At 35.7% G+C, this 61,012-nt stretch overlaps 1 protein-coding gene across 1 annotated transcript; it reads right to left on the bottom strand.

The window, feature by feature from the left end:
* Nucleotides 1-10,351: 10,351 nt before the first annotated feature.
* Nucleotides 10,352-54,446, bottom strand: LOC111046169. The gene is made up of 26 exons (XM_039442137.1): nt 54,358-54,446; nt 52,056-52,194; nt 50,158-50,565; nt 47,314-47,769; nt 45,263-45,649; nt 44,763-45,012; nt 43,435-43,611; nt 42,609-42,748; nt 40,662-40,722; nt 39,840-39,980; nt 39,295-39,420; nt 38,474-38,607; nt 36,962-37,092; nt 33,009-33,245; nt 30,774-30,991; nt 30,245-30,411; nt 27,104-27,256; nt 25,200-25,444; nt 18,628-18,793; nt 18,099-18,123; nt 17,029-17,189; nt 16,005-16,090; nt 14,348-14,534; nt 12,480-12,656; nt 11,603-11,774; nt 10,352-10,647 (listed from the first exon to the last, which is right to left on the bottom strand). The coding sequence occupies exons 1-26, from the start codon at nt 54,444-54,446 to the stop codon at nt 10,550-10,552; spliced, it is 4,731 nt and encodes a 1,576-aa protein (XP_039298071.1). The 3' UTR covers nt 10,352-10,549.
* Nucleotides 54,447-61,012: the final 6,566 nt, after the last annotated feature.

The following is a 61,012-nucleotide window of genomic DNA, read 5'->3' as shown; positions in this document are numbered from 1 at the left end:
GTTTTGATTTGAATCAAGTTTTGTATTAAACCACCAACTTTTGTCTTAAACCAGGTTTTCTCTTAAAACCAAGTTTAAAACTGGCTCATTTGCCATTACAACATGTCCCCATTACAAGTCACAGGTACTTGTTGCTATACTTTTGTTCTAAATTTACACATTTACATTTTCCATATTTATTAAATATTATTAATTTGTATTAAGATGTAGTAACTGTATCGAAATTATCAACAATTTGCTTATATATAGATATACCTACTCATTACATTTCCCAATTTGTAATATCATAGAGAAACAATAGCGTAAGTAGATATGCCATGGTATAGGGTGTTTATGTCGCAACTTTTACTGTTATCTCAAGCCGATTACTGTCGATTATTGTCGAATTTCACTGTTTTGTTGGGAGCGTAAGAGTGTATGAACGGCACAATATGAGAAACTACCAGTGTCACACAGCTTCACGGGAAAGAACTACGTGGACTATCGGCTTGAGATAACAGTAAAAGTTTCGACATAAACGCCCTATACCATGGCATATCTACTTATGCTATTGTTTCTTATGGTAAAACATAATAACTATTTGTAAGTTCCCAAATATTTGTAATATAAATAGATTCCTGAAATTCCAATTTGTTAAGCATAGTAACTGAGAAGTGAGTCATAAATTGATTTTTTATAATTCTATTACCATTTATAAATAAAACGCGATTTTTATTAGTGAAAAATCTAGAAAGTTGTAGATATAGTAAAAACTAGACTATTTATAGGCGATAGAGTGTTTTTGTTAATACAGGGATTTATGCTTGTTAAAAGCAAATAGATATATATTTGTAATTTATATTACCACAATTTTTGATAAAATAATATTTTTTGAAGTTTTGTGGGAAGTTTTTCGGAGGCAAAATTGAGGATTGAAAAATTTTCCAAGGCAAACAAATTGATTTCTTGTTGTTCAGAGTAGTGGGTTGTGTAAAGTAGGGAAATTTTGTTTTGTTAGAGGGAATTATTTATTAATCTATAATTATTGTTTTCCTATAAATATTGATAAAATGGCTGCCAACTGAAACACTTGGCAAATTGGGGTTAGAAATAATTGAGAATACCAACCTACAAAATCAAAATAAATAATTGTTTATATCAATTCAAATTTTTCCAAATTTCATGACTCATTTTCATGGGAAAAACATATTGCCTAGGAAATTTTCAAACCATTTTTGCGTTCATAATACCATTTATCTAAAGATAGCCTATTCTAAGACTGCTTTATAAAATGTGCATTATTTTAACACAACTTATTATATAAGCAATATAATTAACTGAATACTATTTTATTGTATTAAAGTGTTTTGTAATGTCACTGAATTTCTAGGGAGGTCTTTGTTTATTTTATTGTAGGAAATATATAATTTAATTATATGAATGAAGTATAATTAGATCTGTACGCTCAACCGCAGTGAATCGAGTTCAACTTAATCTAGAATTAAAGCAAGCTATTAGTTACATTCCGAGATTAAACTGAACCGCAGTTTGAATCGAGGTCAACTTAATCTAGGATTAAATTGAATCGAGTTCAACTTAATCTAGGATTAAAGCAAGCTATTAGTTACATTCCGAGATTGAACAATCAGTTAATCCATTAATTAAGCTTACGGCCCTTAAATTTATGTACCTATTTCTATCATTGGACTGATTTTCATTTGTTCAATAGACTTGAAATTTATCAAAATAAATAAAAATCTGAAAGTAAATTTATTTTACACTACTGAAATTATTCTGATAGAAGAGATTTTTGACGAGTATGTATGTTTATATTTTGTACTACAATATGACATGAATAAATATATAATAATTTATAAATAATAACCCCATAATAAAGGAAAGAACTGGCTTCTACAAGTAGGGGATAGAAAATTCACGAATGACGCATCATCACGTCTCAACTACTCAACTCATTAACTTGACATTTTGCATATACATTCTTAATTTACCGAGGATGGTTATAGGACTATTTTAAATTCTACAAGATTTCAGTAGGTCAAGTTTTCATTTTGTCAAGTTTTTAATTAGACCCTTGGGGAGCGCGGTTTACCTGCTAGTACAATATAAAATTTGGTCCATTGTAAACTTAACAGTGATTGCTAAATACCGTATTTCAATTAGGTACTCCAATATAATAATAAATAAATATAATAAATATTCAGGTACTCCAATATTATTAATTGCTAAAGAATCCGCTTTGCGGTTAAGCCGGTTAAAGCAAAAGCAGGTTAAATTTTAACCGTGATTAATCCCACGAGAACCAATCAGAGAGGGATTTTCTTAATGACGGCTTCTCTGGTAGGTGCTCGTGGAATTAATTACTGTTAAAATTTAACCGGCTTTTGTGCAACCGGGCCTAAGTATCCCAATAAAAACTAATAAATTAAGGCTCAACTGACACTTAGGCGACTCAGGTGGAGAAGAGACTGGACTCTAGTGGAGAGCATGTGTTTTGAAATGGTGACGTCGCGGAGACTAGAATCGACTGGTCTGAGTGTCACCATATTCTCCACCATATTCTTTAGACAAGAATCTAGCTATTGAACAACTGAGAAACAGTTCCAAATTATTGAAAAAATATTCCGATTATAATAATGAATCTAAATTATTTATATTATTTAGTAATAATTATCAGTAACTGTGATTCTTTTCAAGATTACATTTGCCATTTTCCACATCTTGCACAATATTATGTCGAAAAATCCAAGTGCCTTGTTCTGAATTACTTGTTAGTTGTTGTTGATGAAATCTATAAGGGCCGGTTTCCGAGCTCGGGATCTAGCCAAGTTCTAGACTTTAAACAGCTGGAGTCAGAAAATTGGGCATAGTCGCAGTTTTTATGATAATCTTATTTTCTCATTTCTATGATTGGAAACGTTTTTCCTTGACAAAATGAAACATTTCTAAAATTTAATATTCATACAATAAGTACATCATCAAAATGATAGGGAGAGACTATCTACTAGGAGAGAGACTATAACTAGGGAGAGAGACTAGCGACTATCTCATCCATCGACACCGTACGCCAGCGACAGGGAAAGATTGTTTTGAAAGAGTCTCGAATTGGCGTGTGCGTTAGGCGCCAAAACCGGACACTTTTACATCCGTACAGAAACGACAAAGTCAGACACATCGAATCTCTGACACTTCAAAAACAAGACGGTCAGGTTATACTTCTTGGACGGACTGTACTACGCAGAGCTGTCTGGTTTTCAAACAATGGTATTGTTCTGATGAATCCCCACATGTAGGCTATTCTTAACAAGACCATTGACAATTTATTTCTGAAACCTATCACTCTTTTCTATCCCTCTTCGTAGTAATATCAGGCGATGACTTATCTTGTAACTGTATAATTCCTATTTATCAGTCCTATATATCTATTTATAAGTCCTATATATCATTCCTATTTTGTGCAGTTGTCTCTCTTTTCTGCAGTTATTTGGAGCTTAAATAATAGAACTATTAGTAAATTTCTTGACACAAAACAAAAATAACTTCACTTAATAGGTCAATTGTCAAGATTAGTGAGTACACTGAAACTTCTCTATAATTCGTAGTTTTGTCATCAAAAACACTGTAATTAGTCCTAAAGATAAATACACTAATATGCCATAGTAACTGATAACTCCAGTAATGAGTTCATCGAAAATTATGCTACAGTAACTAATAACTCCAGTGATGAGGAGACCGAAAATCACATCAACTGATGAAGTGAATTGGAAAAAAGGGTGTTGTGATTTATCATTAGTAAGCTGGAATATTAATTGCATGCAATTACCACAATTTACCCATTTATTCATAACAGCTAATGCTATTCAAGAATAATCACATATACCGTCCTTAATGCCCCGAATTCAGCTGATTAATATACAAATTTTACATCAACTCGCTTTCGTTAATGTCTGTCTGCCTGTCTAGGTATTGTTTGTTTCCAACATAGCCTATATGTATTAGATAATACAACTTGTGATAGCAATACCTTTAACGTTATAGTAATTGGTATTATTAGTTTAGGGATTTTGAATTCTCATTGTGAATTATTTACCCATACGGAGTGAACTTTAAAGTTCTATGGATTCACATATAATAATATAACTAGAGACACCCTTGGTTGAAGAACTCGCTCATGAACAGTTGTATTGATCTCTGAAATCTTTTACAAGTATGTCAAATTAATATTTAACAAAATTTCCTAATATTCATTCATAGAGGCTATATTATGAATTAATTATGGGCAATGATGGGATCAGTATCAATGATATAATTTTCTCGTATTTTGTTTTATCAGCCTCGATATTGCAGAGCTTGACATTAATTCGTCACCCTCCAAAATTCGTATTAAATGCTTGGTCCCGTAAGCTACAAATTATATAGGTTCTACTGTGTTGAATGTAGTCTAGGCCTACTGGAGGGTTAATTACTCGAACATTGAGAATTTTGAATATAATAAAATTATTCAGTATTGTTTTTCATTTTGAATGTCATTTTCAATACTGGAAGATACACAGTTATCATTTCCCAAAATAGCGGGAAAATGTTATTTTTTCATGATAATATTTTGATGATTGATTTTTCTACGTTTCAACGACGGGATTTGCTTTTGTCTGTATATGTATGTTGGCATGTTTGTAAATTAGCTTTTGATGATTACAGCTTGGCAATGCTCTCGGTTTTATTTATAACAGGTAATATTGTCATCGTCAATACACGCCAATCAGTCATTGGCCGTTTCAACACTTACGATTTCTCGTCACGGTACCGGTTTCTTTTTTCCGATGTCCGAAGGGCTAATTGGGGTGACATATTGACAATGAGATCGGTTTATAAATGCTGTACGAGGTTTACTGTTCACAGAACTACTAGCTACAAGTATTCAACTGCAGAAGTCGGAAATAGACATTTCATTTTACTCATGGAAGACACCCACCCTTATCTATCTACTTCACGTCTATGAAGATAACAATATCAAAGAAACAGAGTTGAAAGTACAAAGACATAGAGATGGAAATTTAGAAGTGAATGAATTGTTATAATTCAATTACTCAGGTATATTAAAACTGACTACTTTAGCATTTACCTGATTAATATTACGCAATCATTATGTTTCAAATTCAAATTTGCGTTGAGTTGCTGTCACTCGGCTGCTCTCTGCACCTATTTTCTCGATTCATCCAATAACTTCAAAAAATTGACGTCAACAAACTTGGTGACTCAACACATCTGTCTCGTTTTCAACTGACAATGGCAAACTCTCTCGATCAGCTATTTTCAACTGACGATGAAAAACTCTCTTGATCAACTGTTTTCAACTGACGACGGAAAACTCTCTCAGTCAGCTGCTACTCGGTTGATGAATATTATTACCGTACCTAATCATTTTTAAGTTCCCTCAGTGAGTTATCCTAAACATGAGTCCTAATCCAAATGATGATTTTCGTATCACAAACTCTATATTTCAAACTTAATCAAAATCGTTAGAGCCGTTTTCGATTTCCATCAGACATACAAACAAACAGAAATTGAATACGATGATAAATACGTCTATAGTAGGTAACATCCATATGGGAACGTCTGTTATAGTAGACTGCACAAAACTAATCCGATGTTAGTTGGAAGAGCTGAGTACCTCCTCACCCCTTACCATAAACTTTGCCAATTCTTCAGGTGTACTGTATTATGAAAATATCAATATTAATTCTTACTTATAATCAGCTGCCTAGGGGGCCTAGGCCCCCCTCAAGGATCAGATAAATAATGAAAATGCGGGTCTATCTACACGAATCCTTAGAGTCTCATAATGATTTAATACTTTTCTTTATCAGCAGTAGTATAATTCCTTCTACAGTATCAACAATGTAGCAAAATTGCCTTGAAAGTAAGGATACGGGTACAGAGTAATAAATAATATATTTTTCTCTGTGGTATAGTTTGAATACAGAATGGGTACACTTATTGATCAGAGCACAATAAGTGAGTTATTGAATAAATTTCAATGTGAGAATTAACAAGTTGCAAGATGTCACAGTGGAAGCAAAAGAAAGGGCACAATCAGACAATCAAAAATGTATGTAAAGGGTTGTTGAGAATTATGGGAACAGCTTGATGTTTTCTTTAGCTTTCTAACTGAAAGTTATTTTCCAATTAGAATATGATCCCCAATGAAATTGTTGAAATTGTCATTGTAAAAGAAAAATTTATCTTTTTCCATGATTTTTAAGAAATCTGTTTCAGTGTATTCCTACTCTAGGGCCTCTCTGTAGACCCATATTTCTAATAAATATTCCATGATTGAATTTAATAACTAATAATGTATATGTTTGTATTGATACTTCAACCACATTTGTATAGAATTGGAAAAAATGAAGCATATAATAACATCTTCTAATGTAACATTTATGGGGAAAAACCCAGGTCCCTCTATCCTTTGGGGGTATTCCTCCCCCCCATACCTCTTGGTTTTTGCCTCCCCCCCCTTTAGCAGTTTGGTGAAATGGCACCACTGAAGTTGAATGAAATCAACTTCAATTATTGTATGGCAAGATTACGATACTAATGAGCTCTACTTAGAAATGGATTGTGAAAGAAGATAATTGTACTGGAATGTAATAAACTGTGATATTTTCATGATTATATAAAAGCAATTAAGCCATTCATTTCAATCATTGAGAGAAAAACCAATAAGATGCTCATATTATCTTCTCAAATCTTAATACATTAATAATACACTACCGGTAATTCACGTGTAAATAATACTGATGTGGTCGATTTCAATGAACATTAAATGAAATGTTTGTTTTCTTCTAAATGTCTATACTTGAGCATTCTGTTAATTTCGAACAGAGATAACTTTTACGGAGTTTTCTCAGATGATGCAGCAATCACTGAGGAATATCCAACACATAACTCAATAATCCAGGAGAGTCATCTAAAATTAAAACTATTAGTGCAATATTGCTAAATTATTAGTGTTTTTCAATAAATTATTAATCCCATAAATGTCTCTCAATTAAATGATAAGTTATGGAGTTCCAAATATTATATTTTTCGCATTCCCATTTTTCTTTTTTTTATATTTGAATCGCTTCATTTGGGTCACTCGTTGTTTAGTCGAATATAGTAGTATTTAATAGTATTATTCAGGTATATCTATCACATAAATCTCTCTCAGCAGCTACTATATAAACGCTTAAAATAGGTTGCTAGGGAACGATAATGATAAGAATATGTGATGAATAATCTATCCTGTCCTAGGCGAGAAATATTTCTGTATCACAGATATCCAAAAACTTCAACACTAAAATGTGAATATCTTTGAAACGGTTTGATATATTTATGAGCGATTTCCACCATTCATTGTCTCTTGAAATTCTTTATTATTTGAATCTTGTATTAAAACCTTCCCATAGAAAATTTTTTATTCAATGTGGCGGAACGAAGATGGCAGACCAAAATTATTCTGAAGCTACCTACAGAATTTTTTTCAATTCTGTTAAATCAATTTAAATTTTGTTAAATCAATAATACTAACGACATAGCAACTGCCATCACAATTTGTATCATTAATATTACGCGTATGCTACTGAAGGATAATAGTCCGGCAGACACACAGGAGCAAGTTATTTTGTCTCATGCAGTACTTTCAATGTTACTTTTATATCCTGAAAAAGGACGAAGAAGTGAGTAAAATATTTTGTTGTTCAACGAACTTGACCTGTAAAAAGGTTCGAAGAGTGCGTGTTCAAAATTTGAAGCTGATCGATCAACTCTTTCTAAAGTTATTGTAGTGCATTCAAACAAACAAGCAAACCCACAGACTGGCAACAACTTTGAACTTGAGTAAAAAGTAAGAACTTGCTAACGCTCGTTCAACAAATATTATTGAGAGAACAACGGGCGGTATTATCAAGTTGGGAGCACATAACTTGAAGGAGTCAAATTATTTCAGTGTAGGGGATTGTGTATTTCACAAGAGAGTGTGGTTTTGAGGGATATAGGCCTATAGTGAGAAAGTGAAGAAGTGAGGATTTAATTGAATTGCAGTTTTAGTTTTTTTTTGCACGGCCGGCCCTCTCTCACATTCAACCATCAACCCTCCAGTACGATGCTACATCAACTATATTATACAATCCTACTCGGTGGAATGGGGGAATTCACAATATTACAAGCAAGAGTTGATAGTAATGAATATTATTGACACAAAGAAATTTACAAATCTAGGCATGGGAAAGTCAAATTCAAGATAGGTTGTAGATAATTATGTCTGAAGCATTGTATGAAATAATAACAAAACCCTGAGGGGTTTTGAAGAAAGGAGAGCATTAGCACACAACCGGGTAAGAGAGAGTGTGAGTGTATGTGTGTGTTAGACAGAGAGAGAGAGTGTGAGAGAAAGGCGCAGGAGTGATAGAGAGAGGGTGATGGAGGGGGAGAGAGAGAATGAGAGAGGAAGCAATAGAACTAAATAAGGTTGAGATAAGAGACAATGTCACGCAGGAGTATTGTCCAATGGTGGTCACACACACACTTCTACAGTCACACTAAGTTCTAAAAAGAATATTTCAAAGAAAGTACAGTCTGCGCCAAAATTGAAACCAGTTTACTTCCAAGCTATTCTGCCAGCTTAACAGACAAAAGCGTCAAAAGCTGATAGCGACAACCAGAGACTGTTTTCCAGGTAGAGAAATTAGTCACGGACTCGCCCCGCCAAAACAAGACACTTCTTTTTCAGCACAAGAACGACAAAAGTAGCCACCGCCAAAACAAGACTGATTTTCAGTGCTAGGATGGATGTGTCTGACTTTGACGGTGGTGTATCCTGACATCGCCCCATCTTCACAAAGTAGATTTTCAAATTTAGAAGCTTCAAAAATAATTCGAAATAGCTTAAAATTTACATTATTTTCTCTTTATCTTATTTTGTGTTCAATTTTCTAGTTTTTAGTAGTCGTAGTTTTTATGATAATCTTCAATTTCTCATTTCTATAATTGGAAACGATTTTCCTTGACGAAATTAAACATTCCTAAATAATTCAAAGTAGCTGAAACTTGTCTCTATTTTTTATTTATTTTATTTAGTGTTCAACTTTCTAGTTTTTCGAAATTTAATTTAAACGTGGACTGCGACTACGCCCCGTTTTGGGAAGCAAATTTTCTGACTCCAGCTGCTTAAAGTCTAGAACTTGGCTGAATCCCGAGCTCGGAAACCGGCCTCCCTAAACAAAGCCGTAGTGCATACGTGTGACGTCAGCACAGGTAGGGTCCCTACACCAATAAAAATTCGTTGATTTCAGCTGATCTATATCAGCTAGTGTTTTTATTGGTGTAGGATCCCTACATGTCCTGACGTCACACGAACGTACTACGGCTTTGTTTACGGAGGTAGTGCCAGATGAGAGTTGAGATTGGATTCAATATTTAAAAAATGATTTTATATTGTTTAAAAATGAACACTGATTATGTACGCACAAACTGGAGTTTATATATTATGTATAGATGTTTTGATAGCTTGTTGAAAGCAGCATTCTGAAATTATAATTTCTGCTTATTCTAAAAATAATGAAATCTATTGTCATTAAAAGAAATGAATAAATAATAGTTGAATTCACAGCGTGAATTGCAATTTTTACTTTCCTTGCCCTATTACCATAGTTTAGGAATGTATTGCTTAAGGTACCCCAATTTCTAAATTTGAGAGATTTTCATTTCTCACAAAAGTATGATGAAAATGCGTTTTGAAAAACAAAAAGTATTTAAGATTTGGCTAATATTTGTACCATAGATGAAGCTTTACCTGAGAAATGTCAAAGCCGAGTTTGAAACCCCCAGCTACTATACAAAGTGAGTTATGCAGCTTCAAAAATCAAATTTTCAAACGCCCATATCTAATGAACGGTAAGGAATTTTGCAAATCTGATTCCAGATTGGTTTTCCTCGCAACAAAGAGCATAAGGTTACGAAGTTTGAGTTATTTTTATTTTTTACAAAATCATAACAATCATCATGACTAACCTTCGTGGGTTTTGAGAAACAGAAAGTATCTCAGATTTGGCTGATATTCGCACCATAGATGAAGCTCTACCTGAGAAATGTCCGAGCTAAATTCGGCACCCCCAGCTACTGTACAGGGTGAATTATGCAGCTGCAAACATAAAATTTGCCAATTTTCAAAAGGTCATGTGTTCCAATCTCTCATATCTGTAACAAGCACGGGACTTTCATTCCCGTGCACGGGTCTCTCATATCTGTAACAAGCACGGGAATTTCAACTCCAATTTCAACTCCAAAATTGCAAAAAAATGTACGTTTAATTGGTCTGATTAAATTACAATATTGCACATTACAAATAATATCAAATTGAAATTTACTTGCAGTTTGTATTACTTTACTACTTGAAAGACAAATTGGATTTTCATTTAGAAGTTTAAACCATAATCTAATACAAAACATACATGATAATCATGATTTAGGCTCAACTCACACTTAGTGTGAGTTGAGCTTTACTCTCATTCTACTTGTTGTCCAATCCGAGAGCAGCATACTGCTCCTCCTCCACTTCTGTCATCATTAGGTTTCCATCTGGCAGTAGAAGAACAACCCGACGTCTTCCTGTGTACAACAAAACATTACAACATTATTATTCAACGAAAAACCTAATTAAATGCAGTAAGGCTCATCTCACACTTAGGCGACTCAGGTCGAGAAGAGACTGGACTCTAGTGGAGAGCATGTGTTTCCAAATAGTGACTAGAATCATAGAGAAACAATAGCATAAGTAGATATGCCATGGTATAGGGCGTTTATGTCGCAACTTTTACTGTTATCTCAAGCCGATAGTCCACGTAGTTCTTCCCTGTGAAGCTTTATGACCTGGTAGTCTCTCATATTGTGCCGTTCATACACTCTTACCAGGTCAAAACAGTAAAAATCTACAATAATCGGCTTGAGATAACAGTAAAAGTTGCAACATAAACGCCCTATACCATGGGATATCTATTTACGCCATTGTTTCTCTATGCTAGAATCGACTGGTCTGAGTGTCACCATTTGGAAACACATGCTCTCCACTAGAGTCCAGTCTCTTCTCCACCTGAGTCGCTTAATTGTGAGTTGAGCTTAAATCACACCCAAGACAGATTTCGATTAAATAAAAAGTGCCGGTAGGGTCATAATATTCAGCTGTCTAAAAGCTTCTCTGCATGAATCCCTAACACCAAGGTTAATCATGATTCGTATTGAATTTAAACTTTAGGCGCTCATATCTCAAAAAGCAATGATCGGAAATAGTATATTACGCTACAAGCACAGAAAGTTAGTGTTTATGGTATGAGGATAGTTTCCCGGGCGAGGTTTGCCGAGCCCGGGAATATGTTTTTAGCCTTTACACAGCCTTAAAATTTAGTAAATATTCTATAGTGAGGTCCACGTTATAATGGCAGTGTTTGAATAGCAATGGTATTACTATCCTTGTCTATCATTCAACAAATCGGATAGCGCTATCTCTTTCTCGCTTTGCCAGCCTTAAGGCCACTACACACTGTACTAAGACGAGGTTCACACTCACCTCCAGGCGTCGGCTCACATGCTGCGACCAGCTGAGCCACCACTTCCTCCTCCTCGCCTCCCGCTCCAACTACCACGCCCCCCTCTGCAGCGCCATCAACCACCACTGCCCCGCCCCCATCAGCCTCCACCACGGCCACACCCCCCTCTGAGCCGCCTTCCTTCACATAGAACTGAAACACAAACAACAACACATCAAGTCAGTTTTTTCATGTCAAGTACAAGAGTGTATTCGTTCAGGAGGAAGCGATCTTGAACAAGTAATTGTCAAAATGTGATAGATGTTATTAATCATTTTCAAATGGCAAGTCTTGAACTTTCATACTAGGTTTTTGGGAATTTTGCATTTCAAGGATAATATAAAAGGAAAAGGAGCCTCCTTGATACGCCAATATTAGAGTAAAAATCAGATTATAGAATTATTCATCATAAATCAGCTGTCGAGTGGATTATAAATTGCATGCCATGACGCATACAATTCAATATCTCACTGTAACTTGGTAAAACATCAGCAGCTGTGTGGACTATTAATTGCATGCCTCATTGAATGCAATTTTTATGAACTATTGATTGCATGCAATAACGTATGCAATTAATAGCTAAAATAACATAGTATTGTCTCTTGACCTTTCTCTGCTTTGAACTCGGGCTGACCTGTTGCCAGTATGTCTTGAAGGCGATTAGCTTTAGATGTTAGCATTTTTGATACACCAACCCCAACAGCCATTAGTCGTTTTCACTTGCCGACAGGATAGGACAGGACAGAATTTACTCTGATGGACAGTATGGACTGAGGAGGCTGTGGGTTTATAACTGCGCGAGGTCTACTGTTCACAAAACTACTAGTATAGATTACATTTATAGTACAGATGAGGTACCTGTTCGGGTATAAGTTGTGCGACGGCATCGGCATAGGCTGAATCAAGTGTGAGCACCTGGGTGGCTCCACCCTGGTCACCAGCCTCCACCGTCACAGAGCCCGCTTCGCCCGCCACATACCCACCGTCAACCAACAGGGCTCCACCGCCCGCGTTCCTCAGATCAGCCTGCGATACCTGACAACAAACACAAATCAATTAGACATTTATAAAACAAAATTAATTCAAATAAATTAACTAAATTAAATTAAAATGGAATATAGTTTCAAAATGGAATCAGCTGTGATTTATAGAGTGAGTTTTGTTTTTTGGTTTATAAATTCTAAATAATTGAATGTTTTTAAGATTTGAAAACTTTACAGTTTGGTGCAATATTTTTATTATTTTCGGTTTTCAATCTAATTAAATTCTAAATTTTGGTTTGTATATTTCTGGACTCTGAATTTGATTCAAAGTTATCTTAATATTTTATTTAAGTTTCCAGTTTTATTTTGAGTTTCAATTTAATTAAATCGATTATTTAGTTCTCCAATATATTTTCTGTTTTATTTATTATTTTAAATTATAGTTACTTTTCTCGTGAGTTATACAGTTAGATCAATTTAACCTCTCGCAAGCCAAGCGATTCCCCCATTATAAATTGTTGCCATAATGTCCAGGTAATTTTATTAAGGCCGTGCAAAGGCTAAAAATAAACTTTTTACTCGTGATATTTTTCAAAGTTTTGTGATTTGTATATCATCAAGCTATCAAAATGAAAAAGTTTTCTCAGGAAAACATTTTTTTTCTGATCATTACTTTTTGAGATATGAGCGCCTAAAGATTAAATTTTTAGGACAGAACATTTAAAATTCGGCAAGAGATAAATCCATGAGATTTAGAGGATAGATTCTTCATGGTATTGTTGATCTAGTAAAACAAAAATTTTCTGAAAGTATCAATTTTTGGAAAAGTTATTCAATTTACCAAAAATAGCTCAACTAGAAGTTATTTTTACTAAATTGAATAACTATCTTGAAAATTTATATTCCCAGAAAATGTTTGTTTTACTAGATCAACAATACCATGAAGAGTCCATCCTCTAAATCTCATGAATTTATATCATACCGAATTTGAAATGTTCCGTCCCAAAATTCAAACTTCAGTCGCTTATATCTCAAAAAGGAATGATCGGAAAAAAATGTTTTCCTGAGAAAACTTTTTCATTTTGATAGCTTGATGATATACAAATCGAAAAATATCACAAGTAGAAAGTTTATTTTTATCCTTTGCAAAGTCTTATTAAGCCAACTTTGATTTAGTTGATCATTCTGACAACCCTATAATACCAAACGTGATGACACTATAGTCACAGTATACATACAATATGGAAACTTGACTAGTACCCAGGCGCAAAAATCCGCCATATTTTTAGGAAGCTTCGCATTGTAATAGTATTGATGGGAGGTACGGATCACTTCACTGATCCGGATCAATTGATCTCGTTCACTGCCGCGAGCCAATCAGAAGACCAGGATTAGAACTTCTTAAGGTCTATAGTGAGGTCCACGATATAATGACAGTATTTGATCAACTTTAGTTTTGCTATCCTTGTCTATCATTCAACAAAGCCGGTGGTACTATCCTTTTCTAGGTCCACAATAATGACAATTATGTTTTTGACAGTGTAGAAATATAATTAATAAATGCAGAGAATCGGCATCGTTATTCTTCTATCTTCATCTACTGCCATTATAACGTGGACCACACTATAGTAATTGTGCCATGTAAAAAGCATTGGTTAGATAGGCGTTTGATTCACAGTTTCCATTCTGTACCTATTCTGTGCTATAGTGTCATAAAGTTGATGTGATACTGTATCTTCTAACCTGATAGAGCAGTCCATCGTCTCCGGTGATGGTGACCATCTCGTTGTCATCAATCTCGTCGGGCTGTTGTTCAACAACAATCTGTTGCTGTTGTTGCTGCTGTTGTTGATAGATCTTGCGCGAAGGAGCTGTGATTGTGCCCAGAGAAGTTGCTGACTCAGCGGCTGCATTAGCCGCGGCTTTCGATCTGAAAAAAGAAACAGAGAAATCAATTAAATTTTTTATTCACTTCTATCATAGAGAAAAGATAGCATAAAAATATGTACTAAAATATTAAATAAAACTACTAAGAGTCGGCTTCAGAGCTCGGGATTTAGCTACCGTAGGTCCTAGACTTTAAACAGCTGGAGTCAGAAAATTGGCTTTCCAAAACGGGGCGTAGTCGCTGCTTTTATAACAGTAGTCGCAGTTTTTATTTTCTCATTTCTATAATTGGAAACGTTTCTCCTTGACGAAATTAGACATTCCTAAATAATTAAAAATAGCTGAAACTTTACACTATTTTCTCTTCATTTTATTTTGTGTTCAATTTTCTACATTTTCGAAATTTAATTCAAACGTGACTATGACAATGACTGCGACTACGCCCCGTTTTGGAAAGCCAATTTTCTGACTCCAGCTGTTTAAAGTCTAGGGCTTTAGGAAACCGGCCCTAAGAAATTGCCAAAAACCACAGATTTATTGATAGTTAGATGGTGTAACAACCGAAACCGTTCTTTTCAACTATCAACAAATCTGTTGTTTTTGACAATTTCTTAGTATTTTTATTTAATATGAATAATTACAACAATATAAACTTCTCAACTGGGCTACACAAAAAGAGAGCATGGTATAGGTCGTTCATGTTCCAAATTTCAAGCCGATTACTGTCAACTACTGACTATAATTGACTGAAAAAATGACTCAGACTGGAAAAACATTGGAGAATTTGAGTCATTTTTTTATTATTCACTTTATCATAGAGAAAAGATAGCATAAGAAGATATACCATAGTATAGGTCGTTCATGTTGCAAATTTCTAGCCGACTACTGTCTATTATAAGTGTGTTGTTGGGAGTGTAAGAAGGGCACAGTATGAGAGACTTATTCAATATTTTGTAAATTTGGCTTAGTGGTTTTGTGTTTTGTTTCGGTTTTGTATATGTTTGGACTTTTAACATCAATATGAACTTTATTCCGAAGTGAAAAGTGTAAATTTAAAGTATTGTGCTGACTATAACCTTAGTGTCCGTTTTCCCATTAGGGAACTTTGGACTATATACGGTGAGGTGGAACTACCCTTGGGTCTCCCCACCATTCAAAGCCATACGCTAATAATAATAATAATAAGTATGAGAGACTACCAGAGTGAGTTCACGAAAAATGCACATCTCCTAGATATGGTTGATATTGGGGCTATGGATAGAGGTTGACCTATCAAGTGTTGTGTTAGAATATGAGACGTTTCGCTAAAAAACAAGGTGAGTTATCCACTCAAACATAAAATCTTACCTCCACTCTCACATCAGAAAAATTACTCATCTTCAAATGCTTATTTGCATGAAAATTCATGGATTTCATAAAAAATGCAAATCTGGTTGATATTTGGGCTATGGATAGAGGTTATTTGATTGCATTAAGTTTTTAATTGCTATTGAATTTGTCTAGATAAACTCACTTAGCTCTGGATCTGGACGCAACTTTTCTGACAGATTCGGTCGCTGGTTCCACGTTGGCTGGAATTTCTAGTGAACTCATCTCAACCTGCAACAAAATTCAAATTATTAAATTCAAAAATCAACATGAAAATTACTGGCGTTGAAAAGAATGAGGGTTAGAAGGCAACTAAGTTGGTAAGGAGAATCACAGATTAAAATACAATATTGCAACATTCAACACATATTATACAAAGTAAAAGTATGCTTTTTAGTGGGGTCCACGATTTTATTTATTCTTATGGCTTTTATCGGCAAAGAGATCCTTTCGGATGTTCTGCCGCGCCGTATTACCCAATGTCATTTCCTATTAACACTCAAGTTTATAGGTTATATTTATATTGGGTTCTTTATGTTTTCTCACTAAAAATGTGCACTTTCACTTCCTGAATATTTTATTTTATAAAGTTCAAAATTAAGAAAACTTAATTCCAAACACACATTTAAAAAGCAAACAAATATAAAATTTCGATGGTAATATTGATAATTAAAATTTCAAATCACACATTTTTCCATGGCAACTATAATTAATTTTATAGTGGTCCAATAAGAAAGAATCATTTTCAAATATTTGAACTTTGGTCAATTATTAGCTTAGTTAAATTCAATTATATAATTGCCATTCATTTTTTATTCTCAGGTTATAAATATTTGCAATTTCTCATTGAATGCAATTTTTATGAACTATTGATTACATGCAATTAATAGCTAAAATAACATAGTATTGTCTCTTGACCTTTCTCTGCTTTGAACTCGGGCTGACCTGTTGCCAGTATGTCTTGAAGGCGATTAGCTTTAGATGTTAGCATTTTTGATACACCAACCCCAACAGCCATTAGTCGTTTTCACTTGCCGACAGGATAGGACAGGACAGAATTTACTCTGATGGACAGTATGGACTGAGGAGGCTGTGGGTTTATAACTGCGCGAGGTCTACTGTTCACAAAACTACTAGTATAGATTACATTTATAGTACAGATGAGGTACCTGTTCGGGTATAAGTTGTGCGACGGCATCGGCATAGGCTGAATCAAGTGTGAGCACCTGGGTGGCTCCACCCTGGTCACCAGCCTCCACCGTCACAGAGCTCGGTTCGCCCGCCACATACCCACCGTCAACCAACAGGGCTCCACCCGATTCACCTGACGCTAGTGTTCACGCGCAGTCTACTTATAAACAAAGATCTGAGCCAGCTGGTGACAGGACAATAACGCTGGAGACATACGAGGTCTGCTATCTCTCCATAGTGAATGATTTAATAGAATCAACAGTTGCCAACAGTTTGTAATTGGCTAATCACATTTTCTCGAATTTCAAGCTTATTTCCAATTTTAGGTGAAAATGTTGCAAGACATTAATTGTAGAGATTTTCATGCTCAATCTTTTCCACTCGAAATTTTTTGTTTAAATTGTATCTGAAGCCTGATAATTGAGAATCTAAATTCAAACTTTGCATAGATGGGGCGGAGCTCCTGAAATTTTTACAGGTATGGTACTTATGGCAGTTGATAGAGCTTATCAATAACTATTTTAGGTATGAATTTAATCAAAATCGTTGGAGCCGTTTTTAAGAAAATCGCGAAAAACCCTGTTTTTGACATTTTCTCCATTTAAGCGCCATCTTGAAATGCATTTGATCGAAATTATTCGTGTCAGATCCTTATATTGTAAGGACCTTAAGTTCCAAATTTCAAGTCATTCCGTTGAAGGAGAGATGAGATATCGTGTACACAGACGCACATACACTCATACACACACACACACACACACACACACACACACACACACACATACAGACCAATACCCAAAAACCACTTTTTTGGACTCAGGGGACCTTGAAACGTATAGAAAACATTAGGGTACCTTAAATTTTTTTGGAAAGCAATACTTTCCTTACCTATGGTAATAGGGCAAGGAAAGTAAAAAATATAAACATCTAAACGTATAAACATTATTGCTCGAATAGTATAAGATAATCAATCAGCTGACAAGTGGATTATTCATTGCATGCATTGGCACAAGTATCTGGTGTCACCAGAAAACGTGATCATCTTTACCATCTCTAAGGGAGTTTATGATAGACTGTAAAACATATGACAGATAATTTGGAGAAAGACTCGTATCGCTGCAACTAGAACAGGTGACACCAGATAATTCTGGATGAGAAAACTGCGAGAGGTCTACTGTTCACAGAACTACTAGTAATATAATAGAAAGTAGTCGGCTTGAAATTTGCAACATAAACGACCCATACCATGAGATATTTCCTCTACGATCATATTTCGTTCAAATGGCAAATTAATTGATTTGATTTTGATATGGAGACTCTTTCCTGTTCACTATGCGAACACCCCAACTTTATGGCTCAACTCACACTCAGGCGACTCAGGTGGAGAAGAGACTGGACTCTAGTGGAGAGCATGTGTTTCCAAATGGTGACACTCGACCAGTCGATTCTAGTCTCCGCGACGTCACCATTTCAAAACACATGCTCTCCACTAGAGTCCAGTCTCTTCTCCACCTGAGTCGCGTAAATGTAAGTTGAGCTTATGTCTAAATAAGGCGCAATTTAGGTGTGTTCCTTACCCTGAGCTGGCCGACCGTGCCGAGGATGGACTCAATGGGTTTAATGCCTGACTTGAGCATGGATCCGGGTCGCTTGAGAGGGGAGGGAGTGGAGAGAACCCCCTTCTTGAGACCGTGGAGGCGGCTGGCCAGTGGAGCCTGTTTAGACATCACTCCTGTTTGTCCACTGAAACACAAAACAACAATATTAGATTAGAATAGTAGACTTAGAAAAGTGATAGTAGAACATAATGAAATAGAAACACACATTTATAAAATAAAATTATAGTAGCCTACCCTTTAGAAATAGAAAAATTACAAGAATACAAATTGTATTAATTTTTGACCGAGCGAAGTGAGGTCTAAGATTCAGGTCGACGGTTCGGAATCTCTCTTATTTTAAAATTTTTGAATGTTTATATGTTGCACATTTACGGCGAAACGCGGTGATAGATTTTCATGAAATTTGACAGGTATGTTCCTTTTTTAATTGCGCGCCGACGTATATACAAGGTTTTTGGAAATTTTGCATATCAAGGATAATATAAAAGGAAAAAGGAACCTCCTTCATACGCCAATATTAGAGTAAAAATCAGACTATAGAATTATTCATCACTAGCCGTCAGGCTCGCTTCGCCAGTCTAGCCAGGGGGCTCCGCCCCCTGGACCCCTGACTGGATCGTCCAAGAATGATATCAGCAGGCTCGCTTCGCTCGCCTGCATTTTTCATTTGGGCATTTTTATCATATGTTAGGACAATCCAGTCGGGGGTCCAGACTAAACGGCTGGCTAAACGGATATGGCGAGCGAAGCGAGCCTGACTGCTAGTAATATAATATTCCCAGGATTGAAGTAGCAGTGCCCGAATCAATTTTTCTGCGATAAATGCATTTAAATCTTCAACTTGGTGCCAACCTAACAAAGTCAACTCAACTTAATGCCAACCTGACAAAATTATTAATTTAGTTGCCAGTTAACAACTGTTTCGAAGAGGTACTCTATCTAGATTATAGTTCTATAGTACCATATGATATGGAAATTTCAATTATAGCATCTAGCATCTATAGCGTCTAGCATCTTCGCAGGACAATAGTGGGGCTGGTATATCGGCGAAAAACATTTCAGCTGTTCTACCTGAAACAAGGGTGATGGCTTACGAACATTTGATACCTTCAACGCTTGAACTGCTAAATACGACCAGAACAATCGCTCGGGAGAAAGGATATCGCTTTGTGTGGGTACGTGATGGTAATATTCTTGTCAAAAAAGACGAAACCAGTAAGAATGTTTTACATATTAAAAGTGATGTGGACCTTTCTAAGATGTAAGTACTAAAGACTTGTTTAACAATGAACAGTAAAATAATTTTATTATGGACATTTTTGAAAATTTAGATGAATTCGATGAAGTTGAGACATTATGTTTGAATAACTCTAATGATTATTACAATATTATTTCTAATCAACCCAGTGTAAATTTTGATATAATTCATAGTAATATCAGATTCATTGGGAAGAATTTAGACGAGTTCTGTTTAGAATTTGCTAATGTATTGCCATTTATAGACATGATTGTATTATCTGAGACGGGTCACCAAGGTGTTAGGCCCATAGGGTGTGATATACCTGGTTTTAATCAGTACTATTCAATGAATCACACAAATAGAAATGGGGGTGTAGTAGTTTACTTGAAAAAAGATTATGATCATGTTCATGTGCGGGAATGCACAATAGTTGGGGCTGGTTGTCTCGTGATAGAGCTGAAAATTTTTGAGGAGGAGTGGGTTATTGTTTGTGCTTACAGATCACCTAATGATAATTGCCAGGACTTTGTTAACTCTTTAGCTGAGCTGCTTTCGAATTTAAATTTAGGAAAAAATATTATATTTGTAGGAGATATAAATATTGATATCTTGAATAATAGAAATAACATGCACACTGAATCTTATTTGAATTTATTGAACGAAAATGGGCTTATATCTTATGTGAATTGTTTTACAAGGGTTCCATTTCAGGGAACACCTTCGTGTTTAGATCATTATTTCGGTAATGTCCACACTAATAAGCACATTGAACCCATGGTATTGAAGACTTGTATTACTGATCACTATGTTACTTCTCTTAGGGTTCGTTGTGAAATAGACTTGACTATCAATGCTGCTCAGTTGCCACTTGTTGCCACCAGGCTCGATTATGATAGGCTTTTGTCTCTTATCCAGTCTGAGGGCTGGCAGTCTGTATTTTCTAGTAGGGATGTTAATGTTTCAACAGATAACTTTGTAGCAACTCTACAAAGCTATATTGAAAAATCCACTATAAATGTAGCCAAATCTAGTTCGAGGTTTAAAAAAATCAAGCCATGGATTACTCAAGGTTTAGTATTTTCTATTAGAAGAAAGCAAGCTCTATTTAACAAATGTAAAAAGGAACCATTCAATTTAAATCTGAGAAATTATTTTAGAAGTTATCGAAATAGATTGACAGTCCTTATTAGAGAAGCTAAACGATTGTATTATAGCAGAAAAATTGAGGAGGCTGGAAATGATGTAAAACGGACTTGGAATGTAGTTAGGGAGGTAGCTGGTTGTAAAATAAGGAAGGAGTGTTTGGAAGAAATTGAAATTGATGGTAATGTCTATAGTGCTAGGGATAATCCCAATATATGTGCTAATGCTTTTAACGATTTTTTCATCTCTATAGGAGAGAAAATGGTACAAAATATTCCTAGTGAGCCTGGTGACGATTTGCAACCAGACAATCCCCACAATCCGCAAGATTATTTTACTTTTCAATATGTATCAGAGACTGAGGTTGTGGAGGCGATCGAGAGTCTTAGAGGTGCATCTGGGCCTGGTCATGATGGCATTACTGTATCTGTTTTAAAATCTGTTAAAAGTATTGTTGCCTCTCCACTCAAACACATTATTAATGTAAGTTTTGAACAAGGTATTTTTCCAGATTCTTTTAAAACAACTGTAGTAAAACCAATATTCAAATCACAAGACAAAAGGAAAATTACCAACTATAGACCTATAAGTTTACTTTCGAATTTGGCTAAAATAATTGAAAAATGTGTAAAGAGACAGCTACATAAATTTTTGGAAGTGAATAATATTCTGTCAAAAAATCAATTTGGTTTTAGAGAGGGGATGGGAACACAGGAAGCAATTGCTGCTTTTGTTCAAGAAACAATCTTAAACTTGGATGTAGGTAGGAGACAAATAGCTATTTTTCTTGATCTTGCAAAAGCCTTTGATACAGTTTGCCATGATCGTCTACTTGATTGTCTCCGTAGCCTTGGTCTTGAGGATGTGGCACTGGGATGGTTTTGCAGTTATTTAAAGAATAGGCAACAATGTGTTGCCTATAACACTGTTATAGAATCAATAACACTGTTAGAGAATATAAATCTGTTAAAATGGGAATCCCGCAGGGAACAGTGATTGGACCTTGCCTCTTCCTGATCTATATTAATGACTTTTGTAACCTTAATTTAATCAATGGGAAAATATTGTCATTTGCAGACGATGCAGTTTTAATTTTTCATGAAGAAAACTGGGCTAGCACATATGACTCAGCTGCTAGGGGACTGGGAGAAGTAAAAAAATGGCTTGATAGAAGAAAACTGACTCTGAATTTGTCCAAAACAAAATACATCTCTTTTTCCTTGAATATACAGAATCAGCCAGTTAATATGTCACTTGTTTTGCATTCTCCAAATTGTCTTAGTCATGTAGATTTAGGGTGTTCAGTTAATTGTAATAGAATAGAGAAGGTTAGCAGTATCAGATATCTTGGAGTAATGGTTGATCAGCATTCAAAGTGGGATGTACATTTGTCGCAGCTTACTACACGATCTAGAAAACTTATTTATTTATTTGTGAAATTACGTTCTGTTTTGCCTATGAAAGTCATGAAGATAGTGTATTATGCACTGGCACAGTCATTGCTCCAATATGGTATTGTGGGTTGGGGTGGTGCATATACAAATGTTCTAAAACCTGTAAAAACAATACAAAATTTAATATTAAAAATTATTCTGAAAAAGAATAGAATGTATTCAACAAGATTGGCTTTTTTGGAATTTTCAGTTCTACCGATTAGACAGATATACCTGAAACACATCATATTATATTATAAGAAGCTATCACTTTTTCATTTCATTAATAGAACGGATTGTGCTATTACAAGACGGGAGGAGTCAGGTCTGGTTACTGTTCCTAGATTATTGACTACTGCTGGTCAGCGTAGCTTCATATATTTATCTCCATTATTTTTTAATATTCTTCCAAGTAATTTGAGAGGTTTACTAGCCCAAAAAAACTTTGGACTACATTTGAAAAAGTATCTGGTTAGCTCTCATGGCTGGGATAGTGCCGAGAATTTCTGGATTACATTAGTATAGTAATTATTCCAATTGAATAGATTTCATTTTGTACCACATCTTATATCATGTTATACACTGGGCTAGGCAATATCAGGTCATTATTATAATTTATTATAATTTACAAATTTTGTTGCATTCTAGCACATATTGTATGTAAATATATTGATCTATTATAGCATCACTGATTTATCTTGTTTATTGAAAGGATTTGATTTTAGTTGTTAATGTATATACTGTAATGTTAATTAATAATAAGTAAGTAGTCAAAGTACGGCTGCTCCTTCCCCAAGCTCGAGCTTGCTCTTTTGGGGAAGTAGTTCCTTATGTTTATTTGTATTTCCTATTGATTCATTTTGTTGTTATATTTCTAAATTGTGAATTATTGTAATGCTTTTTCAAGGAATAAAAAAATAAATAATAAATAAATAAATAATAATAATAATTAAGAGATTGGGAGAAGAAGAATATACATGCTAAAAGACGAACTTTAAACCCTTAAAAACAACCCTTAGAGTTAAAATATTGCCAAAAGATTTCTTAGTGCGCCGTTTTTGGTCTGGTAGATTTTTAGTTATGCGAGTGAGTGAGTGAGTCAGTCAGTCAGTCAATCAGTGAGTGAGTGCCATTTCGCTTTTATATATATAGATAAATCAGCTGACAAGTGATTACACAGATGTGTGGAGAAGCCAATCTATTGCTGTATTTCCATAAGGTCTATAGTTTCAATCAGGTATTTGTGGATGAAAATACTGCGTGAGGTTTACTGTTTACAAGACTACTAGTATTATTACATTAATTTTGAAGGGTACTATAATTCTATCCTATAATCGAGCAATTTCTGTTTATATGTTTATATGTTTATATGTTTGTATTTCACCGGATCTCGAAAACGGCTCTAACGATTTTCACGAAATTTGGAACATAGTAGGTTTATGATATAAAAATTCGATTGCACTAGGTCTCATCCCTGGGAAAACTCGCTGAACGACATTAAAAGGATAATTCATCCTTGGAAAAACAGCTGACACTCTTGTCGTCTGTGGATAATAAAAAAGTGCATCTGTGGAAAATCAAAATATCTCATCTCCGAAATTCATAAGCTGACGTATAGCCAGCTGTAAAATATAAACTATATGTGAGAATATAAGAATATAAGAATTGTGTTCTATTTATCAATAAATAAAAATAACGAGCGAAGCTCGGTGCCCCGATATTTTTATAAATACAAGACAGTAGCCCTGAATTGATACAATTTAAAAACACACACAAAACATAAAATTCTACAGTTTTATTATGGAACGGTTCTACAACATTGATAATGACTCAGTCAAATGGTCGTACAAACTTATTGTTTTATAAACTAAGTCTAAGGCCCGGCTGCAAAACAGCAAAAACGACTACTGTCTATTATTAGTGTGTTGTTGGGAGTGTAAGAAGGGCACATTATGAGAGACTACCAGCGTCACATAGCTTCACCAAAAACAACTACTACGACTATCGGCTTCAGTTAACAGTCACATTTGCAACATAGACACCCTATACTCTGTCTATTATTAGTGTGTTGTTGGGAGTGTAAGAGTGTAAGAAGGGCACAGTATGAGAGACTACCAGCGTCACATAGCTTCACAAAAAACAACTACTAGGACTATCGGCTTCAGTTAACACTCACATTTGCAACATAGACACCCTATACACTGTCTATTATTAGTGTGTTGTTGAGAGTGTGAGAGTGTAAGAAGGGCACAGTATGAGAGACTACCAGCGTCACATAGCTTCACCAAAAACAACTACTAGGACTATCGGCTTCAGTTAACACACACATTTGCAACATAACGGTCCCTTATCATGGCATATTTTCTTGTGGTATAAATTTAATCAATGATATATAATTCAATGGGAAAATACTTCATCGGCTGTGTTTCTTTTTTTCTGGGGATAAAGACGTTTACTCGATAAGTGTATCAAATCCACTTGATACGTGTATCAAATTTACTTCATACACGTATCAAATCCACTTCACACACGTATATTATCTACTTGATACACGATTCAAATTCACTTCATACACACGTTTATTGTATATTTGATACACGTATCACATCCACTTGATACACGTATCACATCCACTTGATACGCGTATCACGCTTTTGATACACTTCAATATTTTTTCAAAAATTTTCACAAATTCACCAATTTTTCGGGATTACCTGATAATGTTCGAAGGCTTGGGCACAGGCCTGAGAGGCCCCACGGGACGAGGGCCACCCAGCGCAGTAGCAGCCGTAGTTGCCATCGTGTTGCTGTTGCTTTGCGGTTGCTTGGTGGGTGACGATGCAGCCACAGTCGGCCTGCGAACAATGCCCGATTTGGTGGCGGCTGCAGCTCCCGGACCCATCCGACTGCTCAACATTATTACGCCTGATTTGTGGCTGGGCGTTGATTTCAGCAGACCCTGTACACAATACAAAACACAATTTATTTATTTTATTCAATGCTACACAAAACGCAAATAATTAAAATGAAATAATTGATAATTTTTATTAAACGAAAATCCCAATTAAATGCTGTAATTCACCCCGAAGACTTCTGCTACTGCAAATATTGACAACAGGGTAAACAGCTAGATGGAAATTCGATGAGCGCTACTATTCAAAAATTATTTGTCAGCCCGGGAATCGAACCCAGTACCTCCTAATTGCCGGTCAGGAATGCTCACCCTTACACCAATCTCTGGATAGCAGCGCTCATTTCATACAAAGGCATAGCGGCCAGCAATAGTAGTCTGCAGCCAATGCAATAATTCATTATTTATTTGATAAACGATAAATAATAATAATATCGAGTGACCTGGCCGGCTCAGGTCTGGTGTCACAGTTTTCAGTTCGCACGTCATCAATTTCAGGGCCTCTAACATGACCTAACGACTGTTTTTGAGGCAGCCGGGACCGACGACTTAACGTGTCCATCCCAAACACGGGAGTGGCCCAAGAAAAATATAATTTATAATCAATTACTATTGATATCGATTATATCGCTATGATTATTGCGCTATACGCAATAAGCAACTAATTACTACTTATACCCCAACACATATAATTTATAGTGGGGTGTATATTTATTCATTGTTGAAACACCGCTGATTTATGTAGTTGCATTACAATACTATATTATCAATATTCTAATGTTGCATTCAATCTTCATTGTAATTAATAAGTTTTCATAATATGTGAAATTTGTTGCATAATTAGCTGTTGTACTGTAATTTATTGTGGATTCGTGTGTAAACCGGAATGCATTGTGGCTTACTTGAATAAATTAATTAGGTACTTTACTTTAAAATTACTTTTAACTATTTACTAATCATAGTAAACGCCCTCCTTCTTCAAGTTCCGAGTTGCGCGTACTTTTGGAAACTGAATACATCATGGAAACTGAAATTGATTTAGTACGAAAGAGCCTTATCAAATTATCAAGTTGATAACTGAAGCTACATAAAGGACTACTATAGTAAGGTCCACGTTATAAGGGCAGTGGAGAAAGATAGGAGAACAACGTTGCCGATCCGGTCTTGTCAATGCCTTCTACAGGCGGTAGCTGATACAGGTGTATTGATGTAACATTAACTGTTCATTCTCGTTTAAAATAATCAATCAGATTTTATTAAGCAAGAAACTATATTTTTCAATAATTTCATAATGAATTTACAAAATTATGATGAAATATTTTGCTAATTAATTATTAATTCTACATTGTTAGAAGACGATCTGGCAACAGAGCAAGAGATAGCGCTATCCGCTTTGTTGAATGATGGACAAGGATAGCAATACCATTGCTAATCAAACACTGCCATTATAACGTGAACCTTACTATAGCTCGAGTTAGGTGCACGTTATAATATAAAAATCACCAGCATAATGTCCATAAGACTTGTGAATTCTTGTTCTCCTCTAATTAAAATGCAATTAGAAATCCAACTGGAACGTTTTATTGTACCGATGCTAATCATATACTGCCATTATATATTTCTTTTTCGACTACTGTATTGTTTACTTTATCCAATAAATGAATAAATAACGTGGACCTCACAATACATGAAATGTTGTGTTGTTACCTTTCTCTGTAGCGATGAAATGGCCGAATTTGGTGTGATCGAGTCCAACTTGACAATGCCCGACTTGTTGGACATGATGTAGACTCCCGATGTCAGGTTGGGTACTTGAGACGGATCCACATTTACCACACCCTCGGCACTCGCCACCAGCACCTGTTCCATACAATCACCACAATATTAAACACCACAATTAAACACCAGGGGCCTATTTCACAAAGGTACAAGTATTGTTACCAACCATGGTTACGGACAAGTACTTGTAGTTACAAGTTTACAAGTACTCACGTTTCACAAAAATGTATGATCTACAAGTTTACAATTTTACAAGTCTACAAGTACTTCAATAGTAAACATAACCTATTTTCATGATGATTTCCTTTTTCCATCCTTTATAAAGGTTACTTGTACTTTTCAATAATTACTTTGAAAATATTTGAAAGCAATATAATGTTTTTTGTACAGTCTACTTCATTTATTGCTGAATTTGTAACTTGCACAGTATATGTACATATACAAAGTACATAAATTAGAAGTAAATAAAAAGTAGTAAATTTACTTTGTATATAGATAGTAAATGTACTATAATATAATGTATACTATATATACCGTGAATAAATACTATAGTACACACAACCTATGAGGTAACACATTAATAACTATTTTGGAAATTTATTAAATTCAATTTCCTGATGCATATATTTCCAAAGTAATGAATTTTATAGGAATATAGGGCATTTTTGATTATTAGAAATATTTATTGAATATTTAGAATAATTTTAATGATCACTTGTAAATCATTTACATAGCTTTCCACTTGGGTAGAAATTTCATAGTCATAGTAACAAGTAATTTCGACAAAAATTGTTGGCTACAATGAAAATCTTTGTGGAACACTTGTTCGTAACAAGCAAATCACTTGTAAACTTGTAGAAATTCATTGTAACTACAAGTTTACAATTCTGCTTTTGTGAAACACTTGTAATCAGCTGTTCTCCAAAACCATGGTTGGCAACAAGACTTGTAACCTACTTGTACCTTTGTGAAACGGGCCCCAGAAATAGGAATAATAGTGAAAAATAGTCATCACAAAAAGACAATTAGACACTGGACTTTTTAAAAGCTGACATTGTATTTTATTCATAATAGGGGTATTCACAATGTTGGAGTTAGCTGGCTAAGTCGCGCTATTCGCTATCTCCAGCTATTTGCTAAGTCTGTGTTAACTCAATGCTATAGTGGTACGTTAGACAAAAATTAACAGACGTTCGAGGTAGCAGATAGCGCAGGTTTGAGTCCGCTAACTCTAGCTTTCTCTGTTAAAACGGCAGCCAAATGTTTATAATCATACTTTTTCAAACTAACTTGAGTTACACAAATTATCCGCTTGGATCGCTACTGCAGTTTGCTAATAGCAGATGGGTTTAGATGGGGCGTTCACAATCCAGAGTTATCAAATAGCACTTTAGCTGGCTAAAACAATATTGTCAATACCCCTATTGAATGTTGTATGTGACCTGGATTATGTACTGATTTACTTTGGCTTAAATAAAAATTATTGAATCATTGATTTGAGTACCCAACGATACACCTATTCTAACACCCAAAAATCGTTACTGTTCTTGTCTATAAAACTGTTCAATTCGCTGCCTGCATTAAACGTTTCTTGGTAGATAACCCCTTACATAAAGTGGAAGTGTTTTATGAGTTTGCTATGATATTTAATAGTTATTTGTATATCTAGAGTGAAAAGTACTGTTTTTTCTCCCTGAGGGAGAAAAAAAAAATTCATTCGTGATGTACACAAAATTTTTCCTCCACCTACATTTTTATAAAAACTGCAATTAAAATAATTTTTAAAAAAGTACGTGACCAAACAATGTGTTACAACATAATCTAAAAAGTAAACAGAAACAGCTGGCTTGTAATCACAGTTCTTCACCGACAGCGCTGTACGCTATCTATCGGCAAGAGTTGTATCAACAGAGGCCGCCACAACTACAGCTATGATGAAGTTCCAGTTTCAAATTTGATTAGTTGATGAGGAATATCCGTTGGATGGTATTTTGAATAACATGGATATTAAAATTTTTTTTACATTTTTTTAGTATAGTGATATGAAGTTTGTAACAGTTTTAGCATACAAACATAGATTTCATATATTGTTCAAATGTCTGGTTGAGGTATTGAATTTAGTTGGTTTAATGACTACTCTATATGCTTCCTCATCTGAGCTTAGACCTTCTAACCTATTACAATGTAAGTTTTTAAAATAGAGATGCTTCCCATGTTATTTAAATGGAGTCACTTTTCCTCCCTAGGGAGTTTTTCTGTTTTTTACTACCGAGAGCAAAAAAGTGACACTTTAGTATTATGTTTCAGGGAGTAAAGTAAGCACTTTAGATAGGAGGTGGAGGAAAAAATATATTTAGCGATAGATTTTGGTTTGTGATTTTGCTTAAAAATATATCTAGTTAGGCTATAGATAGTCCTATGCTGCTTTAGTATATAGTTATATAATAGAGAAAAGATAGCATAAGAAGATATCCCGTGGTATAGGTCGTACATGCTCCAAATTTCTTCTCCGATTACTGTCGACTACTGTCTATTATTAGTGTGTTGTTGGGAGTGTAAGAGTGTAAGAAGGGCACAGTATGAGAGACTACCAGCGTCACATAGCTTCACCAAAAACAACTCCTAGGACTATCGGCTTCAGTTAAGAGTGAACTTGCAACATGAATGCCCTATACCGTGGCATATCACTATAAATATATTATACAGTATAATCTCAACTTGATAGACAACACCATGATTTGATACAGAACTTGCAAAGGTTGAATGAATCCTACAAACCATGATTCTTCTTATGATTTATTTTCTCTGTATCACCCTAAATGATACAGTGTCACCACACATGATAGAGTATCACCACAACATGATACAGTATAATCTCAACTTGATACACACCATAATTTGAAAACTGAATGAGTTCTACAAACCATGGGATTTCTTCTTATGCTATCTTTTCTCCAAATCACCATAAATGATACAGTTTCACAATTTGATACAGTATCAACACAACATGATACAGCATCATCTCAACTTGACACAAAACACCATAATTTGATACAAAACTATACATACCTGTTGATTGGTGGGACTGAGAGAGGATGCCCTGACCTTGACCTGGCCGGCCGCTCCCTCTTCGTCTGACTCCAGTCCCAAGGCAGCAGCCAACCCTTCTCCGTCTCGCTCTCTCTTCAAACCGTTGACCTGCGCACGCGCGCGACCCACCACGCTGTTTGCACCGCCTTCAAGAACAAACAAATTAATTCAAATATAAATTCATTCTTTTTCAAAGAAATAGAAAAAGAGCGAGTGCCTATGAATAGTTCAATTAGGTATGGTAAGTTCAAATAGGTAATGAATAGTTCCTTTATAGAAGGCAGTGACAAGGCAGAGAATCGGCAACCCTCTAGTCCTATCTTTTCCACAGACTCTATAACGTGAATCTCACTATAGAAAATGTCCGGCAAATGAACGTTTTCTGTGCAGTGTAGCAAAATATGAATTGCATACAAATTGCCAACATTGATTGATTGATAGAGCAAAAAAAAAAACTTGAATGTTGGGCAATGAAAATACGTGATTGGAAAAAAGGGCGTGTCCCTACCCCGCCTGGGCACCATGACGCCACCTGTGTCCTCCATTTTGATGCGCTTGTAGTCGCCGTCATAGTCGGCCATGTTGTCCGAGTAGTCAGAGTCGTCCGACAGACTGCGCTTGAGGGCCCCCCCGCCTCCACCAACCATGTCAAGCGGGCGAATCATCGAGCCGCACCACACCTTCACCTGGTCCAGAGCCTTCTTCTTGCTGTTGCGTACAGGTCGGCTGCAACAGAATTATTACAAATTCAGACAAAATGAAATAGAAAAACATGATTAAAAGTACACTTATACATATGAGATAAGCACACATATGTAATGGTGATGATTAGGACTTTTTCATTTAATCAGACTCTTGGGCTCATTTAGTAGAAATATCGGGGACCATATGGAGTACAAAAGCATAAAACATTTATTACGAAACAAGAAATTATAATAACATTCATACAGAAATGTTCTATCTAATCACAGTAAATTGAGATTAAATTCCAAAGGGAAGGCAAAATTTTCCCTCACAAAGGCCCAGTTGCACAAAAGCCGGTTAAATTTTAATCCTAATTAACTTCACGTGAACCAAATCAGAGAAGACCAATTCAAAAAGGTGGATCTACTGGAATTAATCAGGATTGAAAATAACCCGGCTTTTTTGCAACCGGCACTAAGTACCTGATTGAATGAATACAAAAGTTCAACAGCTGAGTCATAATTTTGACATATTCCCACACACATGAACTCGCTCACTCACTTACATCACCAACAGACGACGAAATAATTATTATCAGCTGTTTTTCCAAGGATGAAGAATAAGTATCCTTTTAATGTCCTTCAGCGAGTTTTCCCAGGGATGAGACCTAGTGCAATCGAATATTTATATTATAAACTTACTATGTTCTGAATTTCGTGAGAATCGTTATAGCCGTTTTCGAGATCCGGTGAAATACAAACATATAAACATTCAAACATCTAAACATATAAACAGAAGTTGCTCGTTTAATAGTATAGGGTTTTTTGTGTGACTTTTTTGTCGTGAGAAATTCTTCTTTATTGAAAAATATCTTTCTCACATTAAGGCTGTGCAAAGGCTAAAAATAAACTTTCTACTGGTGATATTTTTCAAAGTTTTTCGATTTTTATATCATCAAGCTATCAAATGAAAACGTTTTCTCAGGAAAACATTTTTTTCCACGATCATTACTTTTTGAGATATGAGCGCCTAAAGTTTAAATTTTTGGGACAGAACATTTCAAATTCGGTAAGAGATAAATCCATGTGTTTTGGAGGATAGATTCTTCATGGTATTGAATTGAATTGAATTGAATCACTGCCTTTATTTTCGTAGAGAGCGAAGTTAGGGCGCAGTCCTATTTATGTATTGTATTGCCCTATATGGTATTGTTGATCTAGTAAAACAAAAATTTTCTGAAAATATCAATTTTGAAAAAGTTATTCAATTTACCAAAAATAACTCAACCAAAAGTTAATTTTGGTCATTTTTAGTAAATTGAATAACTGTCTCAAAAATTGATATTTTCAGTTAATTTTTGTTTTATTCGATCAACAATACTATAAAGAATATATCCTCTATCTCACGGATTTATGTCTTACCGAATTTGAAATGTTCTGTCCCAAAAATTTAAACTTTAGGCGCTCATATCTCAAAAAGTAATGATCGTGGAAAAAAATGTTTTCCTAAGAAAACGTTTTCATTTTGATAGTATACAAATCGAAAAACTTTGAAAAATATCACCAGTAGAAAGTTTATTTTTAGCCTTTGCACAGCCTTAAGGGCCGGCTTCCGAGTTCGGGATTTAGGTAAGTTCTACACTTTAAACAGCTGGAGTCAGAAAATTGGCTTTCCAAAACGGAGCATAGTCGCAGTAAATAGTTGCAGCAAAATAAATCTTCATTTTCTCATTTCTATAACTGAAAACGGGTTTCCTTGACGAAATGAAACGTTCCTAAATAATTCGAAATAGCTGAAACTTTACACTATTTTCTCTTTATTTTCTTTTGTGTTAAAATTTTCTAGTTTTTTTTTTTGAAATTTAATTTAAACATGGACTACGACTAAGCCCCGTTTCGGAAAGCGAATTTTCTGACTCCAGCTGTTTAAAGTCTAGAACTTTCATTGGAAATTTGAAATAATTATTATATTATAGTAATTATTACACAAGGTAGATTAAAATATGATATTTTGAAGACCATAATCTATAATCTAGGTGTACTCCGAACCATCAACTCACCCGCTGGGAGTTCCCGGTAGACTGGCGACCTCCTGTTTGATGTCCACCATCTCCTGCTTTACAGCGGCGGGTGTCCCCTTCTTCAGGGGCCTCGACAGGGTGCCCCCCTGGGTGCCCTCGAATGAGGAGATCGAAGCCCCCTTTGCGGCCCCCTGTTTCGCCAAATTCGCCTCAAATTCGGCCAACAGGTGCTGACATGTCGACATGTTCTGCGCTGGTTCCCACGTGTTTTGCTCGCTGTAAAATAATACAATAATCAATAATCCTTTATTGTCATAAAACACAAAGTGTTGTAACAAACGTCAATATACAATAAAATTAAAAACAGTCAAAATATTTTTAAAATAATAATAATAATATAGTCAAAGTAGTAATTTTGAAAAAAAAATTTACAACTAAATTGGTAAATAGCAATTAACAACAGCAATTGATAAATAGCAGGTATTAAAACGGGATCCAACACAAGTCACAACAAAGCTGTTACAGTTAAACAGATGAACACTGAAGCTATTCAAAAAATTCTCCAACAGAATAAAGACATCTTTCTGTAAGTAAGCCTTTTATGTGTGACTTGAATAGTGAGGTACTCAACAGTCTTACTTCGGGGGCAAGCTCATTGAATAGCTTAATGGACATGTTTCTCCAATTCCTATGGGTACTCGCATATTGGTGAGAATCAATTCTGAGATTTAACCTTCCTCTGGTATGATAATTATGTATGTCACCATTTCGACTATATTCATTAAGGTTTTTTTCATGTACATCAGACAAGTAAAAACATATAAAGATGGGAGAGTCAAGACGCCTAGTTTACGAAAGAGCGGCCTACATGTTGCTAGGGGTGGTGCCTGACAAATTATTCGAATGGCCTTCTTCTGGAGTCTGAAAAGTTTAATAGATGCCGAGCAATTTCCCCAGAGCTGAATCCCATAGGCTAAATGGCTATGGATGAGAGCATAAAAGACACTCATTAAAACTTCATGATTAACTATGTGAGTTAATCTACGTAGGACAAACAAACCCTTACTTAGTTTACCAGCTGTATAATCAATGTGCTTTTTCCAATTTAAATTCGAGTCAAGCATGATACCCAGGAATTTGAGGGAATCTGTGCCAGTAAACCTAGGGTTGAAGCTAAACTGTAGGTCACAGGTTTTCAGGAGGTTGAGACACAAATTGTTTGAAGCACACCAATCCATTATATTTGATGTGCTCAATTCAACAACTGTGTCAACATTTTATTTTCCCGTCCCATTCACCAATAAGCCCAGGTCATCGGCAAAAAGATAGGGTTGGGTTTGATCACAGCAGTTCCTTATCACACCTGACAAATCATTTATGTAAATGATAAACAACAGTGGACCAAGTATTGAACCCTGGGGGACACCATATCTAACCAGCTTACCACTTGAGAATTCGCCATTTCCATAGACAAATTGCATTCTGCGACCCAAGTATGAATCAATTAGATCCACAGCTAACTTGTCAAGGCCATAAAAAGAAAGCTTTTCAGATAGAATATTATGTTTCACTGACTCAAAAGCTTTAGAAAAGTCAAATGCTCTGAGGTTAACAAGTCTCTTGTGCTCTAAGCTACTGATGACTCCCTCAATAAGATTCAAGACATTATCAGAAGTACTGAGATTTTTCCGAAAACCGTACTGATCTCGAGAAAGTAGACTGTTGTTTTCAAAGTAATTGACAAGCTGTTTATGAAGGAGCATTTCAAACAATTTTGATATTATTTCTATGATACAGATGGGTCTGTAGTTTTCAATGTTGGCCTTATTACCCTTCTTGAACACGGGTATCATTTTGACTCTCTTTAGTTTATCAGGGAAAATACCTGACGCTAGGCATATATTGAGCAAATGGGCTAGGACTTCTGAGATATATGGAGCTGCTATTTTCAATATTGAGGAGTTGAGTCCATTCATATCTAAGCAATTGCTGTGGTTCATTTTATGAATTGTGTCAAAAACCTCCTCAACAGTGAATTCCTGAAAACTAAACTTCGATTCTGGTTCAGGCGTTAATGATACATAGTGACTGAAGTCAAAACTACTCTTAGGGATATCTTTGCTTTGTAAAATTATTTTTTCCAAGAAAAACTTGTTTATTTCATCTACAGACAACTTGCAAGCATCGTCCAGAGATGAATTATTTGAACCAAGGTGCTTCTTTACTACTACCCAGGCTGATTTATTCTTGTTTTTACTCTCATTAATGAATTTACTATTGTAACTGAGTTTAGCCAGTTTGATTTTAGACCTGTAAGTCTTTCTAAGATTGTTATACTCTAACTTGACCGCTGTTGAGCCGAGAATGCTATATACATGAAACAGTTGTTCACATTTCACTTTCAAGTCCCTCAATTCATGTGTGTACCACTTACTCCTAGCACCCCTTAATGTACTTTTGAGGACTAGTGGATAAGCCGAGTTGACAGCCCACAAGAAAAGTTCATAGAACATGTCAACTTTCTCATCTAGGTCAATCAGTTTGTAAACAGCTATCCAGTTGATTGATTTCATACATGCTAAAAATATACTAGTCCTACTTGAGCTAATTTGTCTTAAAAAAATTGGACTATTGCGTGTCTTACTGACAAAGGATTTATTATCAATTTTTATTTTTAGAGTTAAAGCTAAGTGATCGGAAAATGCCGTATATAGAATTGCACTTTCCCATCGAGTATAATGGATATCTGTGACGATATTGTCTATGCAGGAACCTCCGGCTTCTAATCTGGCGGGTCTTGTCATCTGTCTTGTAGTGATGGTTAGATTGAAACTGGCCAACAAATTACAAAGATCATCTCTGAAGCTACTCTCCAAGTTAAAGTCTACAAATATTAAAATTCCAACTTTATAAATTCAACAAAAAACATGTTAAATAAATACAACAAAATACAACTAATTTCAGTCTATAGTGAGGTCCACGTTATAATGGCAGTGAAGAAAGATAGGAGAACAACATTGCCTATCCTCACTGTCTTGTCAATGCCTTCTATAGACGGTAGCAGATACAGGTTTATTGATATAATATTAACTGTTCATTGACGTATAAAATAATCAATTATATTTTATTAAGCAAGAAATTATATTTTTAAATAATTTCATAACTAAGATGAAACATTTTGTTAATTAATTATCAATTCTACATTGTTAAAAGAGATAGCGCTATCAGCTTTGTGGAATGATAGACGAAGATAGCAATACCATCGCTAATCAAACACTGCCATTATAACGTGGACCTCACTATAGCAATTTACCTGATCAACTCACATCAATAGAGTTGTGTGGCAGAGAGGACCAGAAGTCCTAACTCCGCCCTAATAAAGGCAAATAATCAATCAATAGTGTATAGGCTATGGCCCGGTTGCACAAAATCCGGTTAAATTTTAACCGTGATTAATTTCTGGAGAGCCAATCAGAGAAGGCTTTTTAATAAAACGGCTTCTCTGACTGGTTCTCGTGGAATTAATCACGGTCAAAATTTAACCGGCACCATACCTTTAAACTATTTGTTTTTCAATTTTCTATTGTTTTAAATTTGATTTCCATTATCGAATTATCTCTAAGGTATTAATAGAATGACTTTATACTTTATCTATTATGAAATTTCAACATGTATTAATTTTGACAATAAAAATTATCATCATTATTATTATTTAATTGACGTGTTATAAATTGTAGAGTATTTATAACTAACAGGTAACCCGTGCTCCGCAAGGGTCCAATACAAAACTTGACAAACTAGACCTACTGAGATCTTGAAGAATTTAAGATAGGCCTATAACCATCCTCGGTAAATTAGGAATCTATATGCAAAATGTCAAGTTAATGAGTTGAGTAGTTGAGACGTGATGATGCGTCATTCGTGAATTTCCTATCCCTAAGCCAGTTCTTTCCTTTATTATAGTATAGATTATTATATTATTTTGTACTCACGGTGGATATCCCTCCCACTTCAACAAATACTCGTACTGCTTCTTTTTCTGGTTATAGCGGCGCGACACTATCTTTTCCACAACAAATTCTTCCTGCGTGGTCACCAATCCATCAGCTGGACCGACCATTGTCTGCAAGCAAAAACAAATTCAACCGAAGAATAAATAACCCTCAAAACATATAACAAATTATAAATCACCAAAAAAAACATAAAAAATCCGAAACATAAATCTAAATACAATAAGTTAAATCAGAGTAAACAGGCTGCTTGATCTTTATTGAGGTCCACGTTAATGGCCAGTGGAGAAAGATTAGATTAGATTAGATTTCTTTATTTATGTATGTTACAATATTTACTGGCTTATACACTAATTTACATTAAATGACGATGATGCTATTTATTCAAAGAGTTTTACAAAGTATAAATAATTAATCAATGAGAATAAAGATTGAATGCATTTAAAATAATAAAATAATGTGATGTAACTTCATAAATCGGCGGTGTTTCAACAAATAATTGTCGATTCTCTAAGAAGGATATAAAATATCCTTCCCATCAACACACGACCGGGTTGTGATGAATTAGTGCTGTTGGGAATTATAACTCGAAGTAATGTTCGAATAAGAAACTCTACTTGATAAGTTAAAAACTAGTTGATTTGAATCTTAGAATTATGGGATGAATGAATGAATGAAATTGGAGTGAGTAATAGTGAATACAATATTGCATTGATAATTAAAATTAGATAAATGGAACAGACGTTATAGAGTGGGATTTATATTAAAATTTTAGAAATTAATCGAGTAATATTGACAATATACAATACTAAAGAACAGAGAATCTTGAGATGGGAAGAAGAATATGTATTATGTAAGATGGATGAATGAATGGAATGAAGAATGGAAAGGAAGGAAGATTAGAATATTTGTCATCCAGTGCTCTAGAGCTGCGTACACATATTCGCGCTTCCAACCCGCACCGAGCACACTCCTCCCTCGTACCGCCCTCGTACCACCATCGAACCACAGTCGCTCCGCCCACGCACCCATCATGAACGTTACAGAAGATGTTAGATCTTCTCGCGTTCCCCGGTCGAACCACTGTTGTTCCCCGGTCGATCATCAATCGCTCTGCTGGAGTGACGTTCGGTTGCAGAGCAGAGCGACAGTCTGTACGCACCTTTATATATACTATAGTGAGGTCCACGTTATAATGACAGTATTTGATCAACTTTGGTTTTGCTATCCTTGTCTATCATTCAACAAAGCCGGTGATACTTTCCTAGGTCTACAACGATGCCAATTATGTTTTTGACAGTGTAAAAATATAATTAATTAATGCAGAGAATCGGCATCGCTATTCTTCTATCTTCATCCACTGCCATTATAACGTGGACCTCACTATACCACGCACTCTTTAACAGTCGCCCACAAAAACGGATCCACTTTTGCTACAACAACTGCCACCTCCAGCTACTTTTACATCTTTGGCGATTAACATTGACCACAGACCTTGATTGACTGGAGATGCTGCACGACACAGCTGTTGGCCTGCAGGTCTCTGCCCGCCGCAATCCACGTCTCACGCAGCTGATCGGTCATCTTGCACCAGCGCTGATACAGCTTCCACGAGCTCTCTGTCTCACCTACAATTCACCCAACAAAACAAACATTAATTCACAATTCAAAATCATTTATTTATTCATTTCATTCATTCATTTATTGTATAGAACACTATAACAATAATAATACAATTATGACACTGGAGGAAAAACTAGGCTGAGCCTGTATTATTTCTCTCCAAAAATTTTGATAAAATGTTGATGTTGTCCAAAAGTTAAGGTTATGTAATCACACACTGCTTCGTCACTTGATTTTCGGTTCAGGAATAATGATTTGAAAATTTTGAATTTTGAAGGTTGATTTTATTAAATGAATCACAGAATATATATCACAATAAATTAAAAACTTTAGAAATATTGTAGTTATTTGGAAAATACCTAATTGACGTATATTTTACAACGATTATTATTATTATTATTATTTCATCGTATAAAACCGCATTTGATGAGCTTATGGAAAGATACATTTCAAAAATGTTGGATGTTTTTGAACTGGTAGTATTGTAGTCTAATGTAGTCTGATGAATAAAGATGTCTGATTATTATAGTATATTTCGCACCTACAGCAGAAAATGATATTTTTCCGGCTCGAAATCGGTTTTCAAGTCCGAGGCCGTAGGCCGAGGAATAGAAAAGATTGAGAGCAGGAAAAACATTTTTGCCCGTGGAAAATAGCACTTAAAATAGTAGAGCAAATAAATATTGACTTACCTAGAATTTTAGTCTGTGCATTTTTCCATAGTAAGAACGCCCACACGTGAGGTTTCGACTCCTGGAACCACAAAAAACATTGTATAGTAATAAAAACAAACAACACACTGATATAGATTACTACCACTAAAGATCAAAAAATACAAACACTCTTTAAATGTCAGTACCAAGTTTAAGGCCACATGAAATTCATATCGTTCAACATTTCTTCAGTTTATATTTTGGCAATGGTTTGGTAGAATTCCACAGTATAATGACAGTATTTGATCAATATTGGTGTTGCCATCCTTGTCTATCATTCATCAAAGCCGGTGATACTTTCCTAGGTCTACAACGATGCCAATTATGTTTTTGACAGTGTAAAAATATAATTAATTAATGCAGAGAATCGGCATCGCTATTCTTCTATCTTCATCCACTGCCATTATAACGTGGACCTCACTATACCACGCACTCTTTAACAGTCGCCCACAAAAACGGATCCACTTTTGCTACAACAACTGCCACCTCCAGCTACTTTTACATCTTTGGCGATTAACATTGACCACAGACCTTGATTGACTGGAGATGCTGCACGACACAGCTGTTGGCCTGCAGGTCTCTGCCCGCCGCAATCCACGTCTCACGCAGCTGATCGGTCATCTTGCACCAGCGCTGATACAGCTTCCACGAGCTCTCTGTCTCACCTACAATTCACCCAACAAAACAAACATTAATTCACAATTCAAAATCATTTATTTATTCATTTCATTCATTCATTTATTGTATAAAACACTATAACAATAATAATACAATTATGACACTGGAGGAAAAACTAGGCTGAGCCTGTATTATTTCTCTCCAAAAATTTTGATAAAATGTTGATGTTGTCCAAAAGTTAAGGTTATGTAATCACACACTGCTTCGTCACTTGATTTTCGGTTCAGGAATAATGATTTGAAAATTTTGAATTTTGAAGGTTGATTTTATTAAATGAATCACAGAATATATATCACAATAAATTAAAAACTTTAGAAATATTGTAGTTATTTGAAAAATACCTAATTGACGTATATTTTACAACGATTATTATTATTATTTCATCGTATAAAACCGCATTTGATGAGCTTATGGAAAGATACATTTCAAAAATGTTGGATGTTTTTGAACTGGTAGTATTGTAGTCTAATGTAGTCTGATGAATAAAGATGTCTGATTATTATAGTATATTTCGCACCTACAGCAGAAAATGATATGTTTCCGGCTCGAAATCGGTTTTCAAGTCCGAGGCCGTAGGCCGAGGAATAGAAAAGATTGAGAGCAGGAAAAACATTTTTGCCCGTGGAAAATAGCACTTAAAATAGTAGAGCAAATAAATATTGACTTACCTAGAATTTTAGTCTGTGCATTTTTCCATAGTAAGAACGCCCACACGTGAGGTTTCGACTCCTGGAACCACAAAAAACATTGTATAGTAATAAAAACAAACAACACACTGATATAGATTACTACCACTAAAGATCAAAAAATACAAACACTCTTTAAATGTCAGTACCAAGTTTAAGGCCACATGAAATTCATATCGTTCAACATTTCTTCAGTTTATATTTTGGCAATGGTTTGGTAGAATTCCACAGTATAATGACAGTATTTGATCAATATTGGTGTTGCCATCCTTGTCTATCATCAGACAAAACAGATCATTACGGTCGAAAGCAGGCATTCAACTACAGTCTTTTATTAGTGTGTTGTTGGGAGTGTAAGAGTGTAAGAAGGGCACAATATGAGAGACTACCAGCGTCACATAGCTTCACCAAAAACAACTACTAGGACTATCGGCTTCAGTTAACACTCACATTTGCAACATAGACACCATATACACTGTATATTATTAGTGTGTTGTTGGGAGTGTAAGAGTGTAAGAAGGGCACAGTATGAGAGACTACCAGCGTCACATAGCTTCACCAAAAACAACTACTAGGACTATCGGCTTCAGTTAACACACACTTTTGCAACATAGACACCCTATACACTGTCTATTATTAGTGTGTTGTTGGGAGTGTAAGAGTGTAAGAAGGGCACAGTATGAGAGACTACCAGCGTCACATAGCTTCACCAAAAACAACTACTAGGACTATCGGCTTCAGTTAACACACACATTTGCAACATAGACACCCTATACACTGTCTATTATTAGTGTGTTGTTGGGAGTGTAAGAGTGTAAGAAGGGCACAGTATGAGAGACTACCAGCGTCACATAGCTTCACCAAAAACAACTACTAGGACTATCGGCTTCAGTTAACACACACATTTGCAACATAGACACCCTATACACTGTCTATTATTAGTGTGTTGTTGGGAGTGTAAGAGTGTAAGAAGGACAGAGTATGAGAGACTACCAGCGTCACATAGCTTCACCAAAAACAACTACTAGGACTATAGGCTTCAGTTAACACTCACATTTGCAACATAGACACCCTATACACTGTCTATTATTAGTGTGTTGTTGGGAGTGTAAGAGTGTAAGAAGGGCACAGTATGAGAGACTACCAGCGTCACATAGCTTCACCAAAAACAACTACTAGGACTATCGGCTTCAGTTAACACACATTTGCAACATAGACACCCTATACACTGTCTATTATTAGTGTGTTGTTGGGAGTGTAAGAGTGTAAGAAGGGCACAGTATGAGAGACTACCAGCGTCACATAGCTTCACCAAAAACAACTACTAGGACTATAGGCTTCAGTTAACAGTCACATTTGCAACATAGACACCCTATACCATGGGAAATTTTACGCTTATCTTTTTCTTAGACCAGTTATAGAATAGACACGGCCTATTGTATATTCATACTGAAAGTCTATGAAGCCAACATCTACTGCCATATCACCAACTCGTGACGTCAACATCAGATAGAAAACTTTTCTTTGTTCACATTGTTTTCCATAGCAGATTGTGTCTATTTCGGCGTGAGCGCAGCTGGAGTTTACCATTTTAATGAATAATAATTTACATCCTTCTGAAATAGAAACAATCTGAAAGTTTTCTATCCGATGATGACGTCACGATTTGGAGATATGGCAGTAGATGTTGGCTTCAGAGGCTAGACTTCCCAGCGTGTCTATTCTATGACTGGTCTAAGGTATTTTCACTATGGTGTGATCACTCCCATAACAACAAATGCTATTCTCTTCCTGCCCAGATGACTTTACTAAATTTTCAAACACTTTCTCTTGGCCCAAATGATTTTATTTACAACATTTTCGATCACTTTCTCTTAGCCCCGATGATTTAATACAATTTTTGAACAACTTGTGGTTCGGCCAACTCACCGACAAGCTAGCTTTGAATGTAGAGGTGCCCCTGCACTGCACCCTGGCTCGGTGCTCTTGGAATTGCTCGACAAAGTGGAACACCGTATGACAAAGTCCGCACACAAACACGTCCAACTCCTCGAGGTCTTCCTCTGGTCCTGCCAAATGATACACAACGATCGTAAATGATGAACAACTAGCAGCGAAAATGATACAGAAACCATAGAGTAACAATAGCGTAAGTAGATATCCCATGATATAAAGCGTTTATGTCGCAACTTTTACTGTTATCTCAGGCCGATTACTGTCGATTATTGTCGATTTTTACTGTTTTAACCGGGTAAGAGTGTATGAACGGCACAATATGAGAGACTGCCAGCATCATAAAGCTTCACAGGGAAGAACTATGTGGACTATCAGCTTGAGATAACAGTAAAAGTTGTGACATAAACGCCCTATATCATGGGATATCTACTTATGCTATTGTTTCTCTATGCAGAAACTAACCGTAAATGATACACAACTAGCAGCATAAATGATACACAACCACCGTGAATGATACTCAACTAGCAGCAAAAATTATACACAACCTCTGAAAATGATACACAAATGGCAGAAAAAATGACAGAAACTAGCAGAGAAATATACTATAGTGAGGTCCACGTTATAATGACTGTATTTTGTATTTGATGTTGCTATCCTTATCCTTATTCGACAAAGCATATAGGTCTATCCTTTTCACTCTGCACCGTTGCCAAATCGTTTGTGAACTTTGTAGAAGTTTGTACCAATGCGGAATTTCAAAACAGAGATAAACAAACAAAGGCAGACAAAAAAAACTCACCCTGAAGAACTTGGGGGTTTTCTGTCAACGGCTTTGACTGGTCCGAAGGAGGAACATCTGAAGCAGCAACAGCTGCATTGTCAGCTGATTGGGGCGTCACATCAGCTGATTCCACGTTGTCAGTTAGCGTGTACAGCAGTTCAGCTGTACTTGTCTTCTCGTCTTTAACCACTGCGTCTGCAACACAACAAAATCAAAAAACATTTTAAAAATTAATTGAAATTTTTTTCAAAATGATTAACGCTTCTTGAGATACTAAAGCTGCGTTTACATCAAGTTATTAAAAAAAAAAAATGTTTATTTTTCAGTTCTTATAGATTCTATTAGATTAAACGAAACTTGACAAACAAATCTGTGGTTTGGTGCAACAACTACCCATGTCAAAATATCAACTTTCTCACAAATCAGCTTGAAAGTTCACCTTGTATTTTCCAACTACGGCATTTCGATAAGGAAATGCGAGTGCTAGAAGTGCACAAGTCGACATTGGTAGTTCTGGCACGGAGTATGAATGACAATCTAAAAACATATGTCTTTATTGATGGATTTCAGCCATCATTTTACCCATAATCATTCAATCAACCACTTCTCATATTCAATGGTAACTGTAGGAAAAATTAAATGTGAAATACGTGCGCAAAGTTCCTCTGCTGCACTCAAGAAGCCATTCCGCCCTCGCCTATGGCTCGGGCGTAAACGTTACCCTAATTTCATATCCCCTATGTGTATAAGACAATTCTTTCCTTTATTATATTATTTATACATAGATAAACAATAACAAGATATGCCATGGTTTGTAGAATTCATTCAAAGTTTGCAAGTATTGTATCGAATTATTGCACAATATTTGTTTGATTTTTTATGATTCTGCTGTTATAAAATTTTGTAATTATTAGTTAAATTTAACTTCAACTTTCTGCATTATTTCGAAATACTATGTTTTTCTTTTACTGTTTTGCAACTCTCACCAGCGGGCAAAGATTTTCTTTTTGCTGGTGATGCCTAGATTTTATATTCTATTTCAATTTTATTCAAGTATATGTATGAGTAATTATGCTTATTTCTTTATATTTTAAATGATATGTCATATTATAAAGATTTTGTAATATGTTTTGAATATTCTAATTGGCAATAAATGAAATGAATTATGGTGTTGTGTATAAAGTTGAGTTGATACTGTATCATGCGTGGTCACACCATAGAGATAGATACCTTATCATCATACCTAAGAAGATAAGTTTGCAAGTTTCGTATCAAATTATGGTGTTGTGTATCAAGTTGAGATGATACTGTATCATGTGTTTTGATACTGTATTATTGCCTCCTACCTTGACTGAGTTTCTCCCGTTGCAGCTTGTTAGCCCTGGCCTGTGCGGCTTGGAGGGCCTCGAACTGCTGTTGCCTGTACAGGCCACTCGGCCGGCCGACCGGTCGTTTGCCACCTGGTGGCCTGGAGTTCATCGCCGCAGCAGCGGCGTTGCCAGCTTGTGCAGCCGCTGCTGCCAGTGCCGACGCTGTAGACGGTTTGGGCAGGGCACCCTCGGTCAATACCCAATTCTTTTTGCCGTTAACAAATACCTGTACAAAAAGACAGTAATTAATCATTATTTTCACTATTTATTAATTATGAAAACAATTATAGTCAATTAATGAAAACAATACAAAAACTTGTAGTACCTAAGAACTTGAAAATGACCTATGGTCAACTAGTCGTTGAAATATTTCAAAGTTTTAATAAAGGGTCCTACAATTTTTTATTAGTTTAGACTTTGGAAGATATCTTCTTATTGTATCTTTTTTCTATGATATTCTGCATGGACTGACTGACCTCCCTGATATCCTGCGGCCGAAAATGCAGTTCGCAGATGAGCGCCGTATATGCCAACTGTTGCGATCCCTGGCACAAGTTGCGCGCCCACCGCTTGAATATCAACGGATTCGGCGGCGGCTTGAAGAACCGCATCTCACCACCGCTAGTTGCGCCGCTCCCCGCTCCAGCACTAGTAGTCACCGACTTCCCACCGCTAGTTGCGCCACTGCCAGCTCCAGCGCTAGTAGTCACCGACTTCCCACCGCTAGTTGCGCCGCTCCCCGCTGCAGAGCTAGTAGTCGACTTGCAGCCGCTCACAAAGCACTTGTACATCGGACCGCTGGCGCCGTCTGAGGATGGTTTAGCCGGCTTTGTGACTTGTGCCTGCTGCTGCCGCTGTTGTTCCTGCAAAACGGAAAAAGATTAGCCTACATAAAAATTTTGTTCACTAATATAATCAAGATATTACAAGAGAATTAATGTATTACAAGAGAAATATATCTTTAATGTCTACCAAGTGAAAACCCACCAACAAAAAGCCATATAATACTACCGTTATAATGTCCCACAAATTCATAGAACATAGATGAAAGTTACTGAGATATTGCAATTATTCAAATGCTAATGAATTAATAATAATAATTGTTATTGAACGAAAATCCAAATTGAATGCTGTAAATCACCCCGAAGATTTCTGCTACTGCAAATATTGACAACAGGGTAAACAGCTAGATGGAAATTCAATGAGCGCTACTATTCAAAAATTATTTATCAGCCCGGGAATCGAACCCAGTACCTCCAAATTAAATGCTGTAATTCACCGCGAAGACTTCTGCTACTGCAAATATTGACAACAGGGTAAACCAGCTAGATGGAAATTCAATGAGCGCTACTATTCAACAATTATTTGTCAGCCCGGGAATCGCAATATCTCAGTAAACTCCATGTGTACACTGGCTGGCCCCTATGGCTTCGTATAAAATGAGCGCTGCTATCCAGAGATTGTCAGTTTTGTGTAAGGGTAAGCATTCCTGACCGGCAATTGGGAGGTACTATCCAATAAAATTGGAAATATCCAATAAAATATTTGCAGTAGCAGAAGTCTTCAAAGTGATTTACAGCATTTAATTTGGAGTTTCGTTTAATAATAATTATAGATTCATGAAAGTTGGTTTTAAAATCAGAAAACATTCCATCAAGAGAGGATGGATTTGAATGTATGTAGAAGACAATTCACTTACTTATCACAGGGGCTGATAAATTTTGTTGCTACTCATTTTGTTGCCAATACGAGCTGAAGCAAAAAACTAAATTGCGAGATTGAGGAATGGATAAGATCAAATAAAACTGAAGAAAAAATCTTCTAGGCACATATACTACTGTTCCTTGTTTTATGTTTTGTTTTTTCATCATAGAATAATTCATTATTGTGTGTTACTAACTTTTATCTAATTTCATCATTTACTAATCTAAAAATTTATATTTTGTGTGTAAATTCCACTAGTCTTTGTTCTTAATTTGGTTGTAATTTCTTAGATTATATCAAAGAGAAACAATAGCGTAAGTAGATATCCCATGGTATAGGGCGTTTATGTCGCAGCTTTTACTGTTATCTCCAGCTGATAGTCCACGTAGTTCTTTCCTGTGAAGCTTTATGACGCTGGTAGTCTCTCATATTGTCCCGTTCATACACTCTTACCCGGTCAAAACAGTAAAAATCGACAGTAATTGGCTTGGGATAACAGTAAAAGTTGCGACATAAACGCCCTATACCATGGGATATCTAATTATGCTATTGTTTCTCTATGATTATATTGAATAAATATATTTCAGAAACTTAGGCCTACGCACAGGTTTTACCTTGTAGGCTACTCCTTAAACATAGATGGACGTAAAAAATATACTGCAGTTTTGGGAGTATTTTTATATATTTAATAGTATTTTTCTTGTATTATTTTTAGATGTTATAATATTATATTATTATAATTGTGTATGTTTTTTGAGAAATAAATTTGAATTTGAATGAAAAACTTTCTAGTTTTGAAAATTTTCTAGTTTCAACAACTCACCACTTTCAATTTCCACTTGGACTTCTCCACCTTCTTGATCTCCTCTCCTCCTCCCCCACCTCCTCCTCCTCTCGTAACCTCCTCCTCCTCATCCAGCTCCGAATGCAATGCCGACAGCACATCCTCCACTGACGTCAGCTCTTCCTCCTCTCTCACCACCGATGACGTCATCAGCTGGCCTCCACCCGATGACGATGACGTCATCACATACCCTCCACCGGATGCCGTTATCACACCCCCACCACCCACCAGTGCCGTCATCACCGTCTGCTGGCTTCCGTTGTCGTCGGCAGTTGATGACTGCATCCCGGCTGCTTTGATGACGTCATCATCGTCGTCTTCGTCGTCGCCAAATATGTCGGCCGCCGCCTGTAGTGACGTCAAACTTTGGTAAGTTGTTGTCATTGGGACAGCGATTGTTGTAGATGATATTGTGTCATCATCATCTTGCAGTGTCTGAGGTTGGTGTACAGTGAAAGTATGAAAATAACAGAAAATAACCAAAATTATAAAATAAATCAAAAGAATCAACACATGAAAATAAAGAAAATAACCAAAATTATAAAATAAATCAAAAGAATCAACACATGAAAATAAAGAAAATAACCAAAATTATAAAATAAATCAAAAGAATCAACACATTAAAATAAAGAAAATAACCAAAATTATTAAATAAAATTAGAAGAATCAATGTCTTGCAGTGTCTGAGGGTGTACAGTGGTTATGGAAACGACGAAAAGTTACAAAAATATAAAATAAATTCAACGAATCAACACATAAAATGAGGAAAATAGCAAAAATTATTAGATAAAATTGGAAGAATCAAAGCCTTGCAGTGTATGGGCATGTGCTGTACAGTAGTTATGAAAATAACAGAAAATTATAAAATAGATTCAAAGAATCAACATGGATCAACATATGAAAATAAGGAAAATAATCAAAATTATGAAATAAAATAAATGACAATAGACGAATCAACACCTTGCAGTGTCGGAGGGTGTTACAATGGTTATGAAAACAACGGAAAATAGCCGAGATTATAAAATAAATTTAACTGATCAACATATGAAAATAAGGGAAATAATCAAAATTATGAAATAAAATAAATGACAATAGACTAATCAACAGCTTGCAGTGTCTGAGGGTGTACAGTGATTATGGAAACAACAAAAAAAAACCCGGAATTATAAAATGAATTCGACGAATTTTTTTGGTCAATTTCTATCCAAATTTAGGAAAGGAACCGTTTTGGGCTTTAAGCCTGTTGTTCCTTTCCCAATCATTCATGGCTGAGAATGATATTGTCTGTATAAATAAATCAAACAAACATATGAAAATAAAGAAAATAGCCAAAATTATAAAATAAAATTAGACGAATTGTCTGAGCTTGTAGTGTCTGAACTTTTAATATCAGCATGGAATCATAAAACCAAATTCAATCTATTAGTGTTTTTACCAGACTCTAGTGGGTGGGCCACGGGTAACACCTGCTCATAGTGGTATAAGAATAATATATCTTTGAAAAAGATTCATAAAGGGTTTATTGAATAATTGTAAATGACAAGTTGTCATGAATTGAGTGATTTGAAAACAGAGCAAAACTGCAGTTGGTAATGAACTGTATAGTACAAAACTATGCGTTTGAAATGTAAATTTCCAATGTGGAAAAATAGTCTTATAGCACAGGACTTTGGTAGTAAACTTAGACCAGTTATAGAATAGACACGCTGGGAAGTCTAGCCTCTGAAGCCAACATCTACTGCCATATCACCCCATCGTGACGTCAGCATCGGATAGAAAACTTTCAGATTGTGTCTATTTCAGATGGACGTAAATTATTATTGACCGAGCGAAGTGAGGCCTAAGATTCAAGTCGACGGTCTGGCATTTCTCTTAATGTTTGGATGCTTGAATGTTTAAATGTTTATATGTTGCGCATTTACGGCGAAACGCGGTAATAGATTTTCATGAAATTTGACAGGTATGTTCCTTTTTAAATTGCGCGTCGACGAACATACAAGGTTTTTGGAAATTTTGAATTTCAAGGATAATATAAGAGGAAAAAGGAGCCTCCTTCATATGCCAATATTAGAGTAAAAAATCTGGTGTGGCGCACTCACACAATTTTCCTTGCCGTTATGAAAATTTATCACCTGACGCTAGTGTTCACGCGCATTACAAATCTACTATTCAAAGATCCAAGCCAGCTGTGACAGGTCAATAACGTTGGAGATACACGAAGTCTGCTATCTCTTCATAGTGAATGATTAATAGAATCAGCAGTTGCCAAGTTTGCAATAAAATCGCAAAAAACCCTGTTTTTGACACTTTTTTGCCATTTTAGCCGCCATCTTGAACTACATTTGATCGAAATTGTTCGTGTCGGATCCTTATAGTGTAAGGACCTTAAGTTCCAAATTTCAAATCATTCCGTTAATTAGGAGATGAGATATCGTGTACACAGACGCACATACACTCATACACACACACACACACACACACACACACACACACACACACACACACACACACACACACACACACACACAAACACACACACACACACACATACAGACCAATACCCAAAACCACTTTTTTGGACTCAGGGGACCTTGAAACGATTAGATATCTGGAAATCGGGGTAACTTAATTTTTTCGGAAGGTAATACTTTCCTTACCTATGGTAATAGGGCTAGGAAAGTAAAATCAGACCATAGAATTATTCATCATAAATCAGCTGTTTGGTTCAAAAACATCGATCATCTTGAAAATGTATCTTTCCATCAACGTCGTAGACAGTTGTTACATGCTACTGAATGAATGAACGAATAAATTCCAACGAACCTTGGGTTCATCATTACTGCTGCCGCTATGTATAGACTCCATCAACCTCTCCACCTGCATCGTCTCCTCCGGTGTCTCATCGCCGGCAGCCGGCGACGCCACGTGACCACTGAGTGCCCCCACAAGGCTACCAAGTGTCCTCCCCTGGCCACCGAGTGTCGCCACCTGGCCACCGAGTGTCGCCACCTGGTCACCAAGTGTCGCCACCTGGTCACTATTGGCGGCGCGTGCCAGCACTGATTCAAGCAGCGCTCTCTCGTCGGCCAGTGAGGAAGAGGAGGACTCCTCAGCGGTGGTGGGTCCGTGATGGTGGTCATCGGCGCCCAGGTTGCCCACGACAAACTGTGATAAAAGTTTCTCGTCGTCCACATCGACGCCGTCCGCTGACACCGATATTGAGTCCATTACCTGGGCGACAACAAACAGTTACAAAATTAGAAACAGACGAATATACAGATATGATATTAATCTGTTTGTATCAAGATACAAACAGATTAGCAATTCAATATAAATACAGAAACAGATTCGATTTACTACCATAACCTTTATAATTATGTAAATAATCGACTATATTTGAAACTTGATAAATCAACTAGTTCTGTGAAACGTATACCTCACGCAGTTTTCTCATCCACAAGTATCTGGTGTCACCTGTTCACCGGCTTCTCCAGACATATGTGTAATGCATGCAATGAATAATCCACTTGTCAGCTGATTGATTATTAATGATAATTCTATAGTCTGATTAATCCTATTTTCAGAGTAGATGATAATATACCCTATTATATTAAGCGAGCAATTATGTATATCTGTCTATATTTAAAAACACTTATTGACATGGGCTGCTTTTAAATTAATAAAACAAAATAAATCTTATAGCACCCTTTATTCTTTTAAAAAAACTTTAAAATAGTTGAACAACTAGTTTCGGTTTACACCATCTTCAGGTTCTGAATCTGATTTTAGAACCTGAAGATGGTGTGAACCGAAACTAGTTGTTCAACTATTTTAAAGTTTTTTTTTAAAAGAATAAAGGGTGCTAGGCTATAAGATTTATTCTGTCTATATTTTTATATCAGGTTATTTATGTTCAACGGATCTCGAAAACGGCTCTAACGATTTTCACGAAATTTGGAACATAGTAGGTTTATGGCATCAAAATTCGATTGCATTAGGTCTCATCCTTGGGAAAAATCGCTGAACGACATTAAAAGAATAATTCATCCTTGACTGAAACAGCTGAGACTCTCGTCGTCTGTGGATAGTAAAAAGTGAGCGAGTGATTCTGTGAAACATCAAAATATCGCATCCCCGAAATTATAAGCTGACGTATAGCCAGCTGTAAATTAATAAAAACACGATCATTTTAGAGAATTGTGTTCTGTTTATCAATGAATAAAAATAACGAGCGAAGCTCGGTGCCCCGATTTTACAGATAAATATGCAAATAGATACAGATTAAGATACAAACAGATAAACAATTCAAATATAAATACAGATTTGATTTACTATAATGAGGTCCACGTTATAATGGCAGTGTCAGAATGTGGACCTGACTTGGTCATTGTCGTAGTGTTGACCTTTATAAACTATGTCAAAAATATACACTTATTTACGTTTATAAACTTAGGCTCAACTCACACTTAGGCGACTCAGGTGGAAAGAGACTGGACTCTAGTGGAGAGCATGTGTTTCCAAATGGTGACACTCAGACCAGTCGATTCTAGTCTCCGCGACGTCACCATTTGGAAACACATGATCTCCACTAGAGTCCAGTCTCTTCTCCACCTGAGTCGCCTAAGTGTGAGTTCAGCCATGGACAGATATATTTATTCTACAGGAGAACCTGAAGATTTGGAAACTAAAAGAAGAGGGTGATTAAAAATATAGAAACAAACCTTCTGAAGATCGGCATTAACCATCTTAGAACTTTCCTCGGATGTTGAGAACTGCATTGTTTCATCACCCTTGATGACGTCATCAGTCTCCGGCAGACTGTCGGAGCCAAAGAGCTCCGCAGGCGGTTCGTCACTCATCCTGCAAAATTAACAGTAATTAGCCAATTTACAACTACAAAATAAACAAAAATTAGAGAAATTTACAACAGAATATCAACAATAACTACTCACAAGACTTTAATTTATTGATGGAATCAATAATAACTGGTAAACAATCAGGAACAATGAGTAGAATTAACAAAAAATACAGTAAAACAACAGAGAAAAGATTTCATAAGAATATATCCAATGGTTTGCAGAATTATTTTTAAGTTTGCAAGTTTTGTATCAAATTATGATGTTGTGTATCAAGTTGACATGATTCTGTATCATATTGTGTTGATACTGTATCATGTGTGGTGATATCCCATAGTATAGGACCGTTATGTTGCAAATGTGAGTGTTAACTGTTAAATGAAGCCGATAGTCCTAGTAGTTGTTTTTGGTGAAGCTATGTGACGCTGGTAGTCTCTCATACTGTTCCGTTCTTAGGCTAGGCGCACACAAGTTAGTCAATACAAGACATGATCAGTCACGTTTAGTCACAAAACTTTACATAGTTGCTTATGACGCAATTCACACTGATTAGTCATTACAATCAGACTTGTTCTCATAAGCAGCTATGTAAAGTATTGTGACTAAACGTGTCTGATCATGTCTTGTCTTACCGTACTTCATTGACTGACACACACCAATTAGTCAAGACAAGACATGATTAGACACGTTTAGTCACAATACTTTACATAGTTGCTTATGAGAACAAGTCTAATTGCAATGACTAATCAGTGTGAATTGCGTCATAAGCAACTGTGTGAAGTATTGTGACTAAACGTAACTGATCATGTCTTGTATTGACTAACTGGTGTGCGCCTAGCCCAACACTACTACAACACACTAATAATAGACAGTAGTCGGCCTTAAATTTGGAACATAAATGATCTATTCCTGCCATGAGATATTTACTTATGCTATCTTTTCTCTTGATCAGGACATACCCAACGGCCCAACCCACCAAACCGGTAAATCCTCAATAATCAACAAAATTTGTGAAAATAAACTGATTTTCAAGTTTAAATTTGCCAACTACTAATACATGTAGGCTACACTGATACAAAAAAATAATTATGTCAATTTAATAGAATATATTAGATGGTAAATACTATGAACGTTCTGATAAAATTTATTAGAAAAACCGGTGAGTCATGCATATTTCGTAATTAACGACATAAGAAAAACGATTTTAAAGAAATATGTATAAAATTTATAAAAATAAACTGACTTACAACGATAAGTTAGGCAACTACTTTATACACGGACAGGAATACATGATTGAATTAGTTAATGAATAGTGAATACTTTGAACTAACCAATAAAATCAAGAGAAAAACCTGCCTCACCTAGCAAATAACGACTCATAGAGAACGACTATAATATATTCAATAATCAATACGAATGATCAATAAAAAACAATACAAATACTAAAAAAATTGTTTTCTAATGGATTTATTTTAATATAAACACTAATAAAATTAATATTACAAAACAAAAATAATGTAAACAATTTGGCGTTCAACCTCCCGCCAAGAAATTAGTTTGCAATATGTTGGGATAAGGAATAAACCGAGCTCAACAATCCTATTCTAAGCCGCGTCCACACTATGTCGATCGACAATGTCGAACAAGTCTGGACGTGTCGCTCGACATTGTTGAGCGCTGTCGAGTCGAGTCGAACGCAACCCGATTCAGGTCGGTCCGGATCAAAGAAAGTCGAGTCGAACGCACCAGTGTGGACGTGTCGATCTTGTCACTGCCGTTTTAGAAAATAGAATAGTGATATACTGTTGTGAATTAGTGAATATACTGTTGTGAATATACTGTTAGTGAATATACTAGTTAGTGAATAGTGAATATACTGTTGTGAATATACTGTTAGTGAATATACTAGTTAGTGAATAGTGAATATACTGTTGTGAATATACTGTTAGTGAATATACTAGTTAGTGAATAGTGAATATACTGTTGTTCAAGTGCTTACATTTTTATTGAAAATGAATAGGATTCATTCAATTCATTCTAAAAAAGTTTTTAAAGCCCGCGTCACATCTATATTCTAGATTTAATTCGTCAACATCATCCAGCAATAAATCTTCCATAAATTCCTCCGTACTATATTTTTTCTGCCTCGAACAAGGCTAGGCCGTACCCAAAATCTCCGCGGGCGACGATCTTTTTGGCTTCCCAAGATGGCAATAAGAATTGCAGCAGAAGCCGCTGCTCCAGCATCTTCATCATCACTCATTTTATATAAAAACTCGATTCTTATTTAAAATAAAACACTCGATTAAATATAAGCTGACTAAGATAAAACACTAAACACTAAAACACTTAAAACACTCGATTATGTATGAACATTTATGATGGTTGTCGATCGACTCGTCCACATGTACTGAGGCAATTTTGTCGAGTGACACAGTCGAAGGTGTCGAGCGACTTTATCGATCGACCGGGTCGACAGAGTCGATCGACATAGTGTGGACACGGCTTAATGTAGAAGTAGAAAGTAGAACAGTAAAGTAGATAGATTAAATTTTTCAAGTGGTACAAAATAGAAATCTAAAATTTGATAAATATCTCATCATTGATGAGATGATGAGATTGATGAAAATATTTCATTGTTTACTTCAACAACATTTGTTAGGTTATAATAGGTTATAATTTAGTTTATAATTTATTAATATAGAGATGGATTGATGTGGAAAGTGGGAGAATAGATTACGGTTGATAATCGATTTATCTAAATTATGGGGCTTGTTCGATTCATGGACCATGGAGTAGCTCCATTGTGGCCAAAAAACGACAGTCGGCTTGACAACGGGTTCGGTTTGAAAGAAGTCAAATAATTTTAATTAATGCGAACAAAGTTTTAAGCTTAAACAAATACTACCTTTTAATTAGGACACACTGTTGGTAATAATATTTATCCACGAAATATTAGAGCGGAATTCACAAGTTGATACAGTCTTGAATTTCTCTGCGATCTGCGACACTGCCTTGAGCAATTTTAGCGCTACCTACGTAGAAAAAATGGCCGCTTTTTGTTTGAAGATGGCCGTGGATTATCCACCAATCAGAGACGAGAGCGGTTAAATTCAAACGTTCAAATCGTTTACCGGATTGAAAGGATAATAAATTATTGAATTTTTATCAATCTGCTATCACAAAATAATTTATTCAACATCATAAAATGAAGAATATTCATATAACCACACATATTTTCACAGAAAAACCGTGAAAATGAACAAATATTGATTGAATTCTATGAAGATCCACTATTTAACGGGGGACCGAGCTTCGCTCTGGAGTATAAAAGCATAGAAAATTTTTAATGAAAGATTGAATTTATAGTTCATATTTATTTATTCATTTTTAAGATTCACTACTTATAGTGATTTCTGCCAAGATTTTTTCCTGATTTTTTTCAGTATACCGGTATTAATAAGTCCTTTTATTTTGATTTACATTAAGAATGAATATTGTTTTGATGTAGGTAATTATGTTAAAAATATTATAACTTATTAAGTTAGTAGTACAAAATTTGTACTCATAAAATTCTAGTCCTGGTATTGCTTGGAATTATTTTGCCAGTTGTTTGGAACCCACCTAAAATTGCATGATAATCATAATAAAAGAATTATTCCTCGCAGGAGAGACTGTCTTATGGTTCAAATTAAGTTCAGCGCCGCGCTATCGGTTCTGTCATTGGATGGATGTCTGTTTAAGACCAGCTCTGCTAATAGTGTTATCAGTTGCAAAATTACTAGCCGGTGGTTTAAAACACACCTGAAGTCCACCTATCTCTCATAATACTGGAGGTGTGTTAATGGGAACGATATTACTTCATATCCTTATCAGAGAGTCGACAATTATTAGTTGAAACACCGCCGATTCATGTAGTTACATTACAATATTGAAAATCATTGAAATCAGTTTATTTTCACAAATTTGTTGATGATTGAAGATTTACCGGTTTGGACGGTTAGGTCATTGGGTAGGTACCTCTTATCAAGAGGAAAGATAGCATGAGAAGGAATCTAATTGACCGAGCGAAGTGAGGTCTATGATTCAAGTCGACGGTTTGGCATTTCTCTTAATGTTTATATGTTGAGCATTACGGCGAAACGCGGTAATAGATTTTCATGAAATTTGACAGGTATGTTCCTTTTTAATTGCGCGTCGACGTATATACAAAAATCCACGAAGACGGCAATTTCATCTATGTTTGAGGACATAATTGACATGATGGACATGGGGAAAAAGACTGTTGGAGTTTTCCTGGATTTAAGCAAAGCTTTTGACTGTGTGGACCATGAAATCTTGATGAAGAAGTTGGAGAAAGTGGGTGTGAGAGGTATTGAGCTAGAGTGGTTCAGGTCCTATCTCCTGAATAGGTCTCAAATTGTTGAGATTTCAAGGGTGGAATATGGGCAGTTGATGAAACATTTATCGAATAGTTTATCAGTAAATGCGGGTGTCCCACAAGGAAGTATCCTTGGACCATTGTTGTTTCTTTTGTATGTGAATGACATACCACAGGTTATATCACAGGGTAGAGTTCTATTATATTATGCTGTCGACACTTCCTACATTTGTGGATCACAAGATGTGAATGTTTTAGAAATTGACACTTTTTTGAACATAAATGCCATAGCCCAATACCTTCAACAACTTAAGCTTGGAATAAATGAATCGAAATCACAATACTTACAGTTTAGACTAAAGAATAACTCTAGGCCAACACATAATATTAATGTCCAGGTAAATAATACAAATGTTGACAAGCCTCTTTTTGTTAAGTTCCTAGGGGTAGCTTTAGACCAGTATTTATCATGGGATTACTATATTGATCAGCTTTGTAATAGAATCTCCTCAGGTGTTTTTGCACTCAGACAGATTAGAAGGTTAAATGATTCCAAACTGACAATGGCAGTCTTCCATTCCCTAATTATGTCACATATTCGCTATGCCATTGTGTTTGGGGTGGATAATATGGAAGGAAAAAGGAGCCTCTTCATACGCCAATTATCGGAGTAAAAATCAGACTATAGAATTATTCATCATAAAGTAGGCGCACACAGATCGTCATAAATCAGCTGACAAGTGATTACACAGATGTGTGGAGAAGCCAGTCTATTGCTGTATTTCATAAGGTCTATAGTTTCAATCAGGTACTTGTGGATGAGAATACTGCGTGAAGTCTACTGTTCACAGAACTACTATCTACTAGTGGTTGGAATTGGTCATTTATGTTCCAAATTCAAGCCGATTACTGTCTATTATTACTGTTATTACTACTGTTGGTAGGAATAGGCCATTTTGTTCCAAATTTCTTCTCCGATTACTGTGGACTACTGTCTATTATTAGTGTGTTGTTGGGAGTATAAGAGTGTAAGAAGGGCACAGTATGAGATACTACTGTACCAGCGTCACATAGCTTCACCAAAAACAACTACTAGAGGACTATCGGCTTCAGTTAACAGTGACATTGCAACATAAACACCTTATACCATGTGATTATCTTTTCTATCTTTTCTCGATGGTATCAACTGCTGTAGTAAAAGAAGTAGTTATATATTTCACTCGAAAATCAATATGTTTTTACACACTTTTACCTAATGCTACAGTTTTCATCACAAGAACATGAAGCAAAATGATACGGCGCATCCAATTGTGCGCAGGATGTCCGTCTGTGTCTACGCTACAAACTGTGGAGGGAGAAATGGGTTTCTCCTCTTCATGTTAATAGTAATATATCACAGACTTTAGGAGTGATCCCAACATGGGAAGAAATCCTTAAAACAGTGGCATTACTGCAAAATATTCTCTCGATTATGATCTGTTCATAACAATGTTAAATCACACTATCTTCGTGATCAGACGTGAACTATATTACTTATTTATTGCATTTATTCAAACGCTAAATAAATTAATTATTATTAAACGAAAATCCAAATTAAATGCTGTAAAAGGCTTCTGCTTCTGCAAATATTGACAACAGGGTAAACAGCTAGATGGAAATTTCGGCTGACAAATAATTTTTGAATAGTAGCGCTCATCGAATTTCCATCTAGCTGTTTACCCTGTTGTCAATCTTTGCTGTAGCAGAAGTCTTCGAATTGATTTACAGCATTTAATTTGGATTTTCGTTTAATAATAATTTATGAACTATTATGTTGTAGTCCTCTGAGCACCTGCATTGTAGCGTGGTTATAATAATGCCCACATAAGCTCTTAGGCTTGTGCGTGGGTAATGAGTGAGAGGAATGATGATGAGCGATGACGACTATTTTTTAGGTAGTCGGGACCGACAGCTCATCGTCTCCTCCGAAAAACGGGGTGTATACCACAGAGAAAAAATGCTTTGATCTCTAGTAATAAACCATTATATTTCATCTACAGCATTTAATTTGGATTTTCGTTTAATAATAATTTATGAACTATTATGCTGTAGTCCTCTGAGCACCTGCATTGTAGCGTGATTATAATAATGATAATAATGCCCACATAAGCTCTTAGGCTTGTGCGTGGGTAATGAGTGAGAGGGATGATGATGAGCGATGACGACTATTTTTTAGGTAGTCGGGACCGACAGCTCATCGTCTCCTCCGAAAAACGGGGTGTATACCACAGAGAAAAAATGGTTTGATCTCTAGTAATAGAACATTATATTTCATCTCTGGTTAAACCATAACACGGTTATTACCGTGGTATATATAATAGTTGTTAAAATAGAATATTATTGTTGTACGTTGAGTATAAACGACATCTAGATACAAAAATATTTATATTTTGGAGGTCGCAGTGTAAAACATATTTTTTATTGATCTTTGCTATAGTAAGATTATCTTCAAACTGTCGGCATTCCATATGAATAACATCAAGTTTACCATTCAATCAAGTCTGATAGTTTGAAGTGTCAACAGTTTACATAAAACAATTATTGATGGAGAATGGCTTAAAACTAGACGTCAGAAAACCACTGTTTCTGGGCGTTCTTTTAAGTTAAACAACTGTATGTGAGTCAAAAATGATAAAAGGCTCTACAAATCCCGCATTCACATACAGTAGCTGCTTAGTGCTCTGATCCATGTGTAGTGTAACCGTCTAAATCAAACAGCTTCATACAGCAAAATGGCAGAAATCACTCATAAGAAAGTCACAGCTCCCAGTAGGATTACTCAGTATGAAGCATGATGATCATGCAATCATGCAATGATTGATCATCATGGCTGAATGGTTATTATACGTTCGAAGGTGAAATTATGTTTAATGCTGAAAATGTTAAACTGCTCAACAACTGTATCAAGTGTCTGTAAACAACTACGAATTGGCTTTAGTGAGCCGCACATACCTCCAAATTGATATTATCTACTTATTTATTATAATTTATTTATCAGTATATTTTTTTATTTCGTTTCAATGAGACCCGTGAAGCACGGGCGCACGCGCACGCTACTATCCAGCAAGTCGTTGGCAAATATCTCAGAGGAGTTTGAAGTGCGTTGCAGTGAAACCACCTAGTTACTCAGATGAACAACTATGAATTTAAATTATTTTTATACTAGTGACGCCCTGGGTTGGATAACTCGCTCATGAACTGTTGTATTGTAATCTTTGAAACCAGCAACTTTTAATTATACAAAGTTAGTGAAAATTATGAAACAGTTAAATATTGTTTTACAAGAATAATCTGAAGAAGGTTTCGTTGGGGATCCTATTTGAAATACTCTACAAAAATTACTCTGCAGCCTCAACATTTTTGTCCCTCATTGACCGAGCGAAGTGAGGTCTAGGATTCAAGTCGACGGTTTTGCATTACTCTGTTTAAATGTTAATAATATTATGTTCAAATGTTTATATGTTCCGCATTTACGGCGAAACGCAGTTATAGATGTTCATGAAATTTGACAGGTATGCTCCTTTTTAAATTACGTGCCGAAGTATATACAAGTTTTTGGAAATTTTTAATTTCAATGATAATATAAAAGGAAAAGGAGATTCCTTCATACGCCATATTAGAGTAAAAATCATACTATAGAATTATTCATCATAAATCAGCCATCGAGTGGATTATAAATTGCATGCAATTCAATATCTGAATGTAATTTGGTAAAAAATCAGCTGCTGTGTGGACTATTAATTGCATGCCTCATTGAATGAAATTTTTATGCACTATTAAATGAGCTATTGATTGCCTGCAATAACGCATGCTATTAATAACTAAAATAACATAGTGTTGTCTCTCGACCTTTCTCTGCTTTGAACTCTGGCTGACCTGTTGCCAGTATGTCTTGAAGGAGATTAGCTTTTGATGTTAGCATTTCTGATACACCAACCCCAACAGTCATTAGCCGTTTTCACACCGATACCTCACCGACACGACATACAGACAGGATTTACTCTGATGGACAGTATAAGAGGAGGCTGTGGTTTATAACTGAACCTGCGCGAGTTCTACTGTTCACAGAACTACTAGTGTAATTTTAAATGACCCAAACCGGATAAACACACAAACCGGCAAAGTCCAACTCAAGGAGGTGGTCGCGGAATACATTATACATGATACACAGTGCGTCACGGAAGATACTTGATACGGATACACAGCGCATCGCGGAAGATACGTGACGTGACAGGTAGCGAAACGAACAGTTTACTAAATAACAAAAATAACCAAACACTAGAAATAACACTTCAAATTTTCGATCACGTCGGGGTCAACACTATAGATGTATGGTTGTACAGGCTATAACACTATTAAACTACCCAGTTTAAATTAGAATGTGACTTCAATGAATCTGACT

The sequence above is a fragment of the Nilaparvata lugens genome, chromosome X, assembly GCF_014356525.2.
Source record: "Nilaparvata lugens isolate BPH chromosome X, ASM1435652v1, whole genome shotgun sequence".
NCBI classification, from domain to species: domain Eukaryota; kingdom Metazoa; phylum Arthropoda; class Insecta; order Hemiptera; family Delphacidae; genus Nilaparvata; species Nilaparvata lugens.
This window is presented reverse-complemented; position numbering and strand designations above follow the sequence as displayed.

Bases quoted from the DNA above. Each gene is read 5' to 3' on its own strand.
- LOC111046169 (XM_039442137.1), bottom strand. From the start codon at position 54,446: ATGATGAAGATGCTGGAGCAGCGGCTTCTGCTGCAATTCTTATTGCCA. The intron at 42,749-43,434 runs GTGAGTTTTTTT...ATCATTTGGCAG, and splicing joins AAACCCCCAAGTTCTTCAGG to GACCAGAGGAAGACCTCGAG. The intron at 11,775-12,479 runs GTACCTCATCTG...TTTGTGTTTCAG, and splicing joins CACAACTTATACCCGAACAG to TTCTATGTGAAGGAAGGCGG.